Source organism: Phaenicophaeus curvirostris, chromosome 13 (genome assembly GCF_032191515.1).
Source record: "Phaenicophaeus curvirostris isolate KB17595 chromosome 13, BPBGC_Pcur_1.0, whole genome shotgun sequence".
Taxonomy (NCBI): Eukaryota; Metazoa; Chordata; class Aves; order Cuculiformes; family Cuculidae; genus Phaenicophaeus; species Phaenicophaeus curvirostris.
Window position 1 is genome coordinate 19,895,924 of NC_091404.1, and position 50,782 is coordinate 19,946,705.

The window sequence follows — 50,782 nt, forward strand, 5'->3', positions numbered from 1 at the left end:
GTTGCCAGACTGATCGATGGCCTATTTGTTTCTCTTCAGCTGCCTAAATGACACCAAAACTGAGCTGCTAATAACAAGCTGGTGACCCACTTTCCTGCTCTAAAGTCAGAACCCAACATCAGGCAGACAGAGCCTGGGTTTCTCAGTATCACGTGAGCTCCCTACTTCTGATCCAGTTTGTAAAGTAGGAGGAGGACAAGCTTTGGGAGACAGGGGAGACACAGGGACACACCTGACGAGTGACTCCTTTCTACTTTACCATGGTCCATTTGAATTCAAAGTCGCCCTTTACCATGCTTGCTGACTTCAAAGCAAAGTGAGAGTCCTCTTAGAGCAGCCTTCTAGCAAGCTAAGCTTTCAGAACTGGGTGCCACTTCTCGCTTTACATATCTAAAAAAATTAACAAAACTGCAGGGCAATCACTGGATGGACAGAAATCCCACAAGGTTTTACCCGTCTTTGTTCCATGGGTCAATTCTACAGGGATGGGGAGGACAGGAAGAGGCAAGGGGACAGGATCCCATGTTACTCTGAAGGAGGGACAATACCGTGCTCTTAACTGTTAAGAAGCAATTAAGAAATTATTCAACCAGAGGTAAGAGCAAGGAAGCAGTTCTAAGCCCGGGCTCACATGCCAAGACATTGCATTTCCTCTTTCTGATGAAATATTTGGTGCTGAACTTGGTAGTTTGAAGACTTGTTCCATTTGATGGCATGCAAAAGGAGCTTTGTGAACATCCCATTCCCCCCACCTCAAATAACCTGTTCTGGTTTTTGCTGTTCTCAGGAAAAAGGCAAAAAAATTAATCTTTGCTTACGTTTGCCCTCAGCCAAAAATGAAATATTTGCATCTTGGACAGAAAAGAGACCTGCAGAGTGGAGCTCAATAGCTCTGGGAAATGGTTTTGTGCATGGAATCAATACCTATTTGATAAGGGAACCAGAAAAAAAAAAAAACAGCCGAGTCAGGACAGTATTTGTGGAAGGTCAACAGAGACAGTAGCATTAAAATATGCTATAATAGTGTTCATGCATAGAGTGAGGACTTTAAGGACAAAAAGATACACACGCATACCTCTTTACCTTCACTGCTCACCAAACTTGTACCTGAACAGAGCAAAACACAAGAAAAAGATATCAGAGGTCAAGAGAGGAGCTGAGAGCCCAAGGCAGAGCGCTGTGCAGGCTTCAGGATGAACCTTTTTCACCTCCTTTCTTCTTCGCTTCTTTCTGCAACGATGGTCGCAACCCCACGACAACTTCCATGTAGATGGATCAGTGCAGCCTCTCTCCAAACTGCCTTTCATCCTGCAAACCTTCAAGCATCTCCCTAAAAGTTCCAGATTTGTTCTCCCTCCAGTTCCCAGCTCGCTGTACCCAGACCTGTGCAAGGATAACAGAAGACTCTTGGCAAAATATTTTGGCCATTTATGTCATTACAGTGAGAACCTAAAATTTGCTTTTTGGCATTCAAAACTCCTTATTTTTCTGTTTTGCATCATTTTACCCTAAAGTTCTATTTAAATAAGCTCCTTCCTTCCCTTAAATTATGGTATGTATCCCTGCTCATTCTATATTAGTTATAAATAAACCAAAAGCCAAACTGTTTTTCCAAAGTTCTATGATAACAGAATACATGTTGTTCCTCTTGTAATGGCTATTGATATTATTGAACCACTTTTTAATGTGAGTACTATTTGATCATATGTTTATTGACATGCTTTCGTTTTTTTCTAATGTAATGTGCTTTCACACATTTTTAACTACATTCTGATCCTCATAATTGTATTGATGGGCACCCCTTCCAATTTAAAGCCATTCCCCCCATCCCATCACTCCAGGCCCTTGTAAAAAGCCCCTCCCTGGCTTTCCTGGAGCCTTTTCAGGACTGGAAGCTGCTCTAAGGAAAACAGCCTGCACTTGTCTCTGTTAACTTTCAAACTTTGCAGTCTCTGCAGACGCTGTGAATGCTCCTCCACGTTCCTCCCAGCTATTCTCCCATCACCCATACCTCCCACCAGCACAGCAGGGATGCTCTCTCCCACACCACTAATACCTAAACTGCCCTCTGCACCTACTTTCCAAATATTATTTTGGCTCTGTGTTACCTCTTCCGGCAGACCCAGGACAGGGCTAGTTCTGTAAATTCCCCACTCCTCAAAAACCATTAAATCTAATCCCTTGCTTACCCTACACCCATTTCCAAGACCTTTTGACCTTGATACTACAGTCATGACAGAGCAATCAGTTTTTCATCTCATGAGTTCCTCAGCAGACAAATGATTTCTCCTTCCCCCTCCCACATGGAACATTTACCTTCATCCACAAGCAGCCCCAGACTAATAAGGTGGATTATCCCTGCGGGAGCTCTCTGCTTCCTCTGGGGAAGCTCTTCAGCGTGCCTCGCTGGATAGAGATCACCCAGATGATGCTTTAGTGTTAGCACCTTTCCCCCTCCTCCTCCACTTTCCAAGTACACCTTTTTTACACTGACCCTAAAACCCCTTCCTTTTAGGAACAGTGTTGACTACACAAAGCAGCCAACAGATTTTATTAAAAGCCTCCCACTCCACAAGCAAATTAATACCCAGGAGCCCCTCCAAAAAAACTAACCCTGGCTCGCAGTCTGGTTCCCTCTCCACCCCTCACACCAAGTGATAATTCAGATCTACGTCCTCATTTGAGCTGGTTCTGTGCTGTAACAGACACAGCTCTGCAACAAAAGCTGTAGGAAACACATGGAAAAAGCTCCCAAGAAGTCCCACAAAAGCTCTATCTGATCAGCTCGTTGTGAGAAGACAAAATGTAAGTGTTCGTGATATCTAGATTTGTTATGGAAACAGGATTTTTCCAAGTAACATCACAACGAACACTTGTTTACACTCAAAGGAGAAAGCCGTTCTCATTTATGGATGTGCAAAGTCCCTTTTCCCCCATCAGAATGGAAACCAGCAGTATTTTCATATACAATCACCTTATTTTTCAGCTTCTCCTCCTCAGTGCCTACCTTTTCCCTTACATTTTAATACACATAGTGAAAACTACACATAAAATACTGATGTTCTTTCTGAGCTGGGACAGAAGAGAACACATTTCCATCCATATGCAAGCCCTCAAGTAAAAAAGACAGGGAACTGAAATTAGGACCAAGCCCCGCATCGCACTTCCCTTGTTCGGAAAGATCTCATTCTGGACAGCAGGAATGGAAAACCCCTTAAAATTCAAAGCCATAGCACGGGGTTTTCTCAGTTTATCACAGGCCATGAATATATTGAGAAATTCAGTGTTGCAGGGAGCTGGGGAGTCAACCGCTGTATGGGAGCTGTTTCTCAGTAATTCGGAGGCCAAAGCAATAGGACCCCCAAGGTCCTTTGAGCCCTTCTCAAGAGAGCACAGCTGAAGATTTTTCCTGCTCTGGCCTCAAGAGTTACACAGGACAAGACTGGAAGGTATTTCATGGAGTGAGGAAGAAACTCCTGCAGGAACTGGTCCTGGTTGGATGAGTGCGGGTTATGCTCATGGACCACATCGACGTTTCTGCAGATCTCCATCCCTCCAGTCTGCCTGCCTGAAAGGGCAAGGGATAGGGGCTGCTCCCTGTCCCTGCTCTTAGTTTTTACACTCACTGCTGCAGGAGAGGATGGAAGAAATTCTCATTCACCATTTTCTGACAGTTTACTCAACTCTTCCTGTCCCCTGCCTGAACTCCTAGTCACCCTCTGGGAAAATACACAGGCTTGGACAAACCAAATGCTGAACATCACAGTGCGTGGTCACAGTAGTCCTGTAATCCCAAAATAAAGCAAGACTCAAAAAGGAAAACGATCCCTGAAAATCAGCATAACTGATTACAGCAGTCAGAGTGCAAGAGAACAATATTTCTTCACCTAAGACAGAGGCATCAGCATGTCCTGCCTCCTGAAGGCTGCGTGTTATGGGTATTTTAATTCAGGATCTTCAACTCAGTGGGGAGTTTATTGGCTTGCTGAGCTCTGTGCTGCTCCCTGGACACCTCCATCCCCTCCAGGGGAGGCTGGAGAAGCACCATTAGGAGATGTTTCCTTTCTCTTAAGTCGTTTATCTGCTGAATGCAGCCTTTGTGGATAAACATAAACAGAAGGCTACTCCCTAGTTTGGATTTGTTAAATAAAAATATTCAATAAATGCAACCAAAAGCCATTTCATGCAATGGCTCTGCCTGCAATCAGCAACCTGTCCCTTCCCTTTAATAACTGGCCTCCAGTTGTGGAAAGATAGCAAAGGGAAACAGAGCTGTGCCAGGTTCCTTTCCAAGCATTCAAACACCACCACTGCAAACAGCCAGGCGCATCATTTTATAGTATAACTTACACAATTTTTGCATATGTAGCATTAAAGTTCTCATTTTCTGTTCCAGGAAAGGTTTTATTTTTTTGTAATCCAATATGCAGCAAAGAGGAAGAATGATCAGAATATGCTAATTTAAAACTTCAAGCCAAGAGTCTTTGGAAATGAGTTTGCAGTAAGGTTCCCTGTTCCATTGAGTTCACAAACATTATCCACTTGAAACAAGTAATACAGTTCATGTGCACAAAATGTGAGAATAGGCATGAGTCTGGATATTCTCCCATGCTTCGTTAGTTTTTGTTATATCTCAGTACAGTAATTAATTACTGAAACAGCAAATCTAAATGATTGAGCAACAGTCAGTGTGTCTTAAAGTCTGGCACTGGATAGTAGAAGTGCCCACTCACTGCAGATGGGCAACGAGACCAGAAAATAGCAACACAGCGTATTGAGAAATAATATTATTGCACAAAACAAGAAATTTGAGGAGGATCAAGAACCCCTAAACAGTAAATCAGAGCTTACACATCAGCAATATTCTGTGCAACAAGGAACTCCAAGTAAAGAACTTCATTGTCAACAAATAAAGCTCCACATCCCCAGCAAAGCAAGGGCTTCCAGTCTTATGCAAACAGCGGATAGAAATTAAAGCTCACAGCTTTCCTGGGGTTAATTCAACTGCAGAGATGCTACCAAACTAGACCCGCCAGCCAGCATTGGCCAATTGGCCTCAGCTGCAGACAGACAAAGCAACCCAGGTTCCACAGCCACATATTTCAATATTACATAACCAGAGCTATATTTAGGAAAGATGTTGTTTCTACTCACCCTGAAGGAGAAGCAGCATTAATGAGACATGGAAAACCTCTGCCAGCCTCAGTGCTTCTTCTGTGGCTGGTTTTAAAGACACAGCTCGTCTGGAGGGCCCCCAGCCCCTCACACTTTCAGCACTTAAACAAACATCAGCGAATGAAGCCCCAGGAAAAGAGGCAAAATGCCAGATTGTTTCAAGAAATGACAATTTGACAGGATTGTAATGGCAGGGTCATATTTTTTCTCCCTGAAAGACAGCCCCAAACAAGCATCCCAAGCCGAATAAAGCCTTGGTAGACACAGTCCACAGGAAGCCCCAGCTCCTTTTGTGCAAGTTTCAGGACTGCATCTCCTATGAGCCGCCTGCTGCTGGATGCCCAGATTCCCTCTAGCTTGCTCCACTGCATCAGATGTTCCTGCAGCCTTTTTGCCTTCCTGGAGCACACGATGGAAGAGAAAGGAAGGTCCCCAGCACCTTGGGATTCATGGGTCAATACTAAACACATTTACTTCCACTCAGAGCCCACAGGCAGCCAGGAGGTGGCACACAGCAGAGTTCATTAGCTGCTGGCCCACCCAGGTGAGTTATATTCCCAGCAGATCGAGAGGGCTATCACAAATAAATTAACTCAAAGGAGATGCAGGCAGGAATTAAGTGGTGAGGTTCTTCTGGTAAGGTTAAAAAAAAAAAGAAAAAAAAATTGGGCTAATTAAAATCAAATAGCTAAATCTTGGAAACCTGTATGTAAGAAAACCCAAGCAAAATAGGAAAAAACCCAACAGAATTGCAATTTCATATATAAACTAGTGGAGAGAAAGCTAGATTGCCATCTTTCTAGATTTTAGCCCACAGGATGCAAGAACATCAATTGGTGGAAGCTGTTATCCCACACAACTGGGCATCATTTTTGTGGGAAACAATCTTCCCTCCAAAGAGAGGTGGGTTTGGAGATTTATTTACAAAATGGTTGCATATCATGTAGAAATCCTGAACTAAAAGGTACTAAAGGAAACCACCACAAGAGGTGGTGCTTTGGCCATCCATATCTCTCTTCCCACAAGAGCAGATTCTTCTCAGTCCTGTCAGTCACCAACTGCAGCAATTTCTCTTTTGTATAAGCATGGTTTGTCGCTACATTCCAGATTTGGAGTTCATAGAATCATGGAACAGTCTGAGTTGGAAGGGACCTCAAAGATAATCTGATTCCAACTCCCCTGCGATGGCAAACTCAGAACCGTGGGTGTGCAGTCACGGGGTGAGTGAAGAGGCTTCCTTACAAGAAAACCTCTGCAGACCAGGCAATAGTGACTTATTTATCATTTGACAATGGTGACAGAGTGACTCATTTCCAGTTGAAATACTTACTGAGAAGATGTAAAAGAAGAGGAAGAAAGCTAAATAATGTTATTCCTATAGTTAAATTTCCAAGCGCAGATGAAGAAAGCTTGCACTGCCTTTTCAGGAACTTTACCATCATCTTACCTTGCTGAGGCTGCAGGTGCTTCACGTCCAGTGAAACAAAGGCAGCTTCCATTTACTAAAAACACAAGTGGAACATAATAATAATATACTGCCTGGGAGCTGTATGGATTTATTTAAAAGAAAAAAACATTTTTTACAGAAAATGAAATGCTTTTACAATCTCAATCAACCCTTTCATCTAGATTTTCATTGTAACGTACTTCACCTATGAAGTACAAACACACATCTGCAACAACATCAGTGTCCTGGTTCATGTTTCACGTCAATCCAGTTCCTGTGTATGCTAATATACACCAAACAATCCAGAGTCTGGAACAACTCCATCTGCTGACACGATCTGCAAACCAAAGAAATATTTCTTCAGCCACAGTGACCAAGCTTTGCAGGAGCAAAACCTGAACTTAAAAGTCCAAACCCTGAGGTTCAGCTCTGCGGCCTCACCCGAAGTCCAGCAAAGACACCACGACTCTTTTACCTACCGGGGTGGTGGATCAGTCCCTTAGATCAAAGTTTTGCTGCCACACATCTTGATTAATTTCTCTTGCAAGAGCAAACCCGATGGTACCCAAGTATAATTAATCACACAGCCAGAGTCTTGGGAAGAGGACAGTGTAAAGGATTATAAAAATATAGTTGACTAGCATTTTAGAGAGAAATTAATTTCCAATTCTGTACAAGAAAAAAGAAAAGTGACCTTTACTTTCCCTGCTAACAAAATATGGTTTAAGTGTTGAAATACTTATTTGGAGAAGTCTGTAGCATGTAAATGTTTTTATTTCCCAACCTAATCCTCACAGTGAAATACTTTTATCCAGATGATATTCTTCTCTTCAGCAGAACTGATCAGTCATGATGTAAACTCCCTCCTGCAGCTCCTTTTCACGCATGTTGGGTTTGAGATTTGTAAGTTTGGGGTGCTAAATTCAGAGCTATTTCTATTGGTAGCATTACGCAAACTAAACAAAGCTAAAGAATGCAAGAGCACTTCCGTGGCTTTTGACGTTTCTATATTCTGCTCCTGGGATATCTGAAAGCTTATCTGATTCAGGTTATTCCTTATCAAACTGCAAGTGAGGAGGTTTGTTACAGAACCACATCTGGTCAAGTTTTCTTCAAAAAAATGCTTGTAGAGCTCTGCCACTTTTGATTCCATGTACTTGTTGAGTGTGGAGTTTGAAAGAGGCTCCTCACAGAGCACTATGCTCCTATCTCCAGCTTCATCTCCAGACAGGGACTCCATACTCAGCTTTTTGGGAAGCTCACATAGAGGGGACTGACCTAGAGGAATATCTATGGACAGTAAAACAGGGCCGTCGGGAAGTTCATCACACACATGGTCCAAAACACAACCTGAATCACACAGATGGTCCCCCACGCGGTCTCCCCCGATGTGTAAGTCAGGATAGTTTTGATAAATGCTGTTGCATGACCAGGAAGTATACAAATCCATCTCTTTGGTATTTTTTTCTCTTTGGGGGATACATAAAGCTGGAGATGTGGGTCCTTTAACAAGGCTTTTCTGACCTTTAACAGGTACCTCTTTTACAGAGCTCCATTGAGGAACACTCCCTTGTTCCATTTTGCTACTTCTAGCAAAGATCTCATCCTGCTTTTCACGTCCATCAGCAAAGCCTTTAATTTTTGTATCTTCTACAAGTTTCTCTCTCCAGATTCCCTCTTTATCCTTTTTGGATGCATAAGATTTGTGAGGCTTATCTTGATGACAGTTTTCTTTATATACAAGTTGGGTTAAGATGCCTTCAGCCAGCATGACGACAAGTGTGAGAATCGGGCTGATCACTAGAGTTCCATGTAGTCCTGTGAGTGAACAAGAGACAAGCAGAGTACCTCAAAATTCTTTGGACAAAGAGGGATAATAAAAATAATGAACAATGCACTTTTCATAAAGACTGTGATTTTCCTTTTTCTCTACAATATTTATTTTTAGCAGACAGTAAACTGCACGCTTTTCTACACTTTTAACTTCTATACCCTGTCAACAAAAGTCATTTTGAAGATGCAGTTGCTTCTATCAGCAACCAACCCATATACCCTGGTTTACTTGTCCTGCAATGAGATGTGATACACTGGGTCACTGGTTTAATCCCTGTACTCCTTACAGGAGGCTGTTCTAAAACTCCAGTTACTGGAGGGATGGAAATTTTCAGGTTCCCTCCTAAAGTTATGCATTGCTACAGTACAACTGTCTGCTTTTCTACTTTTCAGAGTTCTTTTTTTTAGCTTAAATTGCACTGTTCTCTCCCTGAAGTTGCGGGTAACACTGGAATTGTGATACATTTGCAAGTGAGACTAGAGCAGAGGAGAATGGCAGCACACCAAGCCTTCTCCTGGTTACATTAGCGTAACTGCAGAATCCTTTACAAAGAGAGGACAACATTGTCTTAAGCACTTAAGGGACTTAGGAAACCAAGTGCCATTTTTGAAAGAAGCAGGCGTGCTTGGCAATCAAAATCTTGCTGAGCATCAATGGGATTTGGCATGCTGCACAGCTCAGTTGCTTCCAAATAATGGAACACAGGCACTCACACCCTTCCGTGGTAAAAAAATGTTGCTGTATTGCTTTAAAAATGCTCACAGTGATAATGCAGAGTTAAAATATGGTAATCTTACCAAAATCACTCTTAGAAACTAAAAGAAATGATGCCTGCATCCTGGGACAAAGCATAAGGAAAAGAAAGGCACAAAAAGCTCAAACTTACCAGTCCCAGTCAGGTAAGAGAGGCGGATAATCACATAGTCCAGAGCTCTCCAACTCCAGCTGCTGTCAGTGAACAGATTCTTACATACTCTGTCTAACTGCTCTCTGTGTGGAAAAAAAAATGACGTCCACATGATTTAGTTCCCCATTTTTTCCTTCCCTTTTAAAACAGAAGTGATGCTACTAGAAAAGTGCACGACTTTTTAATACAAATGGACAGCAGATCTAGAAGAGGATGTTAAAAACACAAATTGAGATGTTTCTGATGGAGGTGCAGAGCTGCTGTAACATGGCATTTAGAGACAACAAAGGCCACTGAAGGGTCATAGTGCTTGTACTTCACCAGGCTGTTCAAAACAAACCAAATTCCACTAAAAACATCCATCTAGGGAAGTTCAGCCTTCTTCCTATCACCCACCTGACTTAGGGAGGTGGTGTTATTTACACCATTTCCCCCTTTGAAATAAACAGCTATATTTGTGTTCTTGTGACTTTCCCATGGGGAAGAAGCAGACACCTTCATCTCATCAGATTTTGATGAAATACCATCTGTCCATAAAGTGCAAACACACGAAGCTGCCTCTGAAAACTGTGGATGGTCTTGTCCACCGATCAAAGCCACTTTGGGTACAGAAATTATCTCATCTCCAGGGCTCAGCAGAGGTGCCGCATGGTGGGTTTAGGGCTCCCTTCTCATGCAGATGGAGATGAGAGCCTGCGCTGAGCCACACCGCTCCCCAGCGCCACGTCCAGTCCACCGACAGTTTGAGATCTCCATTGATGCCTTTTCTAAATTCCCTTTCCCTCAGAAGATTAAATATCAGGAGCTGAATCTCATCCAAGTACTAGACAAAAGCTGTTAAATACACACTGCTTACTGTAACATCAGGAGACGCAAATGTAAAACAAAACAAGAGTGTAAAGATAACTTTACAGCAACATATTGATTGCAACCCACCACTGAACATGTTTGGATAGTAAAACAATGACTCTCCTCAAAAATTAATTCAGATTTGGGCTCCTCACTACAGGAAAGACATTGAGGGGCTGGAGCACATTCAGAGAAGGGAAACAGAGACAGGGCAGGGGCTGGAGCCCAGAGTTCTGTGAGCAGCTGAGGGACCTGGGGCTGCTTATTCTGGGGAGGAGGATGCTGAGGGGAGACCTCATCGCTCTCTGCAACTCCTGAAAGGAGGTTGTGCAGAAGTGGGTAGTGCTGGGCTTTTTTCCCAAGTAGCAAGTGACAGGACAAGAGAAAACGGCCTCAGGCTGTGCCAGGGGAGGTTTAGATTGGATATTAGGAAAAAACTCTTTACTGACAGAGTGGTGAAACCCTGGCAGAGGCTGCAGCACAGTGGGGGAGTCTCCAGCCCTGGAGCCGTGGCACTTTGGAACATGGATTATCAGGCATGGTGGAGCTGGGCTGACAGTTGGACTGGATGAGCTTAGAGGTCTTTTCCAACCTTAATGATTCTATGATTACTATTCCATGATCTTTAACAGAAGGACTGAAGTAACTCTGACCGTAGAGGTCCAGTGGAGTCTCTTTAAATTATTCCTCTTCCCTCCTTATAACCTGTATGGCACAAGAGATTTCAGTTGTTATTGAGGCAGCAGCAAGACTATTTTTACTCCCACTGAATTTATGTAAAATACATTTCATACTTAAACGCCATTCCAAATTACTTTATCTTTAATTACCTCACCTGACCAATTTCTGCTGCAGCAGATGCAGTTGTGACTCCAACCGAGTGTTCCTGCCCCCAGTCTGGGAGGGGAGCAAACCTCACAGGAAACAGGGTGGTTTACATTCCATGTACTTTTAAACCTCGTTTCCTTCTACCAGGCTGATAATGAGTGCCAGCTGCAGCCAGAGCCTTTGGGCAGCAGTTACACAAAAACACAGAGCAACAGAGAGAGAGGGAGCAAAGAAGTTAGGTGATAAATATTGAGCGATCGAAACCAGGTCACAATTCATTTCTGTTGTACTCCAGCATCAAATGCATCAATATTCAGGAAAGTTAACAGCTCTCTATCAATAAGATATTAACCTCCAAAAAAAATTATGTTTACAAAAAACAAATCAGAAGATGACAAAACCAAATTTATCCCAGAAGCTGCGAACAGACTGCAGTTTGAAGCAGTCAGCAAAACAAGTATTTCTGAAACCTGAGGCTAAACTTAAAGCAGACTGTATAAACAATAACTGAATGTATCATTCATATATGGAAAAAAATAAACAATATATCAATAAACAATATATCATCGTGTGCTACAGGAACTACAGCAGCATGTAAACAGTCGCTTATTTCAGCCCAAACCGTGTCTCACTTGCATACAAACAAGAAATCAAAGTTGACTAAATCGGCTTTGTCAAGCACAGCTGCTCCAAGCAGATCTCCAAGAGATCTTTTGTTGGAACAACCCCTTCTCGCACAGCAGCTCCCACTGCACCCACCACCCTGCTCCCACAGGACAGGGGCGGTCTGAGGGCTGAGGCCCCCGTGCTGTGAGGACCCTGGAGAGAAGGCTGCGGGGAGACCTTAGAGCAGCTTCCAGGGCTGGAAGGGGCCCCGGGAAAGCTCGGGAGGGGCCATTGGTCAGGGAGTGCGGGGATAGAACGGGGGCGGAAACAGCTTGGAATCAGAAAGGGGAAGATTTAGGATAGACACCAGCAGGAAATTCTTCCCGATGAGGACGGCGATGACCGCCCCAGCCAGCCCAGAGCAGGGCAGGCCGCCCAGGGGCGGACGCGCCTTATATAGGGCAGCGCGGGCGGGGGGCGGGGCCTCACGCTGACTGACAGATACGGAGACCAATGGAGAGGCGGAGCCTGCTCTCACGTGACCGGCAAGCGGCTCCGTTAGTGGGAAGTCGGGGGACTGTTCGTCACGTGACGGGAGGGCGGGGCGGCCAGTGGGGAGGCTGGGGCGGGCTGTCACGTGACCGGCGGTCGGTGCGGCCATGGCGGAGGCGGCGCCAGGGCGGTCGGTGCGCGGCCCCGAGGCTGGGTCGGTTCCATCGGCCGGAGCTAACGTCCTGCGTGCGGGGAGGGGCTGGAGGGGACGAGGCGGCTGTTCTCGGCGCTGGGTGTTGGTAGCGAGAACGGAGGCGCCTCCGAGTCCCCCCAGGGCGCCTTCACCAGAGGGACCTGTGAGAGGAGTCGCTGCGTGGAGCGGGTTGGGTTGGAAGGGCCCTCAAAGCCCGTCCAGTCCCACCCCCTGCCACGGGCAGGGACACCTCCCACTGGATCAGGGGCTCCCAGCCCCATCCAACCTGGCCTGGAACCCCTCCAGGGATGGGGCAGCCGCCCCTGCTCTGGGCAGCCTGGGCCAGGACCTCCCCACCCTCACTGTGAAGAATTTCCTCCTAATGTCCAGTCTAAATCTTCCCCCTTTCAATTCAAAACCATCCCCCCTCATCTTATCCCCGCACTCCCTGATCCAGAGCCCCTCCCCAGCTTTCCCGGAGCCCTTTCCAGCACTGGAAGCTGCTCTAAGGTCTCCCCACAGCCTTCTCCAGGCTGAACACCCCCAGCCCTCAGCCTGTCCTCACAGCATTGGGGCTCCAGCCCTCAGATCGTCTCTGTATCCAGTTGGAGGAGAATGGTGGGTGCAGTGGGAGCTGCTGTGCAAGAAAGGGTTGTTCAAACATATACTCCTGGTATTCGAAATGGATGCAATGTGAGCTCATCATCAGGCTGCACATGATTTTTCCCTGGCACGCGGATTAAGAACATTAAACAAGAAAGGAATAAAATCCTGCAGTAATGGTAGAAAAGTTTATTACCACAGTGCACCTGAAACAGCAAGTTACGTAAACATGAGAAGCACGCAAGCAGTTTGTTTTTCAAACAGATTTTTGAACACAATTTGTATTGATGATTACATTAACAAGTAACAATTTGGTGTTTTAAGACTTCATAAACAAACAAGAAAACCAGAGGTTTTTCTGGGTTATACAGGTGAAGGTTATATACAAGGAACGTAATGGATTCACTGTAATTAAGAAATGGCCTCAAAAGCCTTTTTCCCTGTCTTGCGTTAGGGACCGTGTTTTAAGACACTGAAGAAGGGCAAGTAAGTGAGAAACAAGCAACAAATACAACTGAAAGACCCCAATGGAACTGGGGGTTCTGGTTGTGCTGTAGTTGTTTAGGCATAAAAAAAAGCTGATCCTATAAATGGCCAGCAAGCAGCCTTCTCATATTTAAGGACAAGTTATTGTTTCCTTTGGAGCATGTGAACTGTCACCTGGGATTTGGGTAAATCCTCATGCAGTTCAGGGGCAAAGAACACATCTCCTGGAGCTCTGGTGGAGATCCTCAAGGTGATGCGTAACTTTGGCATGTAAAGCTGAAAAGAACACACCTGCTGGATCTACCAGGCCAAAGGGGATACTAAAAGTGAACAGTTTTAGTTTAAAAATTGATCCTACACCGCCCTCTGGCAACATGCATTAAAGAACACAGTTCCCCTGCTGTCAGCAGTGCACAGCTCATTAATTACACATTGCAGAAAGAGCAACCAGGGCTGTTGGGCAAAGCTCTACTGCCACGGGTGGAGCTGCTCTGCCCTCTCCACCTTCCCCATGTAACTGCCCAGGGGAAAGAGCAGGAAAGCCGGTTAATTGGGAAGTGTATTCAGCGCTCGCCTAAAACCCCAAGCCTCCCAAGACCATTCTGTGTAGGTGTTTCCAAAGTTAAATTAAAACCCACTCGTTGCACCAGGTGAGAGATCCAATCCAACACACGCCACACACAGCAGCAGTGAGTGTGTTCTCTTCACGTTGCTGTGCAGATCTTTGTAAAACACAGCAGCATTTTCATCTGGAAACTTCAAACCATGAACAAAGCATGCAAAAAAGTCCATTATGTGAGAAAGCATTCTAAACCAACTTTATTGGAATGATAAAGGAATGGTTAATGTGCAAGATCAATCCTCAATACCTGCCTTCTACATCAGAAAAAATAAAGAACATGTTCAGCTCTTGTGCCCATCAGTAACCTAACACGGGTATGGGAAACGGAAAAGCACACTGGCAACACGCCCCTAGCCCTCCTCCTAACAGCATGCAAAGTACCTGCATCCAAACGAATGCAAGTGTTCCATGCAGTCCCACAACAGAGAGACATGTTTGGAATTCTTCAGTTTGTGTTAGTGCCTTGTCCCCTGGACAAAGAAGTGATTCAGTCTGTCCCAACCGAGCTCCCTCAGGAATGCTGATACAGTGTGAACACTACCATATGGTGAAGGTTGGGGACCAGGGGAGGGAAGTGACTTTGCTTTCTTCAACTTGGCAATTGTCTTGACCATCAGAAACAGAGATTGACCTCATTTCAGAGTGTTTTGGGTCGCTGAACTGACAGAATTTGGCAGCGACTTTCAATTACAGCTTCTCCAAACTAATGACTATAATTCACAAAACTTGCACCATACTTTCCTTACACAGGAAGCAGCAAATTGGCTGGCAGGAGGATAGCGACTGGAGTGTCAAATTCCACTTTCTTCACAAGAGCTCGCTTAGCTCACATACATACTTTCTCAAAAACCTCGCCACCAGTTCAGACTCAATGAAAGATTATACTGTTATTAAGAAAGAAAAATCACCTGGGTTCAGAAAGAGGAATTTATAGCAAACAGCAGAAATCTGACACCCGAGTTAAAACATAACCTAACTTCCACCCCTCCAAGATCTTACAAACAGATGTCACTCAAGTTGAGTAATTACTGATAAAGCTTGTTAATGCAAAAGCACAAATGCGTGTGTTAATCTTGCAGGTAAGGCAACATTTATCTGTCCCTACGCCTTTTGATACTGCGCTTGCTTTTGTAGGTACAAGGCTCAAACTGGCTCCCAGGCTCCCAAATCAGAGAAGGTAAGACGCAAATTAAATGTCACCTTTGTAAGCTTATTTTATTTTATATGTAAACCTATTTATTTTACTCTCTTCCTAATTTCAGACTTCAGAACTGTGAAACATTGTTTCAGAGAGGATTTAAACAGCACTGCAGATGCTGTGCAGCATCGGTGTCAAATAATGGTATGGTGGTAATACAGCGCAGCCTCTGGCCAGCCTGCCCTGCCTGTTCCTCTGCCTTGAGAGAGCAAAGAAACCACAACGTGTGTGTGCGGAGCCATTGGGCTGAACCTCTAACTACAGCAAAGACTGATTAGCATTCTTACTGTCTTTTCATGCTTTTGGGAAGCAAGTCCTTTATGTGATGTAAAATGCATTTTCAATTCCCCATATGCTTTTAAAACCTTTCTTATCCTTTGGGGCACTTGTAATTATTTGTATTTTTGCAGAGCGTGGCCAAGAAATACAGACTCTCTCATGAGCACTGGGAGAACAGACAGGTTAATATTGCACACAGTGGATTCCCCAACACAAGACACTTTAATTCACCATTCCTGCAACAGCTTTGTGATATGGCAATAACGATGAGAAAAAGGGTTTTAAACCATAAAAAAAAAAAATCTTGGTTAATTACAATGGCTCTTGCTATTTCAACATTTATTTCTTCACTTGGAAAAATAGGATATGACTCTACTGACTACGTGAACATGCAGAAAAATGCCTAATGCTAAAAGCAGAGTGAACTGGTATTTTCATAGAGAAATACATTAAAGGCTTTTACCCTTACAGAGGTAAGGAAAGGCCATTGCTGGCTGGTTTGGCTTATTTGCAATGTTGCCTGGGACTGAACACTTACTTCACTGAGGTGCCCTGGATCCTGCACAGGGGTGTGTAACCAATCGTGCTTAGACAGCTGTGTCTGCACTTGCCAGTGGAAAGGCTGTTCAATGCCCAAAATCCCTGTTTCTTTGCCCAAAGAGCCCACACTGATCACTTCAATGTGATTTGTTTTTAACATCTGTACAGTGTGACAATACAAATCTTAAATATCCACTCTACAAACGTAACTCCCAAAGTGACTACGATGGTTGCACTACACGGTTCCACCTACAATTCCACCTGAAATTAGGAAAGACACTGAAAAAGCACTGTGTAATTCAATAACATTTTTGAAGCAACTCAGGCACTGCAGTTAGTATCTGATGCGGGTGTGGGTGCTGTTGCTTGTTTTCCATATTTAACTAGTCACATCCCTAAGTATAACCCAATCTGCATTATTAGTACTAAAATAGTTTCTCAGAGTTTACACAAAACGGACGAATTGCCAGGACAGTTTAAACTACGTGAAAATCATTAATGTCTAATTGTTTCAGCTTCCTACGCTTCCAACTTTGTAACAATACGCTCCGTGCTCTCTACCTTTATGTTCACATTTTCATCTTGTGGTCGAATTTGTATTGCGTACGGTGAATGCTGCAAGCACCAATCACATGTTAGGAATCACATCAGCATTTCTTGAAGCGGAGACAATTGTATTATTTTATAAAAAGCTGTGGAAATTCCCTTTACAGAACGGTTAAGGCAGTTGAAATTCATGCTTGCTGCTTTGCCAGTGCCTCGGCTTCCTGAAAGAGCAGAAGAGAATTACACATTAGTACTTTGGGAAGATGACGGCTCAGAACACCCATGTGAGCATGTTGCCATAACCAAACCTGCAGCAGGATGTGGTTAAGCAGTGAGCAAGAAAAAGAGTTACAGGCACAGTCTCGTAGGGTTTTTTTTGGTTAGACCTCGTACTTTTGTCTGAAGATTAATTTAATTACCTGTGAGCAGCAACATGGCCTACAAAAAGATGAACTGTTATGGTGCTCTCCCTGCAGCACTTCAGAGTGCACAGTGTAGTTTCTTTTAAAGTCTGACATGTGCTAAACTGAACTTTTATGTAAGGGAGTTGTTTGTTTTGTTGACTGTAGGAATACTGATGATAGCAGACTCAACAACACAGAATTATAGAATGGAATGGTTTGGGTTGGAAGGGACCTAGCCTTGAAGCCTTGAACGCCTCCAGGGATGGGGCAGCCACAACTTCCCTGTCAACCTGGGCCAGGGCCTCACCACTCTTATCGTGAAGAATTTCTTCCTAATGTCTAATCTAAATCTTGTCCCTTCCAGTTTAAAGCCATCCCCGCTTGTCCCATCACTCCATGCCCTCCCCAGATTTCCTGTAGCCCCCTTCAGGTACTGGAAGGCTTCATCATTGCTAACAGGAGGCAGTGTGCTAAACGAGTAAACAAGAGGAAGAAAAGGACTAAGTGGGGAATTTCCAAGAAGCCTGTGAGACTGAGGAGTGCGGAGGCAGGGGGTGACCCCAGCCTTCAGGGCAGGAAGCATCACGTGTATCTCCATTATCACAGACGTGGTGGATCGCTCTGGTTTTCCTGGCTACCTGCCCAAGCACATCACACTGTACTCTCTTTTAACTCAGGGGCGTGGGAACAGCCCTGCTCTGACCGCTGGCTAAGGTCTGCACGCTCCTGGACTGCACTCCGCTCCGCTGGCCACACGTCGTGGGTCAAAGAGTGGAGCCAGAACATCAATGTGCTGCTCCCACTGCTCATGTGAGGGCATCCTATCAGTTCACAGCAGAAAAGGCAGGTGAAGAATGAAGGAAGGACTAAAAAGGACTACAAAGCCTGGAACAAAACAGGATGTTTGATATTCTGTAAGAGACAGGTGGTTCTTTGAGTGGTAAGAAAGAGAAGGTGGTTCCCTTGGCTTTTTAACAACTCCGTTAACCAGTCGTAGCCACTGCAGAAGTGAAATCTGGCTATGCAGCGGGGCCAGGGGGTGTGGAAAATCCAGGACAAAGTACTTCACTTCAAAACTGGCAGTGGTGAGCTGGAGCGGTGTTCCCCTCACCTTCGCAAAAGGGGTACAAATAACACAAGAGGACTCGCTAACCTGTTGTCTTGAAGGTCTAACTCCATTTCCTTGGGTGTGCTCCTGCATGTTACCTAGCCCAGCTTTTCAGATGCGACACTATCCCTCTTCCATACTTTTCCTTATGTCTCCCTCAAAGCCCCTCAGGAAACGTTCTCAGTCCTTAATAATTAATCACAGCCTTTAACTCACAAAATCCTCTCCTTTTAATCATAGGATCACAGAGCCATCTAGGTTGGAAAGGACCTTTAAGATCATCAAGTCCAACCATAAACCCAACACGGCCAACTCTACCACTAAACTGTGTGTCTAAGCACCACATCTACACAGTTTTTAAATACCTCCAGGGATGGTGACTCCATCACTGGCCTGAACCCATTCAGACTGCTCGAAGCAGGGTTATTTAAGATAAGTTGAATGCCAGCCTTTCCCAGCTTTTGATAGAACATTTGTATCTCAGTGCCCAAAGCCCCCAGGGCTCTGTGAAGTTACTCGCATTTTCCCTGCTCGCTTCTGAGCCCTTTGGCAGTAAATCTGGACCTTTGTGTTTGTGTCAAACAACGTTCCAACCTCTCATAATGACATTTAACAGGGGTTTGCTGTCACGGTCCTCTCTTGCAATACCACATGGGTTGATCCCAGACTCTTTTTTTTATGTAGCAACATAAGAAGACACAATGTCATTAATACAATAACCCAAGCCATGTGCAGCTCTGCTCTAAATGCCAATTTCGGCATCTACAGATCTGTTTCTCCTCCTCAGCAGCAGGCAATCAGCTCCATTTGACATCAAGAAATTGTGGGATGGATACAACAGTCAGACCAGCACAGAATGCTTTGGGTACAAGATCCTTTACACAAAGGTTATTCTCATCAGCTGAAACGCATCTCCCCGTGCTGTAGCAAGCTACATGAAAATGCAGCAGAGTATAAATGCACTATGTTCCTCCCTCTTAAAACTCACCTCTTCCTTAAAAGCTACCCCTTAGGACATAATTGGAGCAACTGATAGTGACGCAGACTGCTTCTGCAATCTGGCAGGTTGAGTAAGCAGCGACATTCATAAATGTTATAGAGACAGGTGACCTGATTCATCACGGCAGCAACTGCTCCCTGGTACCACTGCACTCCTCAGATCTCAGCCATGAGGGGAAATACATGGGCTTCCCTGCATCCCATGTTCTCAGGGCTGCTCTCTCACTGCTTGGCTCCATCCTGCACTCTGTTTTATGCAGTGCTGTGCAGAAGTTCCACGAAACTTAAAGATTACATGACTATCATAGCGTGTGCAGCTGGCCACCTGATGCCAGGGACACAGGATGCTGCAGCACCGCTCACAGGTTTTGCTCTCTGTGGCTCTTGGTGCAAGGCAGAGTTTTTCCTCACTACATCACTCGCATCAGTGAACTTGTTTTTCAGTACTGCTAGAAACGAGTCGGGCTCCAAAACTGCTTCAGTCTGACCCACAGATTGTAATGCTTAATCCTGACAGGTCGTCATCCACCTTTAATATTACGTCTCTGAGCAATATGCACAGCGTGACCTTCAACTCTTGCTGAATAAAGTTGAAAGGAAACGGCGTGTTTATCCATTGGAACAAGAAAGCTGGAAGTGACCTGGAGGATCCTGCTGCTGTCAAGTGAAACGTATAAAGCAGGCTTGTCCTATCCTATCAAAATCAAAAGGAGAATTCCAGCCCATTGCATCTGCAAAGCAGCAATCCAGTTTGTAATTGGCAAAGGAAAACAAGGCTTCAGATAACAAGCTGGAGGAAACAATTACTCTGAAGCGAGACCACATTATTTCAAAAACAGCGACTCAGGTTTCAGGGTATTTTCTAGTACAAAAATCTTCATCAAAACATCACATGAATTAAGTACTTTCATTGAATTGAAATAATAGTTTGGGTTTGTGACAATCGTTTTCTTCTAGATTTCTTGTGCATTCTGCAGTGTGAAGATTAGCGATTCGTTCACTCAGTCCCAGAGTGTACAGTAAGAAAAACCCCAGTGGTAAGACAATTTTCCTACTGAAGAACTTTACCCAGCTCTTCTTCCCAAAGCACCAAAAGCTCTTACATTAATTGAAAAACGAGCGGTGGTTCTGCAGCAAGGACATCAAAAGAGCATCTGTACTGAACAAAGAGTTTTTCTGCTGAAAGTAGAGGGAGGAAGGTGCTTCTAGGGAACACAGCATCCACCAAATAAATCAGCACATAACAACAGCATGTTGCTGGGATGTTCAAACCTGAAAGTCAGTCTTTAGAGAGCGAGTGTCAGACAAGCAGGTAGACTGACTGGGGCAACCACGGAACATGGAAAATACTCGACCATGAGCAGAGAAGAACAAGGTGTAAAACTGAGGTTGTGTACTGTGAGAAATATACACACTTACCTTGGAACCAGGTGGCGCGGTCAAGCCTAAGAACGCGTATACCGCATTGTTCTCTCGAGCTTCGAAGAAAGCTTCATAGTCCTTCAGGAAGGGAGTTGGGAGAATGGAACAAAAGACAGAAGTATGGATGGTCAGAAACAATCACAGCTCCATTTGGTGTCACCCAACCTGCACCAAGCAAACTGCTTCCTCTGGCCGAACCCAAACTTGTGAGCATCACCTCAGGTATTTATCATTAGCGTTGATGCCACAGAAATCGTACTGCCTGGGAAGTGGCAAGCTGGGAATTTCACTAGCTGTGAGATGCTTCTGCCTTTCCTAGAGGGACAGCCTCTATAGCAAGGTAGTTGTCACTGGTATGCATGGAGGTCCCTCCTCCAGGAGTGATCTGAGCTCGGCTGGCTGGTGGGCAAAAGCCTAAGAAACAGCAAATGCTGTTTGAAAATAGCGCTGTGTTCAGAGCAGGGGCAGCCCTCCGAAGAGGCTGTTGCAGCTGGAATAGAGGAAAGTACAGGAACAGAGGAGTGGAAGAGAGCTGAGAGATCAAGGATGTCTATTACTGCACATGTAGCATTCGGGTGCTGGTTTTATAAAAACAGATACGATTATGTTGCATCCTCCCTGAAGCCCTTCTGTTGACAGCACTGGGCCTGCTTGATAACAAAGGAGGTGTTTATCTTGCTCGTGCATAGTCCGGCAGTGTGCTTCCTAGCATCTACCAGGAAAGGAATGCCTGTGACTAAGGAGCAGGGTTCATGACAACTCGCACAGCGTCTGCAGTTACAGCCTTTCCTGCCATGCACAGGCCAATAAAAGTCAATTTGCCAGTTCAGCTACATCAGATGATACAAACAGGGAAGTTCATGCTTGAGATGAACCAGATAAAGGCATACAGAGGTTCAAGTGCATGTGTGCAGAATTCACTTTTACCTTCCTGAAAGCTGAACTGTAGTAACCTGAATCCAGCTACAGAAATTGAGCAAATTTCAAAGGTTCAAAGTGACATCAATCAAAAACTGGGGGATAAAAGATACCCAGAGCAAGAACTGGCCTGAAGCATCTACACCCCTGCATTCAGAACTGCAGCTGGGGGTACATCAGAAGCATCTGTGATGAGCAGACACCCAGATCCAGGCACATCCAGCTTTCTCTCTTCCTGTCCCACAGCACTGCAGAGCCAAGTCCTGTTCTACTGTGCCGCTACAGCAATGCAGCAGGAATTTGGCACTTGCATCTCTAAAGCTCTGGTGCAGCACTGGAGAAAGGTGATACCAGTGCAACCGGACTTCCCACTGATACAGCAGTGTTTGCCTATGGTTTTGGTTTGTAAGAGAGGTAACTGAGCAGAGATTTTCAACAATTTGTGACTAGCTCCTTCTAAGCTTTCAGCCGCAGACAGCTATTGATTATTACATTTATTGCTCCAAACCAACTTTTTTCCATGTCACAACCACAGTCAATAACAATTTGAGAGCCTACTGGTACTGTAGCTCACCAGGGATATGGTTTCAAGCTCTGCTTTCATTACAAGCGAGAAAAATTCCTGGCACACTGAGAATAACTTCTTTCAGTAGCCACACAATTGCCTCACAAAGGTCCAGACCTGGCAGGTTCTGACTTACAGACTTTGCAGGTCAGGACCGGACTGCAAACAACGCAGAAACCAACTCCGGGAGTCAGCAGAAGGCATACTGCGAACTCTCTTCAGAAGATGTTCCATTTTAACAATAAAATTAACAGTTAATCTAATAATTATTCGAGCATGGTCTGCTGAGAAGTGCTGCAGGGCAACTTACTTTGGATCAAGCATTAAAGTAATTTCAAATAGGAATTGTACTTGCAACATGAGTTTTAATCTGTTTGAGGCATTGGAGCAAGTGGACCGCAATGACCTTCATTTGCCGGCACTACTCCAGAACTGATCCCAGGAAGGACCAGAAAAGTGATCTATGATCATGGCAGACATCACTTCATGTGGGCACTTATTTGAGAAGAGGAGCAGACCACAGAGCGATCTGGGATCCATGCATATTGGCAAACCCCGTGCAGAGATCTCAGAACTCGCTACAGAACATACGGTTGGGGCAATAGTGCCAGCTCTTGTCAGGTGTCAGTTCATGATTGTAGTGAACACTGGAAATGAAGAACCCTGTAAAGTTTGAGAGCCATAAGAGGGGAAAAAACTCAAAGGGAAAACAAAATGTATACACTGAGAGGTGGTGGGAGGCTCAGTCCAGTAGGAAGCACAATGATCTGAGAATCTAGAGGGCCAACTTTTAATCTCCCCTCTGTAGTGGAACTGGAATATTCACAAATCGATTATCGTTACAAGCTCTAGAGGAGGGGTGAACATCTAACACCTTCCACGCCCTTCGCAGCTTGCACGCGCGGCCAGGTCCTTCCCTGCTGACCACAACAGTGAAGCACAGCCTATAGCTGTGAGTAAGAGGACTGGGATGAGAAGGGATGGACACCTGGAGCCGTCCCTTACCCCAAGGTACCGGCTGTCGTTGAAGAGCCGGGGCGGCAGGGGGTTCCCACTTGCTGGCCGGCTGTCCTCAGGGACGTTCTCGCGCATCCATTTCCGATTCTCCTCATTGGCGGCGATATCCTTTTCCTCAAATTCAATTTTGTTGGCTTCCAAGAAACCTAACACATCTTGTTGCTGCTTTTTAATCTGTCACAAAAGAGGGAGGAAGGGAGAGAAAGCAAACTAAATCAGTCAAACAGTCAAACCATTTTTTCTGCTGTTGATTATGCAATTCCAGAGTTCAATGGGGAAGCAAGGGGGTGCAAAACAGGTTGAAAACGTAAGCAATAAGAAAATTCTTAGAATAAAACATTATCATAGATCTGTTGGAGCAAGTCCAGAGGAGGCCACAGAGATGATCTCAGGGCTGGAGCACCTCCCGAATGAGGACAGGCTGAGAGAGTTGGGCTGGTTCATCTTGGAGAACAGAAGGCTCCGGGGAGACCTTAGAGCTGCTTCCAGTACAGAAAGGGGCTCCAGGAAAGCTGGGGAGGGGTACTTATTCAGGAAGTGCAAGGATAGGATGAGGGGAAACGGCTTTAAATTGGAAGGAGGAAAATTTAGACTGGAGTCCAGGCTTTTGTCCTCCTCACACAGGCTATGCAACTCGCATGGGGACTTCCCAAAGAGATCTGAGAGTCACCACAAACAGTAAGATCTCCAAGTAATTTTGGGTCATGTTTCTCTGGAAGCCTATTCTGCTCAGCTCAGGTGTGAGCAGTGGCCGGTACGGTCTCTAGAGAGCCATCCCCATCCTTGTTCAACTCAAGGAGAAGCCTCAGGGCTGACCAGACAGGCCGGATGAGGTCCTACACCAAATGCTACCCATCATCCTCGGTGTACTCACACAGCACTGAAGTGAAAAGCAGGACATCTGTGGCAAAGACCGTGCCACTTTTTTACGGGCAAGGTGTTTTTTATTACTGATATATATGAATTATTGACTTCTCAATATCAAGATGTTCTGCTTATGCTGTTTTTCCTCTGGGTGACTTTACCACTATAAGGGAAATTACAGCTATACGAATCCTGGCAAACAATAGAAAATGACATTGCATGGGAAACTTGTTCTCTTCAAATTATTCCTTCACTAGAAAACTAGTCCAAGGCCTGGCTTTAACCTAATTAGCTCAGCGCAACAAAAGCTGGGCTTCGTACAGATGTTGTGCTGCTGCTAATTCAGGTCAGGCACCAGCCTCCCCGAACAGCCTCTCCATATACGGCGAAGGGAAACCAGGCGGCTGCTGGCGAGCCGCGCTGAGGTCAGGGCCCAGCCAGCCAAGAGCCAAATATGGTGCCTGCGCCCCGGCTTGCACAGCCCTGCACCCACGGGACACGGCGGGACTGGCAGCTGCAGGGAGAGAGGGAGGGTTCAGTGCAGAAAAAGCGCTGCCCTGGGAGGGAGAGTAGCCCAGTGTCTCCAAAGCATCCATTGACTCACTTGTCAGCAGCTCCTTTGGAGCCATCGCTGCTGGCTGCGCGACAACCCATGGTAGGGAACCAGTCCAGGTTAAACCAGACCTTGGGTGGGGTGGTTTGCTTTTGAAACACCGGGACAGGCAGATTTCTATCTGCCTCCAGCTCAGTGTTAGTGCAAAGGGACCAACCCTGCGCTCCCAACAGAGGAAAAACATGCTCCCAGCTCCAGGGGTGCAGCTGCCTGCCCAGGGCTGCCAGAGCCAGCCTAATTCCTCCTCACTTCTCAGCACAGGAGTGGGTGAACTCGATCAGCGAGTACCCTTGTACTCGTAAACAGAGGAATATTACAAAACAGGAATATTACAAAACAGGAATATTGTGGGGCATTTGCTAATTTTCATCATGGCTGAATATAAATAAAATTGGAGAAGTTAACTCCACCCCGAGGAAATAATCCATCTTACAGGATGCGTAGAAAAACATTCCTCAGCAGACTCAAATCTACTGGTAAGAGGTTTCTGCGCTTGCCTTTAGTAATGGGGGTCACAGTGGGAGGGAGCAGGCAGGGGAAGTTTTTCTCCGCTGTGCCATTCAACTCAGAGAAAAGAAAAAGCGAGCACTTCCTTCACGACTGATTCTGTAGGAGGAAATAAGGGAAAGACTTCTCCTGTAAGTGTAACCTCCTCTGCCAGTGAGCAGTACCTGGGGCAACAGACCAACTCAGGAATACAGAGACAGTGTTTTCCCTGAATTAGTTACATTTATCTAACGCTTTCACATCATTTGTAAATTACTGAGCTCATTTTCATTAGTCTCGGGTCCTTAACTTGTCCAGAATCTGCTGTTTAGTGAGAACACACTTCGAGATGTCCCATGATTTTTAAGGAGAAACAAGAAAACCAAGTTCTTACCCAATCTGCTGTTAAACTATACCTACTGCCACCTAAAACAAGAGCTCTAAGTTTAAGGGTGATTAGTATTCTGCTTTCCTGAGAACGCTATTTTTTAAACCATTTTTCCTATTCCCAGCCACACACACATCCTCACGCTCCTCACAGCGTCTCAGCTGGGTCTCACAGTGCAGTCTCTTCCCTGGCAGACTCTGCACATTCCAGCCTTTCACGCAGCACCCAGTCTGACAGGGCTGGGCTACCTCAGCCACCAAGATGTGTCTTCAGTGTAAAGAAAACACCTCTGGCTGCCTTGCGTTGCCATCATTTCAAACGATGAACTTGAATCCAGTTTTCCTCTCACACATATGTATGTAGAACACCTCACTGCACACTGTCACATTGCCTGTTTTGCCTTATTCTGGCTCCTTTTCCCAGCTTACTGGAGCAAGGACAGTCTCTGGCTTGATTTTTCAGCAACAGGTAGCACGACCTGATCTCAGGTTCACAACCAGAGCTCTGAAGGGCTATCACAGCAGATAACCCTCTCTGCTTGTGTATGAGGAGCTAGCAAAGCTGCACGTGTTTGTTCTGCTAGAAAAGGCACCGTGTGGAAGGCTGGCATGGCAGTTTAGCCTCTGTGCTGGTCTTTGTCTGTGGTCGAAGGAAGGGAGTCTCTGAAGAACTGTAAAGAAAAGCAAGGAGCTGGTGTTGATGTGCGAGTCCTTAGCTTGAAACCCTTATTGTCTGGCCAAAGGGAAAAACAAGCTAGAAGATTAAATACTGATCTCTCCCCCCTCACTCCCCAGGGAAGTCTTCCAATCACAGTGACAAGCACTCAGACAAAAGTATTTGATGCTCCAGAGAACCATGGCATCAACTGCTGGGCAAAACAGACACAGAGCTGCCAGACCACATTATTTGATGGGATTTTATTTAGAAAATTTCTACTAATCTCCATGCTGGAATACTGTGGGAAGTGCCTAAAATAGAGCAAGAGACGCCTGCTGCCGCTTCAGGGTGTTTTGTCTTACTCAAAAGGGCATACGTTCTCCTCAGGACAAGAGCCTGGAAGATAGTTCCTGCTGCCCATGTTTGGGAAGGAGCAAGGAGCCTTTCTTCAGGATGCGCCTGTCAACACACAGCACTCGCTTCCAAAAAAACCTCTCCCAGTTGCCTCACCGGGCATGGACACCAGCCAGCGCCTTTCCAGATCCCACACTTCGTCCTGTGCAAACAACTGTCACGTCTAAAGCTATTTTGGCCTGTTAGCTGCAGCAAAACGCCATCTGCAAAAATGAAAATCCTTGTTTATACCGAGCACTCCTGACACGTTTTGCAGGGCAGAGAGCACCAGTGGAGAGCTGGGAGTGTGCAAACAGCACAGTAGCTGGGAAGCTGAGCAGAACGCTGGTGTGGCAGGGTCCTGAGGCTGGGGAGGCACCCGTGAGGCACGAGCAGCTGCAGACAGACACAAAAGCACAACAACAACAGAGAAATCAAGGACAAGGATAAGGAGACAACTGCAAGGAAGGAAAGAGGCTGCACGCAGGAGGGGATGGGAACAAGCAAAATGGATGCATGGATGGATGGATGGATGGATTTTGTCTGTCACTGCTTGTTCCAGAGACAGAAACAGCTTCATGGCAAAATATCAGTGGCTAAGTGAAGACTCACCACCAAGATGTAATTTTCTGCATAAAAATTCACACCAGCAACATGAGAAGCTGATGCTTCCAGTAGAAGCATTTTTGTTTCAGATCTCCTTGTATATTAGGATTCTCTTCCTTTCCCATTACACAGCAGTTGTTAAACATCCGGCTTTTGACAGAGCACATGCACGGAAAAACACTATGACAAAGACTAGGTTAGAATTATGAACAAGTATTGTCCCTCACTTGAACACACGCCGGCAGTATAAATTTACTGTTCTCAGGTCTAACTCTCATCAGTCGATGACGTCAGTAATGCAACAGGAATGATGCCAGAGCTGCCAAGAGCAGAGATGGGTGATGTTTCCCAAATAATCACAGCCCATCAAAAATGGAGCTTTAACCTCAAAGTGGGGTTAAAACCTCAGTGGTAGAAACCTCTCCAGAAAATGCTGCAACATTTCAGACTCAGTATTTTTTTCTCCTCCAAACCTTTACTCACTGAAGGAAAAAAACCACACAAACCCTCAACAGGAAGATGATCACCAGGAAGGAGGCAGGGGCGATGCTGCAGGACTTCAGTCCAGCAAGCAGGCAGTACTGCACCCCCAGCTCCAGGCAGGACTGTGAACTGGCTGTCCAACAGCTCCTAGCACCACCCCACTGCAAGGAAACAGTTGTTTTAAATACTTCACTGAAGCAAATTTCAAACAAGTGTCTCTTCTCTGGTACACACAGACATACACATACACAATAGTCCAGTTTGCGCTTCTGGCCAAGAGGGAGTTAGGGTTTGTTCAAGTCTTGTTCTTTTTTCAATTTATAAATAAACTCCTTGTTGGACAATAGATGCATTTTGGAAACCTATTTATGGACCACTGAAACCTATTTATTTTAAAAGTAAGTTCACAGTGTGAGCGCTGCTCTTCTGATCACACAACACTGCTGCTCTGGCACTCAGCACGGGGGTTCTCCACCATTTCTGTGGGTTCTGTGTCCTGCCCTCCATGAAGAGAAAAAACATCTCCCCCCCAAGATGCGATTAAATGGCTCAAACATTACTGTGAGGATTTAAGAGAACTTTAAAGAGATTTCCTATCAAGTTCCCAGACATGGTTATATCATCGCTTACAGCAGACGCGTGGCCTTAGCTGCCTCCCCAGCCTTCCAGTAGTGAGGCAGCACCGGGACAGCAGGGAAGCAGCAGGGCTGGGACCCCAGCGACTTGTATCTCACTCTTACTTCTCTCTCCCTGGTGGAACATCTACCTATTTTTAGGTCTGAGCAATTATCATTACAGAACTCAAACCACTTCTTTGTTCCAGCTATTTTAAGCCCAGCATTACACACAGTAACATCATCATCATCATTCTCTTTCCCAATGCTTGGTTTCTGGTCTGTAAGGAATGAGACCGAGGATAAATACAGCTAACCCACCATCAACTTAAACAACCTAAATCAAACACAGGAGGCTGGAAAAGCTCATGCTGTATTTGTGCTGCTTTTTGTGCAGAAATGAAGCAACGTCCAGATGGGATCCAGATGTTCTTACTCTCTCCCTCTGGGGCCTTTTGGGAAAGCCCACGGCATTATCAACATGTACCCTGCATAGCTGCTACAGCAGCTCTCTCTGGATGCGGTTTGCCCCCAGGAGCTTAGAAGTTGTTTATTTTGACATGATTCTTGCCACCAGGCACCCACTGAGCCCGAGCTGCCTCAGCACCACGTGCCAGCCTGAGGCCCAGGGCAGGAGAGAGCGTGCTACCGATTCCCACTGCTCAGGTGTGGGTTTGGAAGACACTTTTGAAAAGCAGGAAAAGGTCTTGGGGTGAAAGGATGCAAAACCATCACTTAGAGCAAGTTTGGGGGAAGAAAATGCAGGCTAGGGAACCTGGAGGCTGCATCACGCCTGGAAGCATGAGGTCTGCTTGGGTATTATCCAGGCATAAGGTACCACACAGCAGAGCAGATTTTGCAGCACAAGCCAAGAACGTAACTAGAACAAAGGACAAAGTCTGTACTTCCCAAAACAAGACCACAACCTGCTCCAGAAACTGTAGAAAGTTACGTAAATAGAAAAGCTGATTCATGAGAATGAAAATAAAAGCATCTCTTATGGATTATAATGCCACTGTAAGTGCACTAATTCAATAACCCACGGCCTAAAAATCTGTCAAGTCCCACACCAAGAAAACCCAAGTCAAAAGATCTAAGCACATTCAACAAGTTTTTTCCTACCAGAGGAACCCAATACAGAAGTTAACATCACCTCTGTGTAAAGTTCTGAGGATCAGGATTCTCAACAGAGCCCAAGGCACTTACGGACCCAACTCCCACTCACTTATTTACTCCTTGACACAGACTGCAAAGTGAATAAAACCCCCACTGGGATTTTGGCTTTCAGGCTGGAGGACATTAAGCAACTTCTTAATCACATCGTGGGCATAATTGCAGGGGCAGCTGACAGAAGTAAATCTATAAAAAGTTCACCATTATTAGTGTTACCTGGCATGAACAGTCACAAATACACAAACTCAAATGGCACTGACTCTTGAATTTCAGTGTCCACAGGATTCCAGCTCAATGTTGCAGCAGGACTTGAGAGTGTCGCTAGCTTTGTGTTAGACACGCACTACAGCCAATCCTACCAAAGCTGTTTCAGCCACATTCTGAGAAGAAAAATACTGAAAGGCCATAAATAGGTCAGAACCAACTGCTGCATTGCATCGAAGGTCTGCTCAGCTACTCTCCTCCAGCAGTGGCCAAAAGCAGATTCTTTTACCCATTAGTCAAGTACAAGTAACATTTCCTTATTTATATCTTCTCAGCTTCTGGCAAGCAGCAGTAGCAGCTCTGCCTAATGAAGGCTTGATTGCTTTTTAATGTGTTTTAAGTTTACTTTCTCAGAAGTCACCTTAAGGATCGGCATATTATCCACAGCCCAAGTCAAATTCTGCTCTTAACGAACAATATCCAAGCACTGGGGAGTCGGGGGATGAATCCATTCATCCTTTTATATCTGCTTGTCAAGGACGAGCTTGTGGTGCTACTCCTTATCACTGGCAGTCCACCTCACAGTCCTTGACAACTTGGATTTACTGCACCCTGTGTGATTCTGCTTTCCAGCCTGCAGGTAGGTAAGTGGCAGAAAGGTTTCCATCTGGCTAACAACTGATCCTAGTGACTAAAGTGCCACCAATAAAAAGCCTTGGCTGCGCCACACATCTGCACAGGTCTCACTCCACCATGTGACTCAGACAAAGATGTGCACACAATACCAACAGCTACCACGTAGTATCTGGATTTTTAAACTGTGGTGCTCTTGGCATGCCAGTGCCTCTAAGCCCATCGCTGCACTGGCTGATGTAGAATGCCTGTGCGGACCAGTCACCTCCCCAGACATAGATCCTTCTGTACATCAAGAGATTAGGTTTTGGTCTGTTTGGGGTTTTCCCTTCTTTTTTTAAAAAAAGTTACGTGCAAAGTGACAACAATGCCCAACGGGATTATTTGTCTGGATTTCAAAAGCAAACAATCCCCGCACCACCAAAACTTCAATTTTCAGAGATTTTAATGCAAGATTTTAACATTTAAAATCTCTTTTCATCATCTAAAAGAGACGTTTGCTCGTGGGGTGGCAGTGAGCCTTTCTACAGTCTGCATTTCTGCACACGTGAAACAAGATCCCCAGCAGCTGGGCAAGGGAGGAGCTGAAACCCAAGGAGTCGCAAGAAGGGGCTGTCAGTACCAGAGCTGTTACTACAGAGGAACGTGATGCTTTCCTACGTGATGCATTTTGTAGACAACCCAACAGCCCGAATGCAAACGAAATTGCTGACTGCTGAACACAGGCTGAGGGGTTTCAGACCTGGAGAGGTGTCAGACGTGCACCTGCACTTGATTTAAATCAGGGGAGATACCTGACCCCTTAACAGTGCTCACCCTGCGCTTCAGGCCCCGTTTTCCCCACGCCTTGTGAGGTTTCCGCTAACAGCCCAACCAGGAGCCTTGTTTGATAAAGGATGGTTGGACTTTGCACTTCGAGCAGCTGAAACAAGCATTAAAAACCTGCCCATCCTTGTGCAGAGGCTCAGCCCAGGCTGCTCCCAGACCTCACCTGCTCCAGCGCCGGGCATGGGAAGGGTGATCCAGGAAGGACTGCCGGGAAAGCATGACTTGTTGCCTTGTTCCATATACATTCAACCTGCATAAATCAGGGTTATGGAATGAGATTGTCTCCTTGAACTCCAAAGGCTTGTCTCTGAACCTTCACCCCTTCCTGCATCAGCATCTTCCTTGGCGTAGCTACCTGCAGGTCTGAGCCAGAGAAACCCTTCCAGTGGCACAGCAGCGTTGGTTTGGAGAGCTCAGCCCAGCTCACCGTGTGCCACAGCAAGGAAGGGAATGGGGCAGGGAAGGAAACAAGCCAGGGGGTGCAGCACTGCCTCTCCCAGCAGCAACATCACCCGAAAGCGTATATCAAACCATGGCCTCAGGCCACTCCTGTCTCTGGCCTTTCCTGCATTCACTAAAACGAAGGATTTGCAACTGCAAATATCCACAAATCAGGATTTTTTTTATAGCTTCTTTTGCAACCAGACTGCTGAAGTTAGCCAAGATAAACATATCTCACAAAATCATGCTTCCAGACCAAAGCCTCCCCCTTATCTTGCTTTAGATGAGAATGTAAAGAAACAGTGACGCAGTGCAAAGCCATAGGTTCAACCACGTGCACCAACACTCCACAAACCATGGCAGCACACGGAATTCTCACTATCAAAAGGAAAACGCCACCATTACAATACAACATAAACTGACCCTCGGCAATTTTCTAAGTCAATTTTGTGGCATTTGACTTTCATAAGCCTGAAAACTGCTCATCTGGTCCAAAACCAACAGAAAGGCAGCTTCCTACTGTGGGAATACAGGCTCCATTATCTCGGTTATCCGTTAACAAAGCATAAGCAGCAGCAGAATATGAAGTCCTCATTTATTACGCACAGTTGCTTTCTGCAGCAGCCTTGGAGCTTGGCAGGCTGTATTTCCCGGGATGTGTAACGTGCGTGTAGTCACAGCATCCAAACTCTGCGCAGGGCTAAATAAAAACCAACAGATTCACTCCTCCCAGAAACTAGTATAAACCTAACATAGCTCCTCAACACCACAAACCTGAGAGCGGCAGGAAAGGCAGACAAAGGAACCAAACACACACCGTGTTATCCTGCAGTCAGCACCAGGCTTCCAAGCCTACCCAGGAGAAGGATGTGCAAGCCACAGTACCTGCTCAACAAAAACTGTCCTCGGGTCTGGAACGAGCTCAGTCTATCAGCCAGAGCACCTCCAACAATTCCACCTATCTGATCAAGGTTTGGGGCTAGCAGGAAGGCAGAAATCTACCAACAAATCTGTTGTCACAGCTTCTGAATTTTCCCTCATTCATCGTCACCGACGTTCACAGAGTTGGTTGTCTGGCATAACGTGGGCAGAACAGCAAAGACCTGCAAGCCCCAATAAACCTCCTGTAACGTACACCAGCAGAGCTGTTGAGGTTAGTGCCAGCCATCCCTCCTCACAGGGAGGAGATGCCGGGCATCCCACCACCCTGGACCAAGGCGCAGCCCCACAGCCACCCACTCCCCTGCCACCCTGGGCTCTGTCACCACTCCATGACCCATCTCCTGGGCAGTGCCAGCCAGGTTAGCCAGGACTGAAGGCCAGGACTGAAGGCACTCGCCCCCTCCTTTAGGCCAAGGATGCTCAGTGGGCAACTGGAAAAGGACCAGGGCAGAGGGCAGCCTCCAGCAACACCCTTTTCTGCTGGCACAAATGTTCAGTGCATTGCTAGTGTCTCCACAGCCCCAGCATCTCGCCTTAGACTCTCGGCTGTACTTGTGTATCTCAGGAACAGAACAGTCTCAGGAAACGGAAGCTTTTCTATGTACAGTTCTTAAGTCTAAGCTACCCCTGCTGCAGACTCCTTGAGCAATATCCAATGCACCCTTTGCTTCTCAGACCTTCCTTCCCTAAGCTGTTAGTTGGCAGGAATAATTATTCCTTTCAAATCACTGCTTGCTTACTTTGCTATTTGGGTTAGTGATCATTTCTGGCTGTTTCTACAAACAGTATCAAATACACCACAGCCCAACCTTATAAACAGGCTTTACACACTGTCTGTAACACATAGTGTTTATCTCCAACAAGATCATCAGGCTCAGTATCACATTAAGCACAGAAAACCCTCTGGAATGTGACATATTCCTGATATTCAAAAGGTCGCAATGTGGCTGAGAAAAGCAGGGGAAAAGACACCGAGCGTGCCACTGAAAACCTGATCACTTGCCCTAGAAGCTTTAGAAAGGGCTTTAGTCCTGCAAGTCTGGACCTCACCACCATTGTCATGTTCTGAGCCTATTTTTTCAGCCAGTCTCCCTCTGAAAGCCAGATGAACCACTCCTTCTTTATTTTCATCTCCACAAAGGGCTCTGGGACAGGTCCCAGTCCGTGCAATATCAGCAGTGACTACTCTCTAGAAAAAGTGGTTGTCGTGTTATGTCAGCTAAAACAAAACAACCCAGGCCCTGGCTTGTTCCACCCTGGAGCTCTGGTCTCCACACTCTGCACAGCACTTGGCTGATCTTTAGAGGGAGCAGCCTGAGCAGACATCCCTCCATCAACACCCACCAGAGAGAGGTGAGGGCTGCAGTGTGGGGATGTACCGAAACGGATGCTACTGTCATTTTTCAGAGCGTTTATGCTGGCCGTGAGGAGCCCTTGATGGCAAAGAGAGCAGAGGGGAAACCATTTTTTGTTTTGTTTGTCTGGTGAGTGCTGAACTCTGGTTGGGAAAGGAGTTAAATGCGCAGGCAAGTGTTGCACGAGGCCCCTGTGGTTTGCAATAAAAAGAAGTTTCATTTCCTGTATGGTTTAGCACACAGAAAGACTGAATTAACTGACAAGACTAAAAGTTTACGGCATTAATTGTTGTTTCACTGCCTTTGTACTGCCAGGCATTTATTAACTTTAAATAAAAAACTACTTTAAGAAGAAATACAATATGACCTCAGGGATCCCACACTAAATCCATGTGTTTCTCTTCCACATTACTTTACCGTCAAAGAACTTGTGGAACAGAGACATTATTTAGCAAAAGTATCTTTTTGATGACTGCTATTCTAAAACTAAAACAAATAAATTCTTCAAGCATTTTTATCCTGATCTAAAATACTTAAATATCACAATGCAAAGGAAGAGGGGATTCAGAGGAAAGCTATGGATCAAATACCACTCTTTCCAAAGACAGTCAGGCTGTACTAAGGTGGAAGAGCAGCTCAGCACAGCCACACCAAAGCGTCCTGGAGCTGAGGATGTAGCAAAGGGCAGCGTGGACCGGCACCGGCTCTGTAAGCATCCATTGCCCTGGGTAACATTGCCAGCGCGTACCGGCCTGGGGGCCCACATCCCTCTTTATATTAGTGCACACTTGGACAAAACACTGTAACTTCAGAAACTGTGTTTTTAAGCAGAGAGGGAGGTAAAACAGAAATTCACAAGAATTGGCCACATTTCGGTAGCTGATGCAATACAGGAGTTGGCCAATTTCTGCTTGCAGCAGCCAGGAAGGCCAGTGCCCAAGGGGTTTGCACTGAAGAGGACTTCTAAGAAGCCAGCCTGCAGTCACTCTGTGCAGTAATTAAAAATGGAGCATTTTCCAGCACAGCAAGGTCCTTCCCATCACGAAGCTACTCCCACCCACTGCACTGGTGCAGCCCGTAGGGAAGTGCCAGCTTCCACCCTGGACCACGGGCACTACTCCGGATGCTGCCTGCACCTTGGTGGCAGCCACAACCTGGAGGCCACTTTGCAAACTCCCACTGTTATTTCTTAAGTTTTTTAGATCACTTTTGTCACCATGGTATCTTCTTGGTTTTCTTCTTTAAGCCTCAAGCTTCCTTCTGCCTTCATGCAAGCCAGTATCTGCATACCACAACCAGAAACTACGACAAATACGTGCTGCATTACATTTTTTTTAAATATGAAGTCCCCCAGCTGTTTATTTGCTGTAGGATGGAGTCCTCCAGGGCTGGGCAAGCAGCCAAAATAGCTTCATTCCTCTGATGTGGTTCAGTGGCAGCTCAACGGCTGGCAGCGTGAGGTGATGGCTATCTTAACGCCTTCCAAGCTGCTAATTTTGGTCCCAAATCATTATAGGGAAGATACAGCAGTCTGTCCAGCTGCTCCTCAGTTTATACAGGTGTAAATTCCTGGAAGGAACACTCCCTGAGATAGTTGTATGGACCTACTTTCATCTCTTTCACAGCACGCACAACTCAAACCTCGGTCCTCTGCAGGCGAAATGGAGGCTCTCACGGCTCCCTCCTCCTACATTTTAAGGTGATGAAAGGATAAGAAATTTAGAAAAAGACTGCTCAAGTACAAAGGTTTCATGAACTTTGCTACCAAAACCATGAGACTTGCTTATCTGCATTACAGGGTGGAAAGGAATTTCCAGTTCATAATCAGGATTATCAGGTCACTGACAAGTGAGTTTGCAAACCTGTCCCTTTTTATATTTTTATTTCTACTCACACATTTTGTATTTCCTGCCTAGGGGAAAAAAGTCCAACACCATTTATCCATAAGCCAGTCTCTATTGAACTTCATTTCTCTCCATGTCCACCGAGAAAGCTTTGAGATACATTTTTAATTCCTTCACTGAGTTACTCCGCTGCTCTCCCGTTCTGCCAGTTGCTCTGCAGCTGCCGCTCTGGCCGAGTACATGAGCACAGGAATGATCCTGGATCAGCAGTATTAAGTATTTCCTACGGAGTCAAGTCTTGTCCTGCTGTAGACCACGGCAAAACTCCCAGCGACATTAGCACAGCCAAAGGTTCATCCCATTAGGTGAATACAGATGTGCTGTTTAAACATGCCTGGAAACTACCACTCTCATAAAAATGTGGGTTTCTGTGAAAACTATTACTATTTCCCCTAGAGGCTGCCTGCTTTCTATTTACATTGGGCTTTGCCAGTTTATTTTGACCTCTGACTAGGGCAGTAGGCGTTTTTGATACACCTACCTTATTACCTAGGTCTAAACACTATGTATGTCAGTATCTGCTTTCCACGCTGCAAAATCCCGCTGGTTTTAGAGTCACCTGCTGTCTGTATCACCAAACGCTGGTGCTTTGTACACAAGAAATGCTGAGATTGTGAAAAAGAACAGCCACATTCACTCCCACAAGCTCCCATTCATATCTCCCTGTCTGTCCAAGAGCCCAGGAAAACAGCGATGTTCCAGCTTTAATGTAAACCCTTCCCCAGCCACGCCCGAGCACAACGCCCAGCTCACACCTTGGGCAGAGGCTGTGCATCACCTGGCAGGGCTTGCTTCATGCTGACTTCCCCAGTTACCAACACCCCAATCCCTATCTGGATCCCACAGCACATTTCATTACATGTAAAATACGAGATCTGGCTCCAAGTCGTCCCTATGCAAAGTCTCACTCAACATCCTAATCTAGAGACTTCAGTGTTTCTCTCCCAACAGAAAGCTGTGAGCCTGCCAGCAGCCACTGCATTAACAACTTGTCTCTGGCTACTGCACTCAACTGCAGTTGTTCAGAATGAAATCAAGAGGAGAATTACTATTAACATCTACTTCCTCCCACTCTGGTTTTGAAGATACGAGGGACAAATATAATTAAAGGCTCCTTTCGTACCTACAGCCTCTCACAGCATCACAGAGTGTGCAAAGCAGAGAGGGGTAAGGCTTCAGGCACGCTGGGAGTCTGAATCTAAGCCAGACACAGAACCTGCTTACAGTTCAGAGGAAATTCCTGGTTACACCTAAATGTCCAGGGCCTCCTAATGCTTCTACAATTGCAAGAGTTTGTAATAGCGACCAAATTAAAAACAAACCAGCCTATTCCAAACACATGCATATATGCTTTTCCATCAAACACTTTGGGAGTGGAGCCAAATTCATCCAAGAACAGAAGAACAGCTTTCTTGGGTTAGATCCAACACTTGTCCACCCCAATATCCTGTCTCCGCAGGCCACAGATCCCAGGGAAGAGCTCGCCAACAGATTGGGCAAAGAGGGCTACACCACATGATACCTTTCCAGATACTAATGATCTGCAGTTTTCAGTCAGAGGTACAGTAATTATGTTTAATAACTCTTAACAGACTTTCCCCCTTAATTTGTCTCACTGCTTCCTGGGCCCATGCAATTTTTGCCATACATGACGTTCTCTGGCAGCAAGTTTCTCTGTTAAACTACATGTTGTCAAACAAAGAACTCCTTCTCTCCTGAACCTGCCACCTGCTAAGTCTCCCTTGCTCTCCTCCAGTTGTTGAGTTACGAAAAGCTATCAATGATCACTTCCTGCTTGTTCTCCCACGCCTGACTTCGTTTTATCACTTCTCATACTTTTTCAGCTCTTTCCTTCTCATCTGCAGAATTCTACCTTATTTGGTTGTTCCTCTTACAGTGATCATCTCGCCTTACTAAATTATATAAAAAAGTGAGAAAAGCTGTTAAAAGACAACAAATCCTGTCTATAAAAGACACAGACTCACCATAAATTGATATGGTGGTACTGGGGTTTTTTCCCTTTGCTCTCTCCCATCCTAAAAATTCCCAGCATCTTGTTTGCGTTTGTGACCACTAACATGATATTTTCATACAATTGCTCTCTCTGCTAAACAGTACTGGTTAGTTTAAGCTCACTCTTGCACAGGACAACAATTGTTTCTTCCCACTTTCCCACCTAGAGTTGCTCTCAACACTGTGCAACCTCATTCCATCAACCACTGTGACCCCTCACTCTTCCTCCGGATTGCTCAGCATATAGTTCTGTAGATCTCCTCCAAGCTTCTACATATTGCAAAAGCTGCCTATACGTTCCAGTATCTCCATCATTACAACATTTCATAGCATCATAGAATAACCAGGTTGGAAGAGACCCACCGGATCATCGAGTCCAACCATTCATTTACATAAATGTGTGTGATGAATTATCTAAGCCAAGAAGAAGGAACATAATCCTTCTCTCTTATGCCACCACAGCTTTGTTTGTTTATGAAAAAGATGTTTTTAACCTGGCCAAAGTTTGTTCAAAATCTTCTGGAAGTCCTGGGATTCACTATTAAGGGACTGTCCTCATTCATAGGCTCAGCGGCTGCCCCAGGTAACCCGGCTGGGAGGCACAGCTTTCTCCCCCAACCCTGTTTCAATTCTTACTCTCCCTCCGTCTCTGTCCGCGTGTCCGCTGGGAAAGAATCTAACAAAGAACAACATCCATTTGTCCCTCACAGGAAGATAGCCTGTAGCTTGCACATTTCCCCGAGATCTGTTTTAAACCACTGCTGCCTTTGACTCCTTTCTTCACTCTGACACCACAGCAATTCAAACAATAAGCCCCTCGACAGCCAATAGTTAAAATTTTATGCTTGAGCGCCTTTAGAATTTAAAGCAAGGCAGCAACCGCTAAGGAAAAAGAGCCCAAATAAAACTGAACTTCAGACAGCTAATTAAAGAAATCTAATCTCCTCATCCGCTTCTCACAGGGGAAACTAAACCCCAGAAGAAGTTGTAGACCAGGATGTGAAGACCACTTCAGCTGTATCCAGAGTCAGCCTGCAGGCCATGCTAAGCCTTCAGAGCTCCTCCTAGCCTTAAACCTCATTCACGCTTTACCACCTTCTGAATTTCAGGCAAGGGGCCCTAACAGGTGCTGTTGCCCTGGAAAGGATGTGACTTGGATAGAGGCTTTTTTCTGGGACAAATAATAGGAGATAAGCATTACAATTAAAACTCTTTCAGGTTTGATTAAATACCTGACCAACAAAAGTACTTTAAATTTAATCTCCCCTGAACACGGCTGGGGTTAAACAAGTGTCCTTACCAGTGCATTCTCATGTGTGAGTAGAGACATTCTTGAACAGTGTAACACTGATCTAAGTCGTGGATTTGGTTTGGGTTTTGAGATCACCAATTAGTGCCAGGAACGAAGACCAGCAGCTCCAGGGCAGCAGCTCAGGGGCTGGGGAGCCCAAGGAACAGCTACATAAGGCAGAGCTCACCTGTCTCTGGCTATGAGAGGGCTGCATCCTTAGCTCTTCTGCTTATTGTAGACGGGAATATTTTAGAATCATAGATTCACTAGGTTGTAAAGACCTTTGAGATCATCATCTCAAATCATACCTGTCCACTGCTAAATCACATCCCCAAGCACTTCATCTACCTGTCTTTTAAACCCCTCCAGAGATGGGAACTCCACCACCGCCCTGGGCAGCCTGTTCCAGTGCCCCAGAACCCTTTCTGTGAAGAAATCTTCCCACAGCCTGCCTTTTCTCCCCAAGCAGTGCAGGAGAATGACACAATCCTGCTGCACCACCTCAAAACAAACACTGTCCTACCTGCACAGACAATCTACAGATATTCTCAGCGAGAAGCCTTTCCCAGCCTTAGCTGTGGAGGGTACTTTCCCATCTTTCTAAGGCTGTAAGAAAACTGCTTTCATTACAGCACAGTAGAATGTTTTTAATTTTGATATATTAAAACTATAGCGACAACTGCAGTCAATTTAATCTCTGGCTTGATTAAAAATTTGAATGTAATATTTTAAGAAAAACATTTGACTTATCTTGAGTTTGGAATACTGGCTTTAAAATAACACAATCCAAGAGGCAGATGGAACGCATCCTAGCTATCAGCCTCACTAGATTCATGTTAGGTATTTTGTCTTCCACCCTGAAAGCTCTAATTCAGAACATCTCATACCATTGTATTGAGACAGATTAAATTCGGTTAACACTGGGTATCCAAAAAAGTACTTTGTGCGTTTTATGTTTACACAAGAGAGGGGTTTAAAAATCAATACCAAGCCTGCTCACAAGTCGGCTCTCACCCACAGGGTATAAACTATATGAGCCATGCACCACAAAAATGTAGCTACACTTGTGAGATTGTTTTTAAAACTACAGGCGCAGCTTATTTTCCCCATAATACGTGGTTTTACTGAAACTTGTTTCATATAATACCAGACTATTTCTAAAGGATTCATATCACTGTTTTCTTCTCATATTAACCGCACTGACAGGCAGTGCCATTTGGAGTGAGGGAAGTTCATTAGCAGCTCCGGAGTGACTGCTGCTACTGCTCAAGGCTCCCTGGATGACAAATGTGACCACACACATCCAGCAACCTCAAAGCTGCCCACACAGCGTAGGAACAGCGTGCAGACTGCACTCATTTTACCTTAGCATGGCAAAATTTGCATTTGTTCTGTTAAGCAAAGGGAAAAGGCCCTAGAGGGATTTAAATGCACAGTATCATGGTTTTGGTACAACCTCCATCTCTCTGCGTATTACTTCACTGTGATTGCTTCAGAAGGATGAGAAGGCTTCACTCCCAAAGCCCCGAGCTGCTGAGAGGGACAAGAGCTGATGGTTACACACATCTCTGCTCATTTCCAGTCACTCTTATCCAAAGCTGTCCTACCCCAGGTGCAGCCTGTAATGCTCCAGAAGGCACTTGCCCCTGGCTGCACATCCCCAGCAGCACCAGAAAGCACTCCTGGGCCTTACTGGGCTATGCAGGGGAACAGAGTCAGGGGAATTGCAAGCAAACGTTTGTTCTCCACAGACCACAGGCCACTTTCCTCTTCATTTCCTGGTAGGTGGGGAGAAGACCCAGATCCTTTCCCAAGAAAGAAAACAATACAAGAAAAACATGAAAACCCCACATCATTAACTTTCTAAATGAAAAAATGAACTCAGATTTCCTTTCCTCTCTAAAACTATCCACAAACAGACACTTTTCAAACCACTCACGTAGTCATCAAAACAAGTGAGGGGGGAGAGGTTTCAGAGATGGAAGCATGAGCCGTAGACCACAAACATGACGTTCCTGACTCCGAGGAGCGGTCTGGACACCAGATGCAGCAGTTTCCACAGCCCGCAGCACTGGCGGCACCACATGGGAGAGCTCAACCCACCCTCTCTGGTGTGGGCACTTTGCATCCACAGCCAGAGTCTCTGCGTATCACCCACTCTCCTGGAGTGTGCAAGGGAAAGTTGGATGAACAAACACAATTCTCTCGGACAAAGTCCATAGTGAAGGCCAATGCAGTTGTTGGCAACAAATGCACACTCCTAAGACCGAGAAGAATTTAAACAGCTGGCTCCCTTCCATGTGAGATCAATAAAGCTGGTAAGCCAGCTGCCGTCAGGAAGGCGCCCAAAGTGCTTCTGGTGCTGCAGGAAAGCCAGGCAATCTCTTACCCCAAAACCAAGCGAATACCTAAACACTCACAGAGGAAATCACAGACTGGACTTGTGCAATTTAGCTGCTTCTCTCCTTGTATGCTTTTTCTTCAAGCGGAAAGAAGCTAATTACTTTTTGGCCTCTCCTCCTTTCACCTCCTGAAGGATCTGAATAGAAGTCTACAGTAAAGTCACTCTCTCTGCCTGCACAGTCCCAGCTTGAGTCAACGCTTACGTGCTTCTGAATGTGACATTTGCTCCTCTCATTTTAGGTTTGCAGCCTCCAACACTGTCTCATACCAAGTAACACTGTTTACTTCAAATGTGTGCTGCACACAAAGACTCCTGGACAGAAGCTGTGCATGTACATTCCCACCTTTGGTGTCTACAGCTCATCTTCATAATTACAACACCCCCATGTGTCCTTGCCCCAGTCCACGACTCAACAATACAATGTTCACAGTGAGAAAGATTAAAGAGAAAAGGCACCTTTCCATACAGGACTTCTAAATACAGCAGGAACCAGTACTGTAGCTACTACACAATCATTTCCAGGGTGCAATTTAAATAGGAGGCCACACTAAGACTGCAATCATCATATTTTGGCCTAGCCCTCAACTACAAACTTCCAGTGCATTCAGTTATCTCTGCTTAGGAGAGCCATAGCAACGAACCACCCCAAACCAAAGTCACCTTTACCATACAGAGCACAAAGCAAATCCTCAAGTACAAACACAGGAGTCTGCAGCCCGTGGAACACACCAAAGATAATACTAAGTGCAACTCCCAGTGTAGCAAAACCCATCAGTGAGCAACTCAGCAGTCACACTTCCCGCTGCAACACCCATGCCCAGACACTGAATGACACACAGACACGGGAATTACGTGAATTTCACCAGAAATCCCGTGTAAAACTATTTTGCTTAGATGTGAGCTTGATTATTTCCTCACAGATATGTACTATTGAATATAAACCTCATGGAAAACAGTGCCTTGGGGAAACACTTTAGATACTATGATGTGGCAAATTATACCGTGTAACAAAGTACGACTTTGCCAATAAAAGACCACAAAATTTGGACACCCTCCAAGACCTACAGCCCCAGGCTGTGAGGTGTGGAGCAATCTCAGCCCCTTTTCCCTTCAATGGGAGACGAAGCTTTCCAGAGTCTCACAAAAGCTCCACCAACTTACAGAGACGGGGCAGTTATTTTCTAGAAAGGAAGAGGTTTTATACTTATTTCTGTTTTGCTTCTAGTCAAGCAAATTAGCCTTGTAAAAACCAAAATAACAGAGTGGCAGGCATCACTTAGCCAGAGTGAGAGCCCTTACAGGGCTGATGTTAGCCAGTTTAGTTACTCTGCTGGAAAAAGCTTTGACTCTGTTCCATCTCTCTGTAGCAACCTCCTCTGATGTGGATTTTCCATTCCTTGAGTGGGTTATTTCAAATTCAGCACAAAGAAAGGCTCCTCTAGTCCTCCAAGCGTGTCTCACCGACAGGTTAAGCCCTATGAAAATAACTCATTCCCGTCAAGCACACCTTCCCTCAAACAGATGCCTCTATGTCTTATTTTAGGTTGAAATATTGATTAAAATTCTTATACTGGAAAGAAAACAGCCACTCGCTGAGGTACTCAGCTGATCCCTGCCAACAGAAACATCCTTGGTGTACTCAGTAAACTGAGAACGCACAAGTCCTGCTCATTACCACAACATGACTTGAGCTGTGCTAGCTTTAGACACAGGCACAAATGTGCGTGTGTGGAGATATGTGTCATAAAACTGGCAATTATGTACATGTTAAGCTCTAATTCCACAAAAAAAACCCCAGCCTACGCCAATGCTACATTCGAATTCCACAGTCAAGGATGCACAAAAGGAGCCTAAAAGGCAGCAGTAAGACAGAATCAAGCCTTGTAGTGTCTACAATCCACAAAAGGATGAGACAACATCACAGAAACCTCTAAGCTAATAATTAAAAAGCTAATTTTAAGCCAGGAAAACATAGTCAGGATTGAGATCAGTGGTTGCACCCCTGGAGCTTAGTATCACCACGCAGACAGAAATCAATAACTGCCATTATGAGGCCACTGATAAAAATCTATAGAAACCGACTCAGTCAACTTGAAACCTATTAACAGCTGTATTAGAAAAAATTATTACTTTTTCAGTTTGCTAATGATCACTTCTTTCCTTCCAGATGATCGTGTCGTACAAACCCTGCAGAAATCCCTTCAGACACCCCCTTACAAATTAACTACTCAGGATTTCAAGACACTCTCCAGATCAGCATCAGAAAACCATCTGCTTTTCACCATGAGCATCAGTACAATGATGTCAGCATCGACGGCAAGATTAACAAAAATGGCACAGGAAAAAAGCAATGGCAGGGATACCCAAGGTCCACACTCCTGTGCCATCTGCACTCGGCCACTACAGGGCTCATCAGAGCTAAACGAGGGGTTACAGCCATGAACAACAATGCTTACCAACCTGGCATTTTATCTGCTGAAGATCGGAGACCAATGACTGCACTCGACCGGAGCAGGAGAATTCAGTGAGGGGTTTTATCTTCTGTACATCACTGTCCAATGAAAGTTTAGGAACCTGTGCCTGAACTGCACAGCCTAGCAGGGACATGAAAGCTCATCGCACAGCCGCAGCACAGTCTCTTCATCAATTTGCAGTAAAAGTCACCAATCATTGATTGCAATAGCTGGCATTTTCTAAGTCTCTGGCATTTTCTCAGTCTCCAGCACATCCACACTAAGGGTGACAAAATCCCCTGGATTTTAGCCTCACAGCATCTCTCACACAGATCGAACAGGAATCAGATGATCCTACGGACATAACGCTCTGAGACACATCTGAGCACAACCCCCCAGGTTTTTTGTTTGACTGTTTTCCTCTAGGAAAATACAATCTTCTGCCCAAGCTCTATAACGTGCTGGGGCCACGCGAAGCAAAACCCTGTATTCCCACACGGCACGAAATGCAGCCACCCAGACAGCACCCACACACGCCTGCCACTACTGACTGTTTCACAGAATCCTAGAACTGCTTGGTCGGAAAAGACCTTTGAGATCATCGAGTCCAACCGTACCCGTCCAGTACTAAACCATCCCTGAGCACATCTTCTGCCTGTATCTGAAAACCCTCCAGGGATGGAGACTCCACCACGTCCCTGGGCAGCCGGTTCCAGCGCCTGAAAACATTTTTGGTGAAGAATAAACCCATTAAACCTAACATTGACACCAAGGGTGACACCATTTAGAAATAAACTTTAGGAATAATGACCAAAAAACCCCAAGCAGTGTTGGTTTTGCCTTCGCAGCTCAGGACAAGGGGTGCGAACGCCCACGACCCGCTGGGTCCCACCAAACCCAGCTGGGCGGTGGGTGCGGAGCGGGTTGGAAGGGACCCCCAGGGATCCCACCTCTGCATCCCATCTCTGCGTAGGACAACACAAAAACTGACACCATTCTGAGCGCCTCGTCCAAACGCGTCTTGAATACTGTTAGGCTTAGCGCCACGACTGCTCCCCTGGGGAGCTGTTCCAGCGCTCCAACACCCTCTGGGGGAAAGAACCTCTTCCTAATGTCCAACCCAACCCTCCCTGCCACCTCCCTGGCACGGAATTTAGTGGCATTTAGTGGCATTTAGCGCGTGGCTCCCCCCGGGCCGCTCCCCCCGCCGCCCCCGGGGGAAGGGAACCCTCTCCCGGCCCCGCACAACTTTGCCCGGCGGCTCTTACCGCCGTGGAGCCGGAGGAGGAGGCGATGTAGACCTTGATGACCATGCTGGGAGGCGAGGCGGCGGCGCCGGGATGCGGGATGGAGCGCGGGATGGGGCGGGAGGGCGGAGGGCTCGCCCCGCCCCGCTCGCAGCCACAGCCCGGCCCGGAAGAGGGGAAAATGGTTAAAAAAAAAAAAAAAAAAAAAAAAAAAAGAGGAGGAAGAAAGAAAGGGGCGAGGCTTCCCGAGGAGCCACGCGAGACGGGGAGGGGGGGACCCGCAGGGCAGCGCCCCCCCATGGCCGCCCCTCCCCTGCATTCCACCCCATGGACGGCCCCCCCACTCCCTTCTCCATCCCTCGCTCTCCCTTCTCCTTCAGGATCCCCCCTTAGAAATCCCCCCATGGCCGTCACCCCCGCTTCCCTCTCTCCCCTCTCCCTCCCTTGCTCCCTCCCCTTCAGGTCCCCCCCACGCCCCTTCCTTGGCTGTCACCCCCTCATGGTCACCCCCCTACTCCCTTTTCCCTCCCCCCCGCCCTTCATGGCCCTACTCTTATGACCCCCCATGGCAGTCACCCCCGCTCCCCTCTTCCCCCACTCCCCTCTCCCTCCCTCCCCGTCAGGTCAGGGTCCCCCCTTCACCCCATCGCTTCCTTCACCATCACCCTCACACACACACACACGCAGCCCCCATTCCTTCACACCCCCCCATTATGCCCCCCCCCATCCCCTCACACCCTGATATTCTGAATTAAGAATCTCCTTTTCATGGAATCATAGAATAGCTAGGATGGAGAAGACCTCTTGGATCATCTCGATTAGTGTTTGATGGGAACGGTTGGACTCGATGATCCGGTGGGTCTCTTCTAGCCTGGTTATTCTGTGATTCTGTGATTCTGTGATCTAGTCCAACCACCTGCCACTAAACCATGTCCCTCAGCACCCCGTCTACCTGTCTTTTAAACCCCTCCAGGGATGGTGACTCAGCCCCCTCCCTGGGCAGCCTCTAACAGTGCCCAATGACCCTTTCTGCGAAAAATTTCTGATATCCAGTCTGAACCTCCCTTGGTGCAGCTCAAGGCCATTTTCTCTCGTCCTGTCCCCTGTCACTTGGGAGAAGAGCCCAGCTCCATCCTCTCCACAACCTCCTCTCATGTAGTTGTAGAGAGCAATGAGGTCTCCCCTCAGCCTCCTCCTCCCCAGGCTAAACACCCCCAGCTCTCTCAGGGGCATGTGGATAAGTTGCCCCTGGGAAGATTCTAGTTGGATTCCAGAAGAAAAGTTTTCCCTGTGAGAACAGTGAAACACTGGAATGATCTCCCAGGGTAGTGGTGGGCCCCTCTGCACTGGGCATTTTCAAGGCTCAGCTTCACAGGGTGCTGGGCCACCTCACTGAAACTATGGATCATCTAAAAACACTGGCCCAGGGGATCTTTGAGGTCCCTTCCAACCTGGCATTCTATGACTCCCTCACCTGTGCCATAGGTAGGGCTTGGGCGCTGCTCAGATAAGGTGGGAGAGCGGGGCCGTGCAGAAGGGCCACCACGCGCTGCAACTCCACAGCACGCGGATCCATTGGGTGTATCACTTAGGAGCATGGGATGAGACCACAATGAGTTCTTAATTGTTGCAGTCATGGTGACACGCTATTTAGAGAAATTTATATTCAGCATCTGTCTACCGCTTGCCTCTGGTTCTCTGAGTGTAACCTTACGTACATTTCACTGTACACTCTGACAGCAACCGCACAGCAAATGGAAAATAATTACTGTGATAAACATAGCAAGCTGAAATTTTAACACCTACCAGCTAAGATGAAAGGAGGGTATTTGTTCTGCTCTTGGCAAAAACAGGGAGGTATTGCCAAGATGGTTTTCCCAAACCTTTCCAAGCCTTCCCAATTCAAATTATCAAGTGTTTTTTCTAACCAGAGGCATGAGGTCTCAGAGATGGTTTAATAATGCACAGGTACGGTTGGACTTGATGATCTCAAAGGTCTTTTCCAACCAAATGATTCTATGATCTTTAAAAAAACTGGTTGAATTTAAAAGTCTACTGAACTAAGTCACCTGTATTTGTTTTATTAATTTGCCACCAGGAAGAGGAAAGAGAATTATTTCGAGGATGACTTGCCTCATTCTTATATTACTTGCAAACTTACCTGAATCTTTGTGACTGTCATGAGATTCATGTACATTTTGAAAAAGCAATAACCCCAAATTTATTTAGGATGATGGCACACAATAAAAATTCCCTAGTTCAGAGAATTTCAAAATAAATAAAAAAATGTACTTTATAATCTCTTTAAAACAAACCAAGTCCAGGAGATTAAAACTCTTGGAGGAATGTTTCTTCAGATATGTTTGTACAGCCCTTTTGCAATAGCTTGAGAGAAGCACCGCTAATTCCCATTTCTCCTGAAGCACTGCGTTACGTGCCAGTCGGTAATGGGACACCAGAGGCAGTAACCATAGCTTATCAGAAAGAAGGAAAAATACAGGTGGAGAGCGGTTTGTTTCAGCTTTGGGCTCACTTGTCATTCTGCTGGCTGGCTCTCCTCTCCTCATCCTAATGCGCTTCAGCTCCTCAGAGCTGAAATTCTCCTGGAGTGAGCTGCACCTTGTCTTTATGCCTACAAAAAAAACCTGCTGGAATCATGACTCTCAGAAGTGCACTTTAGGAGGCATTTTATCTTCATGAGAGAAGATTTATTAAGTTAAGAGCAATACATGAACTGGGTATTATTGAAACGATTGCATTTTCTTGACTCATAATAGTAAATTTCCTACTGCATTGGCAGAAACACGCATTGTTTTCTATTCCCAGACTACTCATGTGAAATCCAAGGTATTATTTTTGTTTTCACTATTAAACAGTTGTGAAGCATTTAATTATTCTTCTCAGGGTAGACCAAAACTTCAAACAAATGAACAAATTGTTATTACACCTCTCCTGTTCTCGCACAGACAGGAAAACTGTGTATACAATACCGAGAAAAGCTTATTGTCTCCTCAATTCCTTTGCACATTTGCCGTAGTGCATGTTTATACAAGGCCACCTTGCCAGGCTGTATCTTTTATTTCTCTCTTGTTCATTACAAGGATAACAAAACCAGTGTCGATCTGCTGGAGGGTCGGGAGGCTCCAAAGGGATCTGAACAGGCTGGACCGCTGGGCTGAGACCAAAGGCATGAGGTTTAACAAGGCCAAATGCCGGGTCCTGCACTTGGGGCACAACAACCCTGAGCAGCTCCAGACTAGGAGAAGTCTGGCTGGAAACTGCCTGGAGGAGAGGGACCTGGGGGTGTTGGTTGACAGCGACTGAACATGAGCCAGCAGTGGCCCAGGTGGCCAAGAAGGCCAATGGCATCTTGGCTTGGATCAGAAACGGCGTGACCAGCAGGTCCAGGGAGGTTATCCTCCCTCTGTACTCAGCACTGGTGAGACCGCTCCTCGAATCCTGGGGTCAGTTCTGGGCCCCTCACCACAAGAAGGATGTTGAGGCTCTGGAGCGAGTCCAGAGAAGAGCAATAAAGCTGGTGAGGGGGCTGGAGAACAGGCCTTATGAGGAGCGGCTGAGAGAGCTGGGGGTGTTTAGCCTGGAGAAGAGGAGGCTGAGGGGAGACCTCGTTGCTCTCTACAACTACCTGAAAGGAGGTTGTGGAGAGGAGGGAGCTGGGCTCTTCTCCCAAGGGACAGGGGACAGGACGAGAGGGAATGGCCTCAAGCTCCGCCAGGGGAGGTTTAGGCTGGACATTAGGAAAATATTTTTCACAGAAAGGGTCATTGGGCACTGGCAGAGGCTGCCCAGGGAGGGGGTTGAGTCCCCTTCCCTGGAGGGGTTTAAGGGCCGGGTGGACGAGGCGCTGAGGGACGTGGGCTAGTGATTGATGGGAATGGTTGGACTCGATGAGCCGGTGGGTCTCTTCCAACCTGGTTATTCTGTGATTCTATGATTGGTTTATATTGGTTTATGTACTATGCAGCAGCAGTACTGAGTGAGTGACGGCTCTGGCACCAGCTTCAGCGACAACAAACAGCGTGAGTGCTCCCTGAGGGGAGCCCAGGAGCCTGCCCACCGCGGAGCCACCTGCCTGCCCCGGGCCCGGTTGTAGCCGCCCAGGGCCCGTGCGGGGCTGAGCCGGGGCAGGGAGCGCCCCCTGCCGGCGCGGGCGGGGAGGCGGCTCCGGGCGGGGCGCTGGGATCGCGGGATCCTGCGGTTGGAAAAGGCCTTTGAGATCGAGTCCAGCCGCACCCGGCCGCCGCTACAACCGCGTCCCCAAGCACCGCAGCCACGCGGCTTCTAAACCCCTGCAGGGATGGGGACTCCACCACGTCCCTGGGCGGTTGTTCCAGTCCCAGAGAACCGTTTCTGAGAAGAAAGTTTTTCTACTACCCAGCCTAAACCTGCCGTGGTGCAGCTTGAGGACGTTTCCTCTCATCTTATCGCCTGTCACTTGGGAGAAGAGACCAACACCCACCCCACTACAACCTCCTTTCTGGGAGTTCCAGAGAGTGATGAGAAGCATTGAATTGCTTGGTTGGAAAAGACCTCTGAGCACCAAGTCCAACTATTCCTGCACACCACGAAACCATCCCTGAGCTCATAATTGGCCCTCCTTTTAAATCCCTCCTGGGATGGAGGCTCCACCACCTCCCTGGGCAGCCTCTGCCAGTGCCCGAGAACTCTTTTGGCAAAGAAAGTTTTCCTCATGTCTCATCTGAACCTGCCCTGGTGCAACTTGAGGCCATAATGAGGTCTCCCCTCAGCCTCCACTTCTCCAGACCAAACAGGCTCAGGTTCCTCAGCCGTTCCCAGAACCCCTGGGCTCCAGACCCTTCTCCAGCTCCACTCCCTTCTCTTGATGCACTCCAGCCCCTCAATGTCCTCCTTGGAGTGAGAGGCCCAAAACTGAACCCAGGATTCAAGATGCAGCCTCACCAGTGCTGACTACAGGCACACAGGCTAGAACCTTCACTTTGGTTCTCATCTTGCAAATAAAGGGGAAATGGATGGTGTTAATTGTTGTAATAACAAGAGTGTTCTGACAGAGCAGCATTTACAGAGCCCACAGGGCCTGGGGATCTATAAATACTGAACTGCAACCTCACTCTGGAGACCTGGGTGCACAGGCAGCAGTGCGTTGGTTGGGATCAGTGAGTCTCCCGGCGTCTGGAACCACGCTGTGATGTGCTGGCATCGTGGAGCAGCCTTGCAGCTCATCAAAATCAAAAGCAGTGTGAGCAGCAGAGCAAGGGAGGGGATTCTGCCCTTCTACTCTACTCTGGTGTTAGATGTCAGACGAACCAGGTTGAGAGGTGAATGTGTCCAGAGCCCATGCCATGCTTGCTTCTGGTTTAACAGAAGTTGTCAGGGCAGAGGTCAGCACAGCACTCGAGGCAGCCTCACTATGCCGCCAGCCACGTGGTCATCCACCTTTCTGATTTCAGAGGCAGAAGTGCTGAAGAACGGCATAATCACCATACCTTTGGTACAACCAAGTCTCTCCATGCCTGGCCACGAAGAAAAGTTTAGAAAGAAAAAAAAGAAGTTTAGAAAATAGGGCCTGTGAGATCATGAGAATTTGTTTAGCCCAGGAAAATGAAGTTCAGGGGAGAACTGTGACAATATTGTGTGAAATGATAGAGTAGCTCAAATATTAATGTAAATTGATGCTTATTAATCATTCTTTGCATCTGCTAGACACCAGGCAAAGAAACTTAATTTCACAACCAAAGCACTGTTCAGATGC

At 46.3% G+C, this 50,782-nt stretch overlaps 2 protein-coding genes across 3 annotated transcripts; both read right to left on the reverse strand.

The window, feature by feature from the left end:
• Positions 1-6,715: 6,715 nt before the first annotated feature.
• LOC138725991 (TLR adapter interacting with SLC15A4 on the lysosome-like) lies at positions 6,716-9,591 on the reverse strand. 2 transcript variants are annotated; one of them, XR_011338337.1, is made up of 3 exons: positions 9,343-9,591; positions 7,102-8,440; positions 6,716-6,959 (listed from the first exon to the last, which is right to left on the reverse strand). XR_011338337.1 is itself a non-coding variant. In XM_069867341.1 (2 exons), exons 1-2 carry the CDS (start codon positions 9,473-9,475, stop codon positions 7,470-7,472), a joined length of 1,104 nt encoding a protein of 367 aa, XP_069723442.1. In that variant the 5' UTR covers positions 9,476-9,591; the 3' UTR covers positions 6,716-7,469. The 2 variants fall into 2 exon arrangements, 1 of the variants encoding a protein (XP_069723442.1); XM_069867341.1 differs by having other exon boundaries at positions 6,716-8,440.
• A 3,512-nt stretch (positions 9,592-13,103) lies between these two features.
• On the reverse strand, positions 13,104-45,160 carry SH3BGRL (SH3 domain binding glutamate rich protein like). Its single transcript, XM_069867350.1, has 4 exons — positions 45,052-45,160; positions 23,027-23,212; positions 20,536-20,616; positions 13,104-16,826 (listed from the first exon to the last, which is right to left on the reverse strand). Exons 1-4 carry the CDS (start codon positions 45,094-45,096, stop codon positions 16,794-16,796), a joined length of 345 nt encoding a protein of 114 aa, XP_069723451.1. The 5' UTR covers positions 45,097-45,160; the 3' UTR covers positions 13,104-16,793.
• Positions 45,161-50,782: the final 5,622 nt, after the last annotated feature.

What these genes read in the sequence shown, in the direction of transcription:
- LOC138725991 (XM_069867341.1), bottom strand. Translation starts at nt 9,475, where the DNA reads ATGTGGACGTCATTTTTTTTTCCACACAGAGAGCAGTTAGACAGAGTA. An exon ending in CTCTTACCTGACTGGGACTG is followed by an intron (nt 8,441 to 9,342) that starts GTAAGTTTGAGC and finishes GTTCACTCACAG; the next exon opens with GACTACATGGAACTCTAGTG.
- SH3BGRL (XM_069867350.1), bottom strand. Translation starts at nt 45,096, where the DNA reads ATGGTCATCAAGGTCTACATCGCCTCCTCCTCCGGCTCCACGGCG. An exon ending in CCTCCTCCGGCTCCACGGCG is followed by an intron (nt 23,213 to 45,051) that starts GTAAGAGCCGCC and finishes CTTTTGTGACAG; the next exon opens with ATTAAAAAGCAGCAACAAGA. An exon ending in ACGACAGCCGGTACCTTGGG is followed by an intron (nt 20,617 to 23,026) that starts GTAAGGGACGGC and finishes CCCTTCCTGAAG; the next exon opens with GACTATGAAGCTTTCTTCGA.